Raw genomic sequence first — 72,089 nt, forward strand, 5'->3', positions numbered from 1 at the left:
GGGTTATCCTGGGATAAGCTGCTGCTGCCCATTACTCCCCTGCTTGCAAATCTACAGGGGACCCTTAGAGTTTAGGTGATGCATGCCTAAGAGAGAAGAAAGGTGTGAATGAGCTCCTGGGTGGGATAGCATGTCCTGGGTCTTTGGTCTTTAAGGTTGGGAGTTTAGGGGTTTTATGCTGATGTGACAAAATGAGATTTATTCCCTTAACTTCATTTGTCATTGGGTGTGGTTGGCACAAATGGCACTAACTAGATTTCTGCTCTCTCCCTGAGTAAGGTGATTTAAGCTACTTAGCCTCTGGTTGAGGAGGAGAAGTGTAAACCACTTGCTCTTAAGTGTCCTTGGTTTAGGGAAGACAGGATCTTGTGATTTATTAGATGGCTGTAAACTGCTTGGCCCTTTAACTATCTGCCTCAGTTTCCCTACCCCACTTGTCCTGGCTTACTAGCATGTCTCAAGCCATACCCAACTTTCCCAGGATAATTTTCTCCTCTTTTCCCATGATTGTTTTATGTCTCTAGCTGAACACTTGCAATGTGAAATATTAATAGTAATATGGGTGGCTTTGTCTTGTCCAGATCAATGTCCTTAAGGGCAACAACCTCATTTTGTTCATTGCTATATTGTTAGAGCCTGAAATAGTAGCTAGGACATTGAAGATATTCATTTTGGGAGTGAACACAGAGGTCTGCACACGTATGTACTTTCAATGAGATGGGACCCTCCATGGCAGAAGCCCAGAGATCCTGTGAGCCTTAATGCCCACTGAGGGCAAAGTGTGGTCATGGAGAGAATCAGTATAAGGTAAGCCACAGATGGGACTTCCGGTTATCAGGCATGCCCCTTACTCCCTTTAAAGATTTCTCACTGGCCCCATTGGCTGCATAATCTATCACCTTATAAAATCCTCACCCATATTCAGGGTCCAGGTGAAATGTAAAATGCCCAAAGAAAATTCCATTCACTTATGACCTGGACACCTTACTTCACCAGTCACTGAAGGTGGTTTTGGTATAAAAAGAGCCTCTGGGGCACTGGGAATCCGATGTACAGGATAAAGAAAGGAACGTAACCCAAATTGTTCATTTAAAGTGGGTGGATGGGTCTTAGAGGAATCCAGAACCTAGAATTATATTCAAAGCATTGCCCTTGATTCCTGAGTGTATCTCTCCAGTGAGCTGTTCCATGGCTTTCATTAGATTCTTAGTATGGGTCCCAGGCTCTAAAGCAGTGGTCTCAACCTTTCTAATGCCACAACCGTTTAATACAGTTCCTCATGTTGTGGTGACCCCAACCGTAAAATTATTTTTGTTGTTACTTCATAACTGTAATTTTGCTACTGTTAATGAATCATAATGTAAATATCTGTGTTTTCCAATGGTCTTAGACTCTACAGCAGCAGTTCCTATGGTCTTAAGCTCTACAGTTGCGACCCACAGGTTAAGAACCACTAGCAGGGTCACCTAAGACCATCGGAAAACACAGATATTTACATTACAGTTTATAACAGTAGCAAAATTACAGTTATGAAGTAGCAACGAAAATAATTTTATCGTTGGGGGACACCACAACATGAGGAACTGTATTAAAGTGTCACGGCATTAGAAAGGTTGAGAACCACTGCTCTAGAGAGAATGAGAAGAGCTTGAGAAAATGGCCAAAGCTGGCCATTTGCACCCCATGTTCCTTGCTATACCAGAATAGCTCTGGAACCTGGGCCCACAGGCACCCCTGGCTGGCCTAAGGCACTGAGTGTAGGAAGAGACAATGGATGAAGATGAAGCAGAGCAAAGGTACTGGGGAGTTTCTGGAGGGAAAGATAAGATAAAGGGTAAGAATGTTGGATATCAGACACAGAGCAAGAGGAGGTCAGATGGCCCAATCCCCTTGTTTTATAGATAAAGGAGGTCCAGAGAGGTTAAGTAAGCCTAGCACTTGGGGTCAGTCATCAGCTGCCTTGCCAGAGATTGGCCTTGCTCTAGGCCATCTGTGTGCCTCACAGCTTGTTCATTAAACAACAGATAAGCTCCCGAGAAAAGGGCAGAAATGCTGCTCTTATCTAACTGTTTGGGTGGTGGCTAGGGGCTGCTGCATTGCTGAAAGCTGGCATTTGGAATCACAGAATAAGGAAACATTCCTCTGGAATTATGCGAATGCGTCATTCTTTAATGACCCCAGTCCTTAAAAAAAAAACAAAAAAAAAAAAACACACAAAAACTTAACCTGCTAACCCTGTTCACTTGCCAACGTTTACTGAGAATTTACCGGTTCCAGGAACTAATGGTAGCCTCCACAGCGATCAATGAGATGTCTTTGCCTTTGAGGAGTTTATGGTGTGGTTCTAATGAAGACATACCATTGCAAAGCAGCTGAGTGTATTCCCTAGAGGGCTGGTTTGTTATGGCCTTTACAAGATGAAAGTGAGCAAAAAACAAGGCCTCTTGGGACCTCAGCATGATAAATCTTGGACAATAAGGCTAAGGAATAGCTCTGGATCTTACCACAGCCTCTCTGGCTGGTGGCATCAGGGATGCCCTAATCAGCCCCACTTGGGGACCTGTCATTGTTGTTTCCAGTGTCACAGAGTCATGCCATTCCATGTGCCATGGAGACTGTAAGCCTGAGGAACGACAGCAAGCAGCACTGGTGCATAACTGAAACTTTAATCCATACCTCAGTGTCCTGAGGTAGAATTCACTTGTCAGCCAGGGCTCAAGGAAGCTTGGGAAGTGAATGAGGTCACATGGATGGTAAGCCATGAGCTGAGTCTTGAACTCAGGCCCTGGCCCCAAATCCTGCTCCTGTGACACTGTTACTTCTGCCTTTTCCCTCAGGTTAAAAGCCAAAATTGGACTGAAAAATCCTTTTGTCTTATCTGTTTTGCAGTGAGACAACATGTTAGGTCTTGCAAAATTTAATTGAAAGTTAAGGGGTGGGAGCTCTTCCCAAAAGTGACCAGAAGTGACCTCTGAAAACGGCTCGCTATTCACTTGATCCAGAAAACTCCACAAAATCATGCAAATCAAGAGGGTCAAATCTTCATATTCACTTTAAGAACACCTGTGAAACTTCCCAGGACATCAAGGATATGCATATTCAAAAAGCCACCAAGTATCAGAAGGATGTCACTTTATAGAAGCAATGTGTGCCATTCTGTCATTACAATTGTGGTGTTGGTAGGTGTGCCCAGGTCAAACAGTGGGGCTAGACACAAGGTTATCATCCCAATAAGAGTGCTTATTTTTTCCTGCACATGCTTAAAAATTCAGAGAGCAATGCTGACTTAAGGGTTTAGATGTTGACTCTCGTCACTGAGCGCATCCAGCTGAACAAAGCTCCCAAGATTCAGCACAGAACTTAGAGAGCTCCAGGTGGGTTAATCCCCCCATGAGCTCTCCCTGCCACACTGAGAAGACTGTTACTGAAAAAGAGCAGATTGTCCCTAAGCCATAAGAGGAGTTTGCACAGAAGAAAAAGATGTCCCAGAAGATACTGAAGAAACAAAAAGTTAAAGCCCAGGAGTAAATTCAACATGAAATACCAAAGTAAAAAAAAAAGGAGGGGGGGGGGTGAGAAATCTCTTAAGAGAAATGACTGTTGCTACAGAAATGATACGCAGCCTTGCCCTTTCTGCCTCCTCCACAAGACAGGCTCAGTGTGGGTGTCATGCAGTCCCTACACAACAGCAATGAGGGCCCCCTCATTGGTAGAACTCTGGTCCCACAATCTTTTGCACCCCCACCCCTTGATTCATGTCCTGAAAGGCCTTAAGTGATCAAGGTCTAGAAGGCTTTTCATTGATGATTTGCTTTATACTTTAAAGCAAACTCTCATTGGAGAGGATATCAAATTCCATTGAAAGACAATGGATTAGGTATCTGAGGGACAAGAAAGCACCCTTAAAGGGGCAAAAATGAAAGCTATTGCAACGAAAGAAGTTCCATAAAATGCACTGAAGTAGTGAGACCTGAAAGATGAGTACAAAAGCCCCAGCCCAAGAGCTCTGGGTCTGCATGCTCATGTGAAATGTGGGTTTCGGAAGCTTGTACATTTACCTGAGAGGTTAACTTGCTTTTTATGCACTGTCAATAGACTTCCCTATGTGGCTGAGGTCACCTAGCGGTGCCTCAAAGAAAAGTTCACACCAACCACACAATGTTTATCCCTCCAGACTTCCTTTTTTGAGTCCTATATGTCACCTGCTTAAGAATAAGAAAATTCCAGTGACTCAGTTGGACACTTTCCAGGAAGAATGACTAGAACCTCCAGTGTCAGGACTCTAGTGCCAGAGCATGGAAATCAGATCTCAGAATGTGCACAAGGATAAACTTTTCCCACTTTTAAGTGACCACTGAAAGGGATCTTACTTGTCTGGGCCTCATGTAGTTGGTTCATTTTTCAAGGAATAGAACTATACTATTAGAAGATCTTGAAATGTCTTTCAACCTCTGGTAACCCATGATTCCTTGGTGTAGCAGTTCATGGGCAGCTCTGCCTATCATTCCAAGAGTCCTGGTACATAACACCTTCCTTGAGACTTATGCTTCTCGCTCCTGAATGTATCACCTTTCTTAGTCAGGATCCTTAGTAAATGTTTAATGAAATTCTTCAGGACACTGAGTTATAGAGTGACTTAACAGTTGGAAAAAGAAAAAAAGAATATCCCACATCAAATGAAAGGAGGGGTATTTATATCAGGTAAAAGAAGGTTCAGGGAAGGAAGATAAAGACCTTTCCCAGGAAGAACCAGCTGAGCTGGGGGGATATGAGATGAACTCCAAGGTAGGATGTCTGTGGGTCAGTGAGAAGTAAGAGCCAAGAAATAAAGTTCAGTGAGGATGAATTTGGAAGTCTTTAATCTACTGGAAGCACAGAGGGTTTTTAGCAGAGGAAAAACTATCTGGCAGTGATGTTCAGAATGAACTGAAAGGGAAGGCCTGAGAAGAAAGGGGTCAGGGAGGTTATAATAGAAAATGAAATCTGGACAAAGGCAGAAACAATGCAAACTCAGGCAACAAGTTTGTAGCAACCATATACCAAGGTCTGGATGCTATTCTAGGAATGGGATACAGGTGTGAAGGAGACATGTATCCCGTGCTTTGAGGAATTCACCTTTTAGAAGAGGAAACAGACATTACTTTTAAGAATCAATGCCCCACTTATATTAAGGGATTTGAGGAAACATACAAAAATACATTCAATTACGAAGAACAAATATAAATGATTTTATTATCCTGAAAACATCTCTTTAGATAAAACAGTATGGATGGCTGATCTTACAAAGCCTGGCTAGGCAAGGCATTTCAAAAAGCACACAACTAGGTCTAAGTGTAATTGCTTGGGTCATGGCAATTCATTCAGATACTAAGTAAAGGCTGCGAATGGGCTGGGTCCAGATTGGGCCCACAGAGAGATGTTTTGTTTGGCATCATGCCAGATACTTTGAGAAAGGGGTTCTGTTCTATCATGTCCTACAAGTCTGTTCACCTCATTTGTGTCACCTGTGTAGCCCTTGAGTGCATCAGATCTTGGGATTTCTCAGAGTGGAAGGTCCACTAAGAATCTCCAATAGATTTCTTTTTAAATATATTTTTATTGATTTCAAAGAGGAAGAGAGAGGGAGAGATATATATAGAAACATTAATAATGAGAATCATTTATTGGCGCCTCCTGCACACCCCAACTAGGGATCAAGCCCATTACCCTGATTCCTGGCTGGGAATCAAACCCGAGACCTCCTGGTTCATAGGTTAATGCTCAACCACTGAGCCATGCCAGTTGGGCCCCAATAAATTTTTCACAAAGGCTTTTGAAAATAATTGGATTAGAAAGTTGAAGTTAACTTTTGGCAAGAATCTAGAAAGCAGATGTGAATTTGACTTTAATTGACCCCTAAAAATAAACCAAGCAGATGGTAGGGTTAAAGACGATTATAAAAATTAAAAATATGGACCAGAAGTAAAGGAAGTTCAGAAAAGTTCATTGAGGCAAGGATAATACATTTTTAGGGAATATCCTTAGAACTTTGGGACTGGACATGTTTAGATTGGGATGAAGGATATGGGTAGGAAAGTTAAGGGGTAAGTGAAAACAAGATTTTGAAGTTGAATGACTATGAAACCAATGTATAAAAAGTTGAAGTGTGATACAAGGAGTTTAGGAGGGAGTTGATGGATTTGGTATTAGACGTAAGTATGGAACATCTAAATGCTGATGTTCACTAGGCATTTGAGGCTTCTGATATAGAGCTAAAGAGAGAGGATAGGGCAAAGAAGGAACAGCAGTAAGAATTGGAGTCAGAAAAAGTAATGAGTTCTCAGAAGTGTGAAGCAAAGCACTTAATCGGGGACAGAAAGGTACAGAGGAATAAGAAGGAACAATGGGAGAAAAGGAAAAGCCTATCACAGTAAGTATAAACAAAAGGATTCAAGAAGGAGGAATGGCCAAATGGGTCCAATGACACAGGATGAGATAAAGAACAAAGATGAAGGTAAAAAGGCATGGACTGGGCAGTAGGAAGATCATATGTAACTTCTGAGAGACTGGTATGAGTGTAGTTGAAGCAAAAGCCTGGAGTTTTAAAAAGAGGAAATAGAAAGGAAATGGAAACAGTAGGCATGGGTTATTTGTTGACCCCCTGTTTAAAGAGGTTCAAATCATGGCTCCTCATTTCTCTTAGGACAAATTCTATTATCTTTAATGTGCCTACAAGGCTTTGCACAGGTGTTCCCTATCACTATCTCCATTCCCAGTAAACTCCACTCCCCTACTCTCTGAGCCCTGGGTCACCAGCCTTCTCTCTGTTCTTTGCTGATCATTCTTTCTGCCTTGCATCATGCTCATTCTCCCCCGACTCTTATCCCTTCAGGCTCTCAGCCCCACTCAGCAGCCCCTCCCTGAGACAGGACACTCTCTGGCCTGGGAAACTGTTCAATAAGAGTCTATACCTTCCCCTCCAAGACCTGGTCAGCCCTGGGTGGCTGAGATCACATCTGTCTCTCTCCTAACAGCAGCCCAGCCAAATCAGAAGATGAAACAGATGGTTGGGTCTCATTTCTCTGGGAGTGGGGGTATAAAGAAGAACAAACCAGGTGTGCTGGAGAGAATGAGAAGAAGGGCAGGCTTGACATCCAAGGTGGTCAGGTCATCTCCCTGCTGGACAGGTGGCCTCTATTCTGCAAGGTAGGATTTAGAAGTGTCTGGCCAGGCTAGGCAGCACTTCTGCAAGGTTGGAACCTGCAGAAAGTCTGGGCTATCTCAGGGCATCTGGGTGCCTATCTTGGCACTGTGGGTCCATGGTGTGTCCTGTTCCCAAAGCCACCAGGACATAAGGCTCTGCTATATCTCTAAGGGCCTTTGGCCCACTCAGACTAGGGGCTCTGGGTCTAGCACTAGTAATTCCTTGCCCTGAGGTGGTGAGGCATTGAGTGAAGGTGTTAGGATACCCGCAGCTCCATGCAGCAAAGGAGTACAGGTCTGGTTCATTAGGTGGCCAGAGCTCATTGTGGGATACCTCAGCAAGTGGGCAGTAGAGACCACCCTGCAAATAAATGCCTGTGTGTATAAATTATATGTATACATATGCATGGGGGTGAGGGGAGAGGATTCCTGGCACCCAACACATGTAAGTAGCCTCTATGAAGTTCTGGTACCACCATTCAAAGGCCTATCAGAATGTCCTACCAAACAGGAAACCAATACACAAGGAGAAGATAATCTTTTTTCTGAGGTCTATAAAGCTTATTCTTTAAAGGGAGTCATTCTGAATAGCCTAGGAATGAACAGAAATTATTAAAAAGTCCCTGAATAAGGCTGCTGCTCTCCCCACTCCTTTGATGCTAAGAGTGGGAACAGGGTAACTGGCTGAGGTCCAGGATGGGGGTGAGCCCCCGCTCCACAACTCTCCTAGAGGCTCTCACCTGGAGTTCCTGCAGCTCCTCCTCACCCTGGACCAAAGCTGCTCTGCTACTAAGGGGCATCTGTGGCCCAGTCCAGAGTCGCACCTTCCTACTCTGCTGTTTGGCTTCCCTACGGTTCTGAGTCCTCCCGGCTGAGGCCACGTGGCTGCCATGTGGCCAGGACAACCTTCCTGTAGTTTGCCTCATGTCCTTTTCTTTGGGGGCCCACTACCAACTTTTTGTTTTCTGTCCCAGAAACATTTCTGTCTCTCAGCACCAACTCAGAGTCTTTTAGACAGACTGTGGGGTCTTGAAGGTGCACGGAGAAGCCACCCTTAGATGGAAGCCACTCCATCTCCCTGCTCCCTTCATCTGACCTCTTGCCTTCTCTGACCTTCCCCATTCTTCCCTCTGTCTTACTTTCCCACCTCCTGACCAAGTTGGGAACTTGAAAGGGCCACACTGTGCCCTGGTTGGGCTATGCCACCATGGCGACCCCTGTGGCTCCGTGGGTGCTGGTCTGAGGCAGAGCTGGTCAATGATTGACCTTTCTTTGCCCCTAAGGGCCCCCCCCCCTCATTCTTGGTACTGTGACCAATGTAGCCAGCCCTTTCCCGTCCACTTGGAAGGTAGAGTTCACGAAGCAGTGAGGGTTCAGATGTCACTCACAAGGGCTTGTCTTATCTGCCTTCTTCCAATTCAGGATTCAAAAGATAAGTGAGGGCTTGGGAAGCTCCCAGTGCCTGGAGGAGGTCCAGGAGGGTGGCCCTGCTCCTTTCACCTCGGGGGCTTGCTCTGGGACCTTCTCTCCTTTTCCATCTCCCAGTGGCATGTGAAGGCCCCTTTCCTGGCAGGGCTGTGTTGAAAGTGCCCTCAGAGCAGGCATTGTGAGCTTGGCCAGGGTCCAGCTGGGATGAGCAGCTGGGGTGCTAGGTGTCTGCAGGTCTAGGACCCGGAGGTATGGGCTTCCCTCATCAGCCTCACCACCCCACCCCCATCCTCTCTGCTTCTCCCTCTGTACCCCTTGGTCCCGATCAAAGCCATTTAAAGTGGGTAGCACAATGCCTGGTACAGTGTAGACCCTCAATAAACATTTGCTAACAGACAAAAGAATGAAGCCATAAATAAATAAATAGTCCCTGAATGTAAGGACCGAATGAATCCCATTATAAGCAACAAAATGGCATGATTAAAAGCATGGACTCTGGTCCTGCCAGTGTGACTCAGTGGTTGAGCATCTATCTATGAATCAGGAGGTTAATTCTGATCAGGACATATGCCATGGGTGCTGGCTCAGTCCTCAGTAGGGGCATGCAGGAAGCAGCTGACCAATGATTCTCATCGCTGATATTTCTCTCTCCCTTCATGAAATAAAAAATATATTTTTTTAAAAAAAAGGCATGGGCTCTAGAGACAGACTATATCAACTCCAATCCAAGTTCTTCCACAAGTTGGGTGCCCTAGGATTATGCCTCAGTTTCATCACCTGACTTCAGTGAGGATGAATGGCTTAATATTTGTAAAGTGCCTGACATATAGCAAAATGCTTTGTTAGCATAAAAAAAAATCTCATCCTGCCCTGGCTGACTAGCTAAATTGGTTAGAGCATAGTCCTGATACACCAAGGTTACAGGTTCCATCTCTGATCAGGGCCCATACAAGAGGCAACCAATGAATAACTGAAACAACAAATTGGTCTCTCTCTCTCTCTCCCCCCCTCCCCTTCTCTACCTAAAAGATCAATTTTAAAAATCTTAGCCTTTCAGGTCTTTAAATGGTACTTTGAGTCATCTTGAACTTTTTAGGAAGATGAGAAACCGAGCTTCTTAGCCCCACTAAACGTTTAGACATCAAAGAATCCTCACCTCCCACAATAATGTGGGATTGTAAAAGTGACACCACATAAGCTGAAACTGAGCCAAATCAAAACCAAGAGAGAAAAATCACTGCTGTGACCTTCCACATTTTTGTTGAAACAGTGAAAACTCTTACTGTAGGATTTTAATATATAGGAAAATGGGGGAAAATAGTAAAACTAATATTTAATACACTATAATTTAAAACATTAGAAATACTGCAATTCTTAGGGTTTTCTTTGTTTAAAAAGCACACATATAAAGAGAATTTGAACAGGTCATGCCTTCTTTGTATAACTTAGGATACCAAGGGAGCATACCTTGGTGAGCACATTGGTGAATTGTCATACTCCTTTATAAATTTCCATCAGCTCCCAATATTTTATCCCTTGTGTTTTCAACGTTGTGAAATATCTCAGAGTTCCTTTAATGTGAAGTTTTCTGCCAGCATCATTTCCTTTGTGACATCATCCTCCTTTTTGTCACAATCACTTTCACTTTTAACACTGGTTTCAAGTTTCATCAATATGAATAGAAACCTGGAGGGTCCTGCTATTAGAAAGTCACAGGAGCTTACTCAGAATATCAAATTCCATTCTGGAAATTAAAAACCAAGAAACTCAACCTGTGCAAAGGAACCAGATAATTACAAAAACACTGCTGAATTCCAGTCTCTACTTTACACACACACACACACTAACACACTAACTTTTCAATACATGTACAGGTATTTTTAGTGTCTTACACTTAACTGTTAATGATTACTTAAAAAGTGGGAAAATAAACTGAATCAAGCAAATGAAAGTAGTTGTTAGAAATGGGTCCTGGGTTGGATGATTAAGATCTCATATGGGTCTTGGGAGAATTATTAGTACACAGTCTCTAAGAATGTGATGAGAGGTCTAGCTTCTTTCCCCCTAAAAAGGGGCAGATGAGCAGATACAGCATTTTATGCAGCATTTCAGGGAGTTCACAGAGTCCCTAAAATCCAATTAGAAGCCCTGGCTAAGAATCTAGCACTTTATTACTAGATAAAACCCAACCAAAATCTGTTTCAGAGCCATTACAAGTCCTGGAAACTTCAGGCACTTTCTAAGGGAAGATAAACCCTGAAGGAGTCATCAGCCCCTGGGAAACTGCATTGAATGGTGCTCTTTCCTCTCCCTACAAATCTATCCAATCTAGGTAACTTCAACAAATCAGCATCTCTGAAACTATCTCTTGAGAATATAGATATTAGGAAACCTTACTGTAAAGACAGGCTCAATGTTATGTTGTTGAAAAACAGAACCAGCAAATCATCAAACTGAAAATCATCTTACACAGGAGATTAGCTGCCGTGAGGAGCAAGGTTGCTGAGTGGCACCTGAGCCTATCTATCGCAGGTGGCATTCTACTTTGTCCTTTCTTTTCTTCCTCCTTCCAATTCCTGTTCTTTCTCCTCCTCTTTATTCTTTCTCACCCATTCTTCTTTCCTATTACCTCGGACATTGGCCCCCACAGGCATTGCTTAATTCAGCCTGTGATGCAAAATGTTTTAAGCCTCACTTGTCCTCAGTGAGTCAACTTGAATTCAATAGACAATCTAATGGGGGGCTCTGAGAATGCCTCACTGATGACCAAGAAACACATGCTTGCTAGAGAAGCTTATTCTTTGGGAAAAGCAATTTTGAGCAAGGAAGGGTGTGGGGGGGATTGCTTTAAAAAAAAAAAAAGTGATTTGGCTGCAAGGGGAAAAGATTGCCTTCAGAAAATCTGCTGATGAAGTCACAGAATGACTCCACCTCTTCATTTTTTGGTATTTTGGTAAGAAATGTGGCTCTCGATTGGGAATTCAGTCACTCTATCCACTCAAGGGCAAAATGATAAGGTTCTATCAGACCAAGCGTCTAAATGAACCTGAGACTCTATCAAGGTCAGAAATGCTGCATGTCAAGCCAAAAGATCTCTCTTGGGCTTGCTTGTTTTGACTTGTACCCACAAGTCAAATTTGTCTTGTCTAAGTGTCCAATCACAGTATAAAACCAAGTGCAGCTCTCTACAGTACAGCATCTTCTCCAGGGAAGGAGTCCTAGCTATATCTCTTGGGGAATTCTCTAATTTTTCGGCCCCTTCGATTTCCACAGGACTTTAACTTGCCTCCATTGAGCTAGAGGAACAGAGTATGATTTTGGAAATGCTGAACCCAGTGCATTATAACATTACCAACGTAGTGCCCGAAGCTGTTCCTGTTGCCACCATGCCCATCCTGCTGCTCACTGGCTTTCTTTTTTTGATCTGGAATTATGAGGACACATCTTCAATCCCAGGTAAGTCATCATTTATTTTGTGTCTAAGATTATTTACTTGGGTTTTGGGTCCATGAGGGTAAAGAAAATTTTGTAAAAAGACCTGGGGAGAGAGCTGAATCCCACAGCAACATTAGCAAATGAAGACTCAGGTGAAAATTGTGATATAAATTATCTGTACATTTTAAAAATTATTTTAAAATATATTAGATAACACCTTCTACTCTGTAATTATCTCTGGTAAGGCAGACTTGGCACAAACCCTTTAACATGTAAGTTTGAGACTGGAAGGAGTAAGGTAAAAATTCAGGGTTTTTTTTTTGTTGTTGTTGTTTATTTGTTGGATTCAAATTCATACCAATTTTGCTCTGAAAGTGGAAAAGTCTCTGGAATACCTTCTGTACTCCTTTCCTTCTCCTTCCCATTCTGCCTCATCCAAGCCTTCTCCCTGCTTTCTCTTCATTTTCTTATGTTCTTAAGGGGAGGGGGGTGATAACAGTGCCACCATAAGAACTGGATGAGACCTGGGCAGTTGGAAGAATGGGGACCACTACAATTTCCTTTGAACATCACACCAGGATAGATTCTTCAACAAGATCTGTGGGTCCATCAAAAGTAGAGTATAATATAAATAACCAGATAAATTCACTAGAAACCCCTAGCACTCCACCACCATCAGATTAATTCAGAATGAACCAGAAATATCAGACTAGTTTTTTAGTTTTCAGTGAAAATTCCTTGTGGCAGGCATCTGCCCCAATCCCATGAGCTGTACAGTAAGGCTATAGTCATTACACTATATCCTTTACAGGAGCATAGTCATTACACACTTCCAAGAGCGGTGTGCCTCAACACAGAGTAATTTAGAGCTGGAGTATGGAACCGTTGCAAAGTGCCCTGTGTCTGGATTCTTTAAGAATTTTCAGAGAACTGCCTGTCTCTCTGTCTAATTCAGCCTGGTACTTTAGGTTACTGTGATGCCCAATTTAACAAAACATTTAATTTTTTCTCTACTCCTGATGGGGTCTGAGGGAAGGTTCTTCCATGGTCTTTAACTTGAAATCCTTTCTCACTGAACTTCTTCTTCCCCAGTGGGCTCCCCGGTCAGATTCCAGGAATAGTGGAGGTGAAGTAGGTGCATTTTAAACTAATCCCTCCTCCCGCCACACACACACACACACACACACACACACACACACACACACACGTTTATGCTGCAGGTGGTGGCAGAATTCCCTCAGCCCCATGAGTGAGGAGGTCAATCTAGGGGGCAAGTATGAGAACTGGCATCCCTGGAGCTATGGGTCAGGAGCCTCGGTGGCCACGCTTTCTGCCCCTGCTGTGGGCAGGGGACATCATGCTGCCATACACTGCCAGGTCACATAGTGCTGTGGCTCTCAGCCACACTTGAAGAGGGGCCCCCAGACTGATATTTGAAAAAAATCTCCCCAAGTGATTTTTCCTAAGCAGCCAGGGTTGAGAGCCACAGATATAAGCCCAACACCTTCATATGACAGAAGGAGATACTGAGTCCCAGAGAGGCGATCTGCTGCGCCCAGCAAATGATTTTGACAAAAATGAGAAACCATGAAGTCCAATCTCCCCATCTTACAGCTATTGTCAGATGCCCAGCTGCATGGAAAGTGAAAGTGCATGTATGATGGGGCAACCAGAAGCCCTACTTCCCACGTGGCTGCTCATTTTGCTAGCCAGGGATCTTCTAGGTCCGGGCTTTCCCTTTGAAAATGTGAGGTCTGCTCAGAATCCTCTGTGGCACAGACTCTAAGATCCCATGTTCCTTGTTAGGGTAGGAAAAGTGAGGAAATTGGCTTTCCTGGGCTAATTTCAACCAATACTTCTAAACTCCTTTGGCCAGTTCCCTCTCGTCACTGTTCTCTCTGGGTTCTCAATTTTAGGTTTGGGGAAGCTCAGAGTCAGCAAAAGCCAAAGGAGCTTAAGAAGGTGCAATGATTCAAAGCCCTTAAGTTTAAGTTAGTTTACAACACAGCAACTTCATACACATTTTCTCTTGTGATCCTCATAGCACTCTGGTGGGGTGGGTGTGTTTCTGCCTATTTTGCAGATAAAGAACCTGAAACTAAAAGAGGGTAAATATTGCATGTCTACTAAGTGATGAAACTCGGACTCAAGTCTAAGCTTCTTTAACCCACATATAGTGACTGTCCCTGCTACATCAGGCTCTGGGAGGTGAGGGAGACATGGGGGTATAGAGATGATACACAGACAAGTGACTCCATGCCAGGGAGAGCTATGAGAGTCTGGGTGAGGAATTAGGAGCTCTAAAAACTTCAGTTCTGGGGAAATGCTAAGAGTTCACCGATCTTTGTGCAAGATTCACAGTTCCTGGCACCTGGCAGCTCTTTCCCCAAAACACACAGCCATTCCCCAACCTTGCACATGGGTCTTCTCCCCCAGAGCCTCTCTCTGCTCTGGGCACCAGGTCCCCACAGGGGACCCAGGGGAAAGGACACAGCAATACATTCTCTTTTCTCCTCTAAGAAAATATTTTATGGAATAGAGCACAAATAAACATGCCATCATGCTCCGGGACAAAAAATAGAATGTCAGCAGAGTTCCCAAAAACATCTCTTGTGTCTTTTCAATCATACCCTCTCTCCCCGCAACGGTAAACGTGCTTCTGTTAGGTGACAATTACTCCCTGCATTTTTTACAGTTTTACCACCTAATTTCACATCCCAAACAATATGTAGTTTAGTGCTGCCTGATTTTAAATGTTTTAGCAATGGGATCCTATATTACTTGCTCTTCTATCTTGCTTCTTTTGCTCAATTTTATACTTGTAAGATTCATCCTCACGGTGGCCTGTAGCTGTAGTTCATATGGGTTGTGGTTACACAAACATCTTATATTTAATTATTGTTTCTACTGTTGAAAGGCATTTGGGGTGTCTTCAGTTTGGGGCATATTGTGAATAGTGTTGCTATGAACATCCGTGTGTGCAGGCTTCTCTTAGCGGGTATAACCAGTGTGAAATACCTTTCATACAACAGCTTTTTCATTAGATAGCAGGAAAGAGGCCCAGTTGTTGGCTTCACAAAGGCTGTCTCTATACTAAATTGCAGTCAAGCATTTACTACTGCTTCTCTTAGGGTGAAAACGGCTCCTGCATATGTTGCATGTCTAGATACGCACCTCCAAAACCTAGAGGCAGAGAGCAGCTTAGTATGTGGCTGCAACCAGAGTATTTCCCTAATTTCCTACTGAAGTTTCTCCCCTCCTAGAGCATTCTTCTCTCTGGCTGGAAGGGGTAAGATATGTGTGTAAATGAAAGGATTATACTGTGTTATAATTGCTTGATTTTGCACTTTTTCTTTACATACTCTCCCCTCCTGCCGGGATTCTGCTGGGGACCTACTTACACTCTAATTCCTAATTTGGAGCTAGTGTCTATACCTAGTTGGGTTTCAGTAAGTGTTTGTTGGATGAATTAAGTTGACATATGAATGATCACTAAAGGACCCAACACTCTGATTCTCTTCTGCTTAGAACACTCATGTTTCCAACCTAAGTAAAGTTCATTGCAGTCTCCCTTTTGAGTAGACAAAACTCTGCACTGTCATCTTTTATATTTGAATGGTGATTCCCAAACTTTTTAGATAAAAAATGAAAAGTGCAGCCTTTGTTTCTCATGAGTCTAGGACATTGAGGAAGCAAATGTTGAATAAATCTACTTCCAAATAGCCAGATGTTTGACCTCATTTGGAATGAATGTATTTGATACAATGATATTTTTCTATTTTTATAAAAATGTAAGTGCAACCTAAAATACTCTAAAAAGAATGGCATGTAAAAGTTTATTTTCAATATTATATATACACCTAATTAATTTAAGAAATTCATTCAGAAAACATTTATGAGTCATCTACAATGTTTCAAGTATTTTGTTATGCATATTTCAATTGATAGCAGGTTAGTATATCTCATGACATTTTTAAGGAAATACATATTCAACTAAACTTGCTTATTTAAATCTTTTTAAGAACTTAATGAAATTATTTTATATAAAGTCAGTTATCTACTTATAATATAGTGTTATTAGTATAAAAGATTAAGAACCTTTTGAAAATGTTTTTCTTCTATAGATGTGAACAAAGTTCTTCATGTTAAAGAAAAACAGCTAACAGTCTTGCCCACATTTAATGCAACTCTTGGATAATTAAGAACTTGGTCTGCCAAATTTGGAACTAAACATCTAATTTAGTTTACTCAAAAAAAAAAGCTTAGATTATTATTACACAACTACTGCCCATAAAGTGAGAATACTCCCTCACACAGTTGTGCATGTTTTGCTTTATAACTATTTCACTAACAGAATGTAATTAAAGAATAAGATTTAGAAAACTAATACTTTATACATAAATTCCTAAAATCTTTTTTTAAAGCCTTTATCTAACTTTTCACCACCACTGGTAAATTCAAGCTACCAAGTTTGATATCTGATATAAGCAACAGAAAATTCCATAGTTGTTCACTGAATTCCTATCTTCAAAATTCTGCCCTGGAGGGGTAGCTCAGTTGGTTGGAGCACCTTCCCAGTCAGGGCATATATGAGAATCAACCAATTTATACATGAATGCATAAATATATGGAATAATAAATCAGTATTTCTCTCTCTCCTTGCATCTTTTTCTAGAATCAATAAACCAATTAATTTTTTAAAATTCTATCTTTGTCTGCATAAGCAAGGATGAAAGTCGCTGAGTAAAACCACATTGAAGGACTAAAACTCTAGTCTAAAAACTGATCAGACTCACTGCCTACTTCAAGTTTTAGCTTTATTTTGCCTAATGAGATTTAGCTTAATATTCTTTTCTTAAACTGAGTACTTTTTGAAGAATGAATATTATTTGTTTGGACATTACCTTTGCAGACCATGTTTTTCTTAGTTTAAAAGGTTACACTTTTATAAAAGTTTATATCAAAACTACAACCTAATTCTGATCCACCCATTAGGTCAACTGGGGGATTTAAACCAAAAGTTTTCAGACAAAACTAGGCAGTCAAACAAATCTATCAGTTTGTCATTTTCCCTGGTGACTATGCTTATAACTGACAGACTGATTAACTTGTATTTGAAACTCAGTGACATCATTTAACATGGCAAGAAAACAGTAGACACATGCTCTAGTTCATTCTAAATGAAATGATTGAGACCAAATGGAACTAGTATGGTGTGGACAATGAATTTCTTTTTACTCATGGAGGGGTAAAGAAATTCTAGTTAAGCTTATTGTTTTGTTTTGTTTTGTTTTGTTTTAATTTTTAGTGATTCACAGATATACATCAGGAGATGTGAAAAAAAACACTTAGGTATAAAAAGAACAAGAACAGCAGTAGAAAAGCAGCCTCTCTTTTTGATGTAACTGGAATGCTGACTGTGACTTGATGGTTTTCCTAGGTCCTGGCTATTGTATGGGAATTGGGCCCCTCATCTCCCACTTCAGGTTCCTGTGGATGGGGATTGGCAGTGCCTGCAACTACTACAACAAGATGTACGGAGAGTTCATTAGAGTCTGGGTATGTGGAGAGGAAACACTCATTATCAGCAAGTAAGTCTATTAATAATCAGAGACCCATTTTTAAAGTCAAAGCTGGGCTTTTTCCTATTCAAAAAACAAACTTACTTATTTTGGTATCTTGCCATCTTTGTTCCTGAGGCTGTGTTTTCATTAGTTCAGTGAAAGTGAGACATTCCTAGGTAAAAAAATCTAGCATTGCAAACAAGTGGAACAAACAATGAATGGGCTTTGCCTGAAGCCAGCGCTACATAGATAAAGAACTCCGGAAAGCTGGGAAAGTATTCACAATCTCTCTAATCAGTGAATGTGGAGAATATAGATGGTCTGGTTTCAACTTAACATTCTTTAGAAAGAGGCATTATCTTTTCTGCTTTCCTAAGCATTCCTGAGACAAAAATCTGACAGTACCAGTTTGCTAGTGTGTTTCTAATACCAAGCTACTGGGCACCACTAGAAGGGTAGACAGTAGATAAAGAAGCCATCCATCTGACTTCTAGTCATCTATGCTATTTATGACTGCATGCCGGTGTCCCAGCTGAATGACCTTATTAAATAAAGTAGGAACACTATTGCTTAATAGAATGATCCCGCCCCCATTGTTATATTTTCTAGATAACTTTAGCAGATTGAATTCACTCCAGGATTAATCAAATATGCATTGATTGTACAGAATTAACTTTGTGAAATACCTGTTTTCTTATTTAGTAACTAGAGGCCCACTGCACAAATTCATGCATAGGTGGAATCCCTTGGGGTGGGCTGTGAGGCTGGGAGCATGAGTTGGGGCCCAGCTCGTGCTCCTAGCCTCGCAGCCCTGCCTGGAACCTCGCCTTGGCCTGGTACCACCCATTCACCGGCTCCACCATCCCACAGTGGTCCCACTCTTGTTGGGACCCATTAGGGCTGGCAGCACCTCCACTGAAGCACCGCATCACCAACGTCCACCATGTTCCATGCTACCCCCTGGTGGTCAGCTTATGTCATTGCAAGCATTCAAAGTCCCAGTTGAACTCCTGGTCAATCGAACAATTTGCAGATTAGGCTTTTATTATATGGGATCATAGAAAATGGAGAATGTCAGAAAGAACATATTTGACCAGACTTCCAGCTATCTTTACTAGATTTTTAGCAGCTTTGCCAACAGTCTCATTAATGAATTTTTTAATTTAAAATCCTTAATGGGGCTTTATCCACAAACTAAGGCTTGCCAGGGTCTTTTTTTTTTTAATATATATTTTATTGATTTTGTACAGAGAGGAAGGGAGAGAGATAGAGAGTTAGAAACATCGATGAGAGAGAGTCATCGATCAGCTGCCTCTTGCACACCCCCCACTGGGGATATGCCCGCAACCAAGGTACATGCCCTTGACCGGAATCGAACCCGGATCCCTTCAGTCCCCAAGCCAACGCTCTATCCATTGAGCCAAACCGGTCTCGGCATTGCCAGGGTCTTTTACTGATTTATTAGAATGATTTTTTTTAGATACAAAGATTATCAGCCAGAAGTAAAGTGAAGCATTTCTGGAAACTACATTGATTTTTTTCAGGCCAATATTACATATATCATTTCATAAAATACCATATTATCCTCAAAGAATTATCCAATTCTCTGAACCAAATACCTGAAAGAAGGAAGTGAGGGAGAAAAATGTCTTATCTTTCCAATTATTTTTAACTATTTTAATGTTATTTTTGACCAATCTAACACCTCACTTTTTGCCTCAGTTTTTTCTGTTCCTTCGGTTTGATGACTTTGTACTTTTAAGGCATACCATGCTTACACAACTGATGTAAACAGCTTCAGATGGAGATGTCACTTCATTCGGTTCACTGTGAAACCACTCTAATGCAGTGGTTCTCACGGAGTGGTCCCTCAGCCAGCAGCATCAACATACCTGGGAACTTATTAGAAATGCACATTCTTGGCCCCAACCTGACCCACTAAATAGGAATGCCTGGGGTGGGCCCATGATGTATTTTCACAAGCTCTCCAGGTGGCTGGAGGCACACTCAAGCTTCAGAAGCACCCTCTTAGGGCTAGACCATGCTTACTCTTGGATTTTATTCTCTTGAGCTATTGAACTGGTCAGCTAAATGTGAAAAAATTTGATATATTCTCATTTAAAAAATCAATATTTTACTCACTTTTGCAACTGACTGCAGTCTCCAAATGTCCTGGGACTGATGACATTTAGACATGGGGATTGGACATCCCCAGCACAGCAAGCTGTCTTCCTCCCCTCAAGTCAGCATCTGCCTTCCATGTCATCTGTTCTCTCTCTCCACACCCTCTCCCCCCACCCCGCCCCAGACAGGTACAGTGACCCACAGGATATTCATCCAAAAGGTTATCTGTCCACAGCTCAGGATCTGGAGCAGTGGTTCTCACGTTAAAGTCACTCAGAGAGTTTTAGAAATCCCAATGCTCAGGCACCAGCAGTGTTTATAGCTCTCCGGGTTATTCCAATGTGCCGAGGAGCTTGAGAGGGGACAGGAGGTAACAAGTTTCCAGAGCAGGAGGCCTTTCCCTAGAGCTGAGGGAAAACTAAGTGGAGTTGGAATGGGTTTTGTCTTATTGTGTTATCCTTAGGTCTAGCTCAGGTGGTGGTTGTATTAGACTAGAATTTGAGTGAAGAATGATGCATGGAGAAAGGAGCAGGGAACCAGAATAGAAATTACTCTTAGATCCCGGATGCTTACATCACCAGATAAATTCCCTGGAAGCCAAAGCCACTTCCTGAAGTGGGACCCTCATTACAGTGAGGGGTGGGTGGCATCCAGCCACTCTACTGTCTTAATTAGAAAAGTTACCGTAGCCACCTAACCAAGTCGGGCACTGATTCACGCTGGAGATGTGGACACAACTCATCCTGCCCTTTCCCCCAGCTCTTCCAGTTCTTTCTTTGTCCTGTCCTCACAAGCTTTTCACTGGTTGGAGTCTTTGTGTTCTTTTTAATTGCCTCTGAGCCACTCAATTTTGTTAAGGGCCTACCCCGCCCCCGACAGGAATAGGACATGTTTGTCCCTATCTCCTTTCCCTGCCTGTTCTTCAGGTCTCTTCCAGGACTACCTGTACCTCTTGAAAAGACCCCATTGGACCTCAGAAAGCTTTTTATTTTTATATGAATAGTTTGCCAGATCTTTTTTTCTTTTGAAAAGTTTGAGATCTATAGTCATTATAACTGTGTAGAGATTATGGCTCAACTTTTCTAACCAGTTTAGTTCTGAAGTGGTGAGGGTGCAGAACTTCAGGGCAGGAACAGGGTGGGGGCGAGGCTGGGGGCTGGGCAGGCATGAGTGTTGCTGGGATGTGGCCTGAGCAACTCCAGGCTTTGGGGAAAGGTCCATCTAATCATCTGTACATAAAGTATGCATAATTCCCTAATCAGGTATGTGCTAAATCAATGAGGGTCTATAGAAGTTGTGCATGACACTATATGTCATACATAAATTATTTTTTGTCATGAGTACAAAAAAAATTGTAGATAGCATCCATAAAGCAGAATTAGCAATGGAAATGCTAATTAGGGTCATATTTCCATATATATTAGCAATTAACATAGCAACTAGGGTTATAGTACATGTTTTAGGAAATTTATTCATTTACTATTTTTTTAAAATCCTCACCTGAGGATATGTTTTCTTTTTATTTACTTTAGAGAGAGAGGAAGGGAAAGGGAGGGAGGAAGAGAGAAACATCAATCTGTTGCCTCTTGTACTCCCCCCAAACAACTGGGGATTGAACCTGCAACCTGGGTATGTGCCCTGACCAGGAATCAAACCTGTGACCTTTTGCTGTACAGGGCAACGCTCCAACCAACTAGCCATACCAGCCAGGGCATATTCATTTGTTCTTTAAACATATAATTATTGATAATTTATCATTCTCAATACTAAACACTGGATGATCCTAAGTTATCATAGTCATTATTGGTTCTCCATTTATTTGTTAAATAAATATTTACTGAGAAGTTACTATGTTCCCTGGATATCATAAACAAATCAGCCAAAATCCCTACTGTCTATCCCAATAGAAATACATTGTTCTATTGTTAATATACTAACAATAAAGAAGTAAAATGTATAGTATATCAGTAGGGTAACCAACCATCTCAGTTTTCCTGGAACTATGGGGTTTTCTAGGATGTGGGATCTTTAATGCTGAAACTGGGACAATCTCAGGCAAACTAGGATGGTTGCTCACAAAGCTAACAGGTAGATATATGCTACACAGAAAATTAAAATAAAGTAGGGGAATGGGGAGGGTCTATTGTAGGGTTGGGAGAACAATTGTAAATAAGTGGTCAAGGCAGACCTCATTGAGAAACAGCATTAAAATAAAGACCTAAAGAAAGTGAGGGAGAAAGCCATACGGAAACCTAGAGGCAAAACATTCCAGACAGAAGGAACAGCAAATGCAAAGGCACTGAGGTATTATTTAATAAGAAGGATAACAATATGGCTAGTGGAAGAGTAGTGGAGATGGGGTAACAGAGGGAATAGGATAGCAAAATCTTGGTTGGCCTTGCAGGCCATTATAACAACTCTGGCTGGTACCCTGAGTGAAATTTAGAACTATTAAGGAGTTTAAGCAGAAGAATGACATATCTGACTTACTTCCTCATGTTTCAGCAGAATCGTTAGGAAAAGATGGTGAGGGGACAAGGGATGGGTACAAAGAGAGAAATTAGTGGGGAAATGGTGGTGGCTGGTCCAGGTGAGAGTAGTAAGGTAATAAGATGAAGAGATAAAATTCTGGATATATTTTGAAGGCAAAGCCATAGGTGCTAACAGACCGAATATTGGGTGTGAGTCAAGGTGATGCCACAGTTTGTGCCTGAACACCTGCAAGAATGAAGATACTGACTTATGTGAGATAGGTGGGACAAGTTTGGGATGGGGAGAAATCCACTTTGATTCCATTTCAGACATTTTGACTTGACAGGTCTTGTAGACATCTAAGTGGGATGTTGAGAAGCAAGGTCTAAGCCTTCTGACTGTCAACAAAACCTCACTGTTACCAATCCAATGCCAACAGGAGTCCTAGTCTGTGGTGTGGTGAAAGGAGTCATTTTATTCAGATAAACAGTTTGCAAACCACAGAAAGGCAGCCTCCAGTGGAAACTGAAAGTGTGCACCTCCAAAGCAAATGGGAGACTCACATATATAAAGTGCCCACCTTGGACCCTGATTGATCCATTTTATGCAAATGAGAAATCCAAATTTACATCATTTGATTGTTCTAAATAGCACTGCCCTGAATGGTTGGATTAGCACATCTTGATTGGTCTTAGGGAGCTGCTTTCATGGGTTGGGAAAGATACAAACGAGGACATAAAGAGTTAAAGAAAGTGAGGAAGAAAGCCATGCAGCTCTGATCAGACAGGGTAGGTGTCAGTCCATTGGTCAAAATACGATTCTAGTAGCTCCTTTATAAGGTTTGGCTCAGTGAGCAGCACAGTGCAGGGGGGTTGACAGCTCAATCTGTAGCTTTTCCCTGATATGTAGTGTGCTTGTAAACAATGGCTGCTAGATTCTGATTATGAATTTGGGCACAGTTAACCACAAGGAGTCCTTCTTGACAGATATATTCCTTCCTGTGGGCTACAAGACCCACCACCATAGTCAGAATCTAGCAAAGGAAGCTAGATAGAGAAAGGAAAACCAGGAGAGAATGGTGGTCTGAACACCAGGTGAAGAAGGGATTGCTAACCATAACATGTGAATACAGAGATCTGAGTGCTGCATTTAGCAATAGGAAGTTCACAGATAACCTCGGCAAGAGCAAGGTGGGGACAAGAGAGTGGTGAAGGCAAAAATCTGACTAGAGTAAAGAATGGGGGAAGAAAAATTGGAGGCAGCAGGTGAAATAAATTTCCCAAGCAATTTGCCATAAAGTAGGAATTTCATCCACAGGAACAGGAGGAAAGGCTGAATCTATGGGCACAGATCCTGATGGTTGGAGCTTGCAGAGATTCCAGTTGCTTCTGTTTTCTCAGTAAAATTGGAAATAAAGTATTTAACTGAGAATGAAGGGAGTTGAAATGGAACATTTGAAGAGAGAGGAGGCAGGATACAACAGTCATCTGGAAGAGTGAGTGAGGGAGTGAATGGACTAGGGAAATGCAGATTTGCTAGCTGCACTAAGGGCCCACTTAAATGTAACTGAGACCTGTCAGCAGTGGTAGGGGTGGGGTTGGGGGTGGGGGTGGGGGTCGGAGGCAGTTTCCAGCGCCATTCAACTGCCAGGTGCAAAGCATAGAGTAAGCCAAGAACTGGGTTTAGCCAGGATTGTGGTTTTACCAAACAACTATGGCAAAGGGTCAAGGGAATTGAGGATGCATGGAAGAGAGTGATTTTAATGATTGATAATAAAATATTTTTCAAATTTTCTATTGAGAACATGTTCAAATGAACAGGAAAGTTAAAAGAGTAGTCCTCCCTTGCTCTCCCCATGACATTGATCTTTGGAAAAAACCAGGTCAGTTGTCTTGTAGGCTGTCCCACATTCTGAATTTCTCACATTGTTTCATTATGATGTCATTTCACATATTTTTCTATCCCCTGCATTTCTTATAAATTGAAAATTAAGTCTAAATTCTTAATTAGATTCAGGGTAAACATTTTTGTAATAATAGTTCCTTGGTAATATAGGCATTTCATACTGCTTCATACCAAGAGACAAGGAAAGGTTGTCCCACTATTAATGATACTAATGTAATCACTTGGTTAGGGTGGTTACAGTCTGATCTCTTGCAATGACCTCAGTACTTAAGCTGGGGTAAGTGAAGATATCAGAAGGGCAAAGGACAATGAAAAGGTGATAGACGGAGGGAGCATAAACTTCAGGCACAGAATTGGTCTAGACAAGGCAAGTATTTCCAAGTATGACCAATTATTCCATTAATTGTCTCCTCCATATTTCTAGTGCTCATTACTCTTGAACCTGGCCATAGACGTGTGGGTCTTTTAAACTCACAACACTTACCACTTAAGAACTTACTTTCTGGCTCCTTTCCATTTTAAATAAACAGTAGGTTTATTTTTTTTTTTACTTTATGTTATCTTTTTACTATATGTTTAAAGAACAGTTACTCCAGTTACCAGACAATTAACACTAATCTCTATCCCTCTGAGCTTGGGGACTCCCTCAGTCTCTCCTCAAGATGAGAAATTCTCACTTTCCCAACGTGTCAGTATAACATCTCCCTCAACTGGTGTTACAGGGTACAAGCTCAGGCGGGGCGAGTTTGCTGATGTGCTACTGAGTGCCAGAGAACTCTGGGCCTGGTTCTTTGTTCCTCACCAACCTTCTCTTAATCATTTTCCCAATTTATTCTGGTTATATAAAGCCAGCCTACTTTTGATAAAAAAAAAAAAAAAAAAAAAAAAAAAAAAAAAAAAAAAAAAAAAAAACCTAGTTGTCTGCCTGCCAGTCACACTTGGCCTGCTGTGTGTATCACTTCTGTCTTGATAGCTTCGTCCTTTGCCAAGGCTGAGCCTGGGACTCAAGATAACTGAGATGTTGGTGCCCCCTAGTGGACACATTGATTTTAAAAGATCTTTATTAACTAACATTTCATTGGGTTTGTTTGGGGCTTCTTAATTTCTTTAAAAAAAAAAAAAACAACAAACATTATGATAATCATGAGTTTTATTTATTTATTTATTTTTAAATATATTTTTATTGATTTCAGAGGAAGAGAGAAGGATAGAGAAAGAGAAACATCAATGATGAGAGAGAATCACTGACAGGCTGCCTCCTGCACGCCCCTCACGGAGCCCGCAACTTGGACATGTGCCCTTGACTGGAATCAAACTTGGGACCCTTGAGTCTGCAGGATGATGCTCTATCCACTGAGCAAAACCAGCTAGGGCTCTTATTTTCTTTTTTAAATTGATTAGTAATTCCTCAAAATAAGTGGACAAACATCCATCAATAGAGAACCACATAAATTATTTTATGTAATAAAAACATAAGTGGACAGGCCAGTGCAGTTAATGTAGTATGCAAAAGCTCCAGGGGTGAGAGCAAGAAAAATAGTGTTTGGCTTGTCTTCTAAACACTAAAAAATTTTAGATATAAATTTGTAAATACAGAATAGACAAAGTACTTCCTTTCTGTTTTAATTATAGAATGAAGTCAAGGAAGGTAAGAAAAGCTATAGTTCTGAAATCTGTCAAGAATTTCAGTCTTCTCTGTAGCATGATTTTTCCAAACAGGACAAGATTTTAGCTGTTTGTCAGCCAAATTAACTTCCTAAAATATAAACAGAGGCATCTGGATTTTTTGTTTTTGTTCTTGTTTCTAGGAAGAGGGAAACTTGTCTAAAACTTGGGATCATTTGATGATTATCTGGAATCAAGTCAAGAGAACATTTTCCTTAATACAGTGTTTTGATTTGAACATATGATTTTTTCACTTAATGGTACTGCCATTATTTCCGGGGCTTTCTTTTAAAGTTTAAATGGGACTATGGAATCCATCACAAGTGGGAGGGTTTGGCTAATTAGCTCACAGCCTAATCCGCTCAGCCACACAGAGTTGTTTTGGCCCAGTGTCTTCTATGAGAATGTGTTTTTCACAGGCATTAACAAAACAACCTCATTAAGGCATAGTCATTCTTTTAGGAGCCAAGTGTCAACTTTGACAGGGAGAAGCAAGTGTTAAGACGGGTCACTCCAGCCAGTGTAAGAAGTAGGCTCACAAGAACAAGTTGCATGTATTATACTATAGCAGCCATACTCCATGTTTGAGAGTTATGTGTTCAGGAAACCCTCATAGTAAGAGATTTTGCAGTTGAGAAACAAAATTTCAGTGGAGAAATGAGGAGGGAGAACCAAAGTTGCTTTGCAGTAAACACATGAAAACTTGAATAAATACCGTTTCCCCGAAAATAAGACATCCTCCGAAAATAAGACCTACTTACAGGTTTCCTTCTGAGTGAAATATAAGGCATCCCCCTGAAAATAAGGCCCACCTAGGCTAAACATGAGAGATTTGATCCACTGATTCTGAAAGAAATGGAGTCAAGAAATTCACCAGGAAATTCAGAAATTGGATTGTTATGATGATGTTCCAGAAGATGATGACATGATTGTCATTGAATAAATGAGTAAATTCTTGATACTGTAGGATTCACAGTTTGTCTGGTTTGTGTTGACAACTACCATACTACTATACTGTATACAGGTAATAAATTCCCTTTATTTTCATTTAACAATAAATGTGTACCGTATTCTTCTTCATGGAAAAATAAGACATCCCCTGAAAATAAGACCTAGCGCATCTTTGGGAGCAAAAATTAATATAAGACACTGTCTTATTTTCGGGGAAACAGGGTATTAAGATCACCCAAAAAATAACAACATTGTCTAAAATGAAGATAACACCAATGATGTTTTATGCCTCTTGAATTTGCACAATTGGGTATTGCACAATTACTTTACATCTTCTATCCCTTGCACACCAAAAATAATCCAGGTTTTCCTCTTTTGTAATAAATACCAAAGAGATGTTTATAAATATATGTTGCTTTCTCACAATAATGTGCATATTTTCTTCCTATTTCTCTACTCTAATGTGCAGTCCCTTTCCAATGTTAATATCTGTATTCCTTTCTGGTCTCAGTAACATAAGATAATTTCTAAATCCTCAAGTGGAAAAAGCTCTGGGGATCTATTTCAACTTACCTAGCAGACCTGTGTGGATTCGTTCTCAAGCCCCAAGTCAAGAACTATCTCACTGCAGCTCTGCCTGTGGCAGATCCCCACCACTGCACACATGGACATCCCTCATACATGGCTTGCCTTCCACGCTGTTCACACAACTGTAACACAGACTGATGGCAGTATGCCCTGCCTCAGCCATCCTCAAATCTCCTATAGTTGCACTGCAGAAAACCTCTGCTCTTCCTCTACTAACCACTCTGCCCCCTTTTTTATTTTTACCTGTTTATTTTGTGTTTTTAATCCCCACCCAAGGACACCCTTCATTGATTTTAGAGATGGGGGAAAGGAGAGGAAGAGAGGAACATTGGTTGCCTCTTGCTCATACCCCAACCAGAGATAGGACTCACAACCTAGGCATGTCCCCTGACCGGGAATCAAACCCGAGACCCTACTGCGCATGGGAAGATGCTCCAACCAATTGAGCCACACTGGCCAGGGCTCTGCCCTTTTTTAAAATCTCAAACCCTGGACCCTTTTTCTCATACCTGCAAGAAATTGCTATCAATCTGAATATACTTGTGTGGAAATTTTTGAAGTTGCAGAAAAATATTTGGAGAGAAGTAAAGCTGCCTATGCTTACATTTTGTTGGAAATTTGTATTTGGCCATGTTGTCCACATATAAATATTGTGACATAGGCCTGGTAATTTGAAGTGCCTTCTGTCATGCCTCTTGGAGGAGTCTGAATAAGAGTTGGAGCATGCTTTGTTAGCAATGGAGCCAGGGGGTGATAAATGAGACCTGGTTTATGCCCGAGCACTGACTCTGCGGTCTTCTTTGAACTCTGTGCCCCAACTGTCTACCCAGCAGCACAGGGGTGGCTGTGGCCCCTACCTCAGAGATGGCATGTTCTGGATTTATGTATAACAAGGCTGGCCTTGGAGGGAGATGGCTGAGCTGTGGCCTCTCTTGCCTCACTCACTCAGCCATAGCCATGCAGCCCTGTGAGGATTTGGGGGTCTGACTGCCTGCACCTCTCTGGGCCTTATTTTGTCTACCTATAATAGTATCCTCACTGCACTGACTTCTTTCCAGATACTTTAGATAACCACATCTGATTTCTCCATGTGGTGTTTGTCTATGCCTACAACCCAATATTGGCATTTATGAAAACAATGGACAAGCAAACATCAAGTGCCCTGCTTACTATCTTTGCAGTTCTGTGATAAACATCCCATCTGTTTTCACATACCCTTCATCTTACTCACCAGACAGGTAGCTTATTAACTCATGACAACTTTGACTTCCAGTCTCCTGACCCACGCTGTTCATGGCCACAGTCATCACTTAGCCCTCATCCAGGTGGTTTGCTTCTCTTGGGCCCTATGCTCTCCTATTTTCCAATCTTGGCCCCTTTTCACAGAAAACGCAGTCACTCACAACACTTCTTAATTGTTCTCTTGGTAGAAGAAAAAATAATTTATTCCCTCTACCCCACAATTCTCAACTTCATAAATTCCCAGGAGCCGAAGCCGGTTTGGCTCAGTGGTAGAGCGTCGGTCTGCGGACTGAAAGGTCCTGGGTTCGATTCCGGTCAAAGGCATGTACCTTGGTTGCAGGCACATCCCCAGTAGGGGGTGTGCAAGAGGCAGCTGGTCGATCTTTCTCTCTCATCGACGTTTCTAGCTCTCTATCTCTCTCCTTTCCTCTCTGTAAAAAATCAATAAAAATATATTTTAAAAAAATAATAATAAAATAAAATAAAAAATAAAAAATAAATTCCCAGCAGACTTTTCCTCCCAAGAGTCATCTCCTGCCCAAGTCCTCACACACACAGCATTCATCCTGGCTCTTCCTTCTCCCTCTCCTGTGATGCTTGCACCCCATCTAATAAACCCACCCTAACCTTTATCCTAAAGAGAATAATTTTCTTGTTGTCCTTTATCCTTCTGATTGTTAAATTATTTAAATTATTCACTTATCTTCCCAGTACCAGATGTTAATATGTAAGCAGTTTTTCAAAAACTTGATTTTAGAGAGAAGTCAAAGACATGGACAACAGTGTGGTGATTATGGGGGAAGATGGAAGAGGGCTTGGAGGGAATAAATGGTGATGGAAAAATAAAATAAAATAAATGATTTTTAAAATAGCCTTTGCTGGGTTTACTCAGTGATTAGAGCATACACTTGGGTCAGGACGTGTGCCAGAGGCAACTATCAATGTGTCCCTCAGATTGATGTTTCTCTCTTTCTCCTTCCCTTCCTCCCTCCCTTCCACTCTCTAAAAATCAATGGGGGGAAAAATATCCTCAGGTGAGAATAAAATAAATAAATAAATAAATAAATAAATAAATAAATAAATAAATAAATAATATTTGCAATGTAAAAAAAAAGGAAGACATTTTTCAACTGAAGAGGGATGTTCTCGTGCTAAGAGAAGTGCTTATTCAATATGAATACTAGAAATCATGCATGGCTTGTAGCTCAACATGCATTTGCTAAGAGAGCCACCTATAGTCAAAAATTACCAGAGTTTCTCCTGACCCTTTAAAAATTAACTCCAAGGCTTGTTTTCTCTGCAGGTCCTCAAGCATGTTCCACGTAATGAAGCACAGTCACTACATCTCCCGATTCGGCAGCAAACTTGGGCTGCAATGCATTGGCATGCATGAGAATGGCATCATATTTAACAATAATCCAGACCTCTGGAAAGTTGTTCGGCCTTTCTTTACAAAAGGTAATCAGGTGCCTGGCTACCTTCTGCTCTTGTCTGTGAATATTCCTTTTTATGGAACTCATTCTTAAATTTTGCTGCTTCAATTTTGAAATAAAGATATGAGCTAATGTGCATTATACATTTACTACATAGTAGGCACTGTTCTAAATACTTGATATTTTAATCCCATAGTAACCCTTGGTGGTAAAATACTCTAATCACCTACCCTTTACAAACGAGAAAACTGAGGAATAGGAGGTTAAACAACTTGTCCATGATCCAAACATTCATAGGAGACAACCCCAGAGCCTACATTTTAACTACCACAATTTCCATCCCTCTGGTTAACGCACAAAACGATCTTAAGGGCATGAAGAAGAGACAGAGCTCTAAATTTAGGGTCATTTAATTAAAAATTGAGTGTGTCTGCCATATGTTTGATTTAAACATAGCCAACAATGTGTTTGCTAAATCACTGGCTTATATCCAGATATTTTAACAGAAAGCAACTTGTGAATAAAATTAGAGAAGTTTAGAACTGGGAAGGACTCTATATGTCACTTTATCAGCCTCTGAGTTTTATAATTGAATTCACAGTCCTATAGAGGTTGTGATTTTTGTACAACATAGCAAGTCATGGGTGAGCAGAGAGCAGAACCAAAGTCTCCTTATCTAGTGAGTCCTGCTGGAAATAAAGCTGTTGGGGGATATACATAACCCCCAACAGACTTTGACATTAACATCAAGGAACACAGTCATGCCTTAGAAATGTTGTCAGTGATGGCAACTGGCCAGATGGATTTTAGGTATGACCATGCACCTTCAATATTCTTTCCTCCAGGCAGCCTGGCAGGAAACCCAGATATCTCCTGCATGGCTGCTGAGACAGGGAAAAGCTATGCCTGTTCCCGCTGGGTGCTGATTCCCCTCTGCTAAGCTGACCATCACAAAGACTCCACACAACTTTGTTGTGGACTCTGTTGTATTAGTTTCCTCTTGCTGCAATAACAGATTGCCACAAACTTAGTGGATGAGTGAATTAATGAAAACAGGTATCTGATAACACAACATATTATTTTACAATTCTATATGTCAAATCTGACATGAGTCTCATTGAGCTCAAACCAAGGCATCAACTGAGATGTGTTTCTTTCTGGAAGCTCCCTTGGAGATCTGTTTCTTTGCATTTTCCAGCCTCAGAAGCCACCCACATTCCTTGGCATGTGGCCCCTTCCTCTGTGGATTGAATCCTTTTTATATCACATCTCTATGACCATCCGTCTATCATCACATCTCTTTCTGACCTCATCTTAAAAAGGTTTTCTGCTTTTAAGGACTTACATGATTAGGAGGGTCCACCCAGATACTACACAATATTCTCCCCATCTCAGAGTCCTTAATTTTAATGATATGTGCCAAGTCCCTTTTTCCATGTAAGATAACATATATTAACAAATTCCAGGGATTAGGGTCTGGATGACTATTCATATTGGGGCAGATAAGTCCTCTTATGCCTGACAAAATTACAGAATAGGTTAATGAAAAGAGTATAGAGTACAGGATTATAGATTGTGGATTCTATTCTAAGCTCTGCCACTTTACTAGTTATATGATCTTGGACCAGTCACTCAGCCTCTCTGAACTTAATTTCCTTAATCTTAACAAGTATAATAGACACTATAGAACTTGAATTCTAGAGTTATTGTAAAAAAAAATTTAAATCATGCTGTAAGATTCTATAGAAAAAAAGTTTTATTTTATCATTTGGTCGTTATAGTATTAGGAATATGTGAACTGGTATTTAGGAGCAATTACCATTATTCTCTATTCTGACATGCAGGAATTGATAGAAACTCTAAACTCATGCATTTGTTTAACAAACTACTGTCTTCTCATCATTGAGTAAGGTGCCCAGAACATAATAAGAAACAAGATATGATTCTGGCCCTCAAGGAATTTATAATGGGAGAGGGAGCAGAGTACCTTGCCAAACACTCTCCTCAATGATGTGTGTGGTTGAGGCGTGTGCAGAGTGTACAGAGAACAGACCAATAGGCCATCTAAAGCACACTGAGAGGCCCTGGCCAGTGTGGCTCAAGGACCCTAACTTTAATAGCAAGTATGAATAATAAAAAACATAAAAAGGAAGATTGCTCTTAGAATAAAGAGAGATAGGGGGGCTTTAAGAGTTAAAATCTCAAGATAGATCATCTACCATCAGAAGCCATTAGCTACTCAGATGGTCAGGAGCAGAGCAGAGGGTGAGATCAGAGCCAGTGCACTCTACCTGTTTTCGTTCATTCACTTATCCACTTATGCACTCGTCTATTCAACAAATATGTTTTGAGGACCACTAAGTACTATGGACTTAAAATGTAGTGCTAATGGCAGGTTGTTACTGCCCTTAAAGAATTCCCAGACCAGGGGGGAAGACGGCTAAGCAAAGAATCACTTAGCTATTATGACATTGTTTAAGTAAAATAAATCTGAAAGTAGTTTGAAGAGAAATCAAAATTAAGAGAAAAGCACTCTTAATAACTTAATATTAATAAGACTAGCATTTTAAACATATAAATTAAATTTAAAAGGAGCCACATTAGATGAAATAGTTAAGGTAGAGTTTGACTGGTTCTGTAGCAACATCATGCCACCTGTTGAAATATAAAATAATATCACCCTGGACAAATCTAAACCTTCTTTAGAGAAAAATATATACAGTATATATGAAGAAAACACTAATTTTTTTATTTATGACCACAGTACTAAATGTTTCACTTCCAATCTCACAAATGATTTACCATAGCATGAAAAGTTTATCTTTGAATAGTTTGTTTAAAATAAGATTCATTCATCCATTCCTATAGAAAATTGGGAGATTAAAAAATGTGAAAATGTTGTACTTATATGTGTAGTTATTGTATTTAAAAGTATGGATGATTAAGCTCTAAACATAAAAAGCCAAAATCGCCTGCTTGTGTGTGTCCTGGAGTTCACCATGGCTCACTCTCTGATGCACTCTCTGCAGCTCTGTCTGGCCCAGGCCTTGTGCGCATGGTGACAATTTGTGCTGAATCGATAATAAGGCACCTGGACAGGCTGGAGGAGGTCAGAAGCGAGTCAGGCACTGTCGATGTGCTGACCCTCATGCGGTGCATCATGCTGGACACCTCTAACATGCTCTTCCTGGGGATCCCCTTGGACGGTACGGAAATCTTCATTCTCATGCCTTGACATTACTTAACAAGGGGATAAGAGGCTTGGCAGCCTCAAGTAAACCATTCTGTTTTCTACATGTTCTTCTTTCAACATCTCTAAGGTTTCCTAAGGTATTTTTCCCATTGTGTCTGCCTTGTTCAGATACAAATTTCTGTAAAGCAGGGCCATCTATTTCTTTTGTATCTCTCGTCATTGCTCTAGGAAACAGAATTCTACCCAAGTCAAAACTCACAAATGTGATCAATTCACTTGGTCGTTAATGTATCCTCCCACCAAACAAACTGATATATTTAATCATTTTCAACCATTCTTTTGGGGCATGATACACACACACACACACACACACACACACACACACACACACCTAAATATACATACACACCCCTCCCTCAAAGCTACTAATTATGAAAATTTTGACTCTGTATGATGATGATGGCGTTGTTTGCTGCTGCAGGAAATAAGTACAATAGCTATGATTAATTATTGTACTTTAGTGTCTACCATGTACCAAGCAGTGTAAAAAGTTGCTTTACATACAGTTTGTCATTTAGCATTTTAGCAACCCTAGCAAGATATCTCACTCAAGAAGCCACTCTCCTTACTACTATAGAAAACAAACATTAAAACACATACAAGCAACTCTACCACCACCTAAAAGCAAACATTAATTACCGAGCTTAATTCCATCCTGCTATTATCCAGCTTCATGTGATTCTTCCTGAATTAATTTTTGCTGTGTTTATTGATTCATACATTTATACAACAGATATTTATTGATTGCCTATTTCATGTCAGGCTCTAGGTTCTGGGTATAGAGCAGTGAACAAGACAAAATCCTTGGCTTCAGGGAGTTTACATTTCAGTGGATATATGGACAGTAAACAAGTAATAATCTATATATACTTATGGTAATATATAACAATATAGCAAGCAATATTACTTTGCCTATAATATATTAAGCAATAATAAGTGCTCTGAAGAAAAAAACAAAGCAGAGTAAAGGGATAGTACGTGAAGGGACAGGTCAGTGGAAATGGATGTCAGTTCTCAAGGAAAGAGTGGTCAGGAAAGGCCACTGCAGAAAGACATCTGAACATAAACCTAAGTGAAGTAAAGCCACAAGCCACATACAGACCTGAGGGGAAACATTACAGGTATAAGAACAAGGCATAATTTAACACTTTCCCATGCCTGCTCTAACACCCGCTGCCTGATTTACCACCTAGGGACTACAGACAAGCCCTAAGCCCGCCCTCCCTCTTCTCTAGCTCTCCTTACCTCATCTCCCTGCTCTTCAGTTACTCCTCCCAAGAGCCACAGGAGCCCCCATTCACTCTATGGAATTTTAGTCACACCTGCTTGCTTGATCCCCTCTCAGACATGGATTCCAATCCCAGCTTGCCTGTTTTATACAAATCTTTCCTCAGGTTTGCCAGGAACATATTTTATAGATCCCTGCCCCTCTGTTCCCTGCTAGCCTAGATTCTTAGGAAGGATCATGTAAGGGAACTATAAATGTCTGTTAACTTATGGATACAGACTGTGATGCTAAGAACCTGTATAACTCTTGCAGAATTATTTTATTTCCCTTCTCCTCCCCTGGTCCTTGCTAACCTGTTTGTCTCAGGGACCCAAAGATGAAAGAACATCGCCCTGGGATCTGACAGAACTGGGCTCTAGCCCAAGTGTGGGCTGCCACACTGGCTGTGTGGTATTGGGCAGGCTTCTCATTCTCTTTGAACTGCAGTTTGTTCATATGCCAAAGGATGACACTATTGCTCCCCTAGAAAGATTGTAAGGATCAAGTGAAGTCTTTTGCAAAGCATCTTGCACAGTGGCTCACATTTAGCAGCTGAAAATCAATGTTTGTATAATTTGGAAAAAGCTGGGTTTTCTCTTCCCTAATTTTCAATTTACTTTAAAAAAAAAACACATTTATTAAGAGCTGACTATGCACAAGGCTCAAGGCAAGCACTAAAGACACTAAGATATATTCTACATTCTAAACCGAACATAAATATGAAAGCTATGTGAGGAATGCTATGAAAAAATCTTTAAAAAAAAAAAAAAAAGCACAATAAGGTGAGAATACAATGAAAAGCTATTAATTAGGTACATAATCCAAGTAGATGATTCACCTAATGGCTCTGCTTAATGAACACCAAATGAAGTTTAAATGTGGCTGTTGGCAGCCTAGCAGGAGAGTGGTGTGGCTTTTTGCCCTCCCATATGCCAGAACTGAGGCCACAGCAGCCATAATTACCAGTGATCCTTTTATTCCTCACTGTCCAGAAAAACAGGAGAGATATACATCATGTCAAAGATGGGCATGTAAGATTTGAGACTATTTAATACTAAGCTTAAAACTGGCAAATCTCTGGTCAACTTGGTCAACTAAAATGCCAGGCAGAATAAATTAGTGTGTTGCTTGTCTAGTGTCAGTAACATGGCTAGAACACTCCTGAAGGTGGAACCTTGCCCAGCTTAGACTCTCAGACTGGTAGGAGAATCTACAGGGGTCTTTTCTATTCAGAGTACTCTTCTTGGGCTCGTTTTTGCTCAATTGCTTTATTCTTTTTTGTTTGTTTTTCCAGAAAACGCCATCGTCATTAAAATCCAGGGTTATTTTGAGGCATGGCAAGCTCTCCTTCTCAAACCAGACATCTTCTTTAAGATTTCTTGGCTATACAAAAAATATGAAAAGTCTGTGTAAGTAACACAAGTTTGGAAAATTTATCTGTGATATTGAATTGTTTTTTTATTGTGCCTTTGTTATTGTTTCCCTCTTCAGCAAGTTTTCTGGCCACAAGGGCCTACAAGAGAGATGTTGATGAAGCTGCTGATGTAACACTTTCTACATCAATTTGGCTGATGTGGCTAGACCAAAGAGTAAAAGAAACCTTGGGCCAGGGTGGCTTCTCAGCAAGGGGGCCAAGTGGGAGGTCTGAGAGCTCCATATCTGGAACTAAAACATTGCAGTGTACTTTGAGTTGAACAGAAGGGCTGGATAAACCTGTCATTATCATCTGTCAAAATTGTCTTTGCATATTTAGGGAAAAAATGGAAACATGAAATCCTCTCCTAGTTGTGTTAACTTAATTCAACTTGTAGGAATTGACAGCAGTCTCAAAAGATTTTTTTTCATGATGAACTTCAATAAATTGTATGGGAGTTTTATTTTTTTAATTATATATCTTGTGTATTTAGGGATCCTAGAACCATCATTAAATGGCTTTGCTTTGATCTTACACTAGTCTAGCAAAAAACCTAGACAAATGCCAGTGGCCTTAGTTAATCAATGGTTGTGATTTTTAGTGGAAGTAGCCAGCCACTAAACACTGCCACTTCTAAATCACCAGTGGAAAGCCTGTGGGATTTAAAGGCAGACAGATGTGATTTGTAACCTGTACCTATCACTTAGTAACTAAACGACTTTGGGAAGTTATTTAAAGTATAATAAAACAGAGCCTGCCTTCCAGAGTGGAGATATTATAAGTTAATGAAATCCCATACACAGGTCAATTAACACAGAGCTTGGGCCATAGTAGACAATAAATAAGTTTCTCCTTTCCTATGTTCATTTTAAATTCCCCATCTCTAAAAGTTCTCAAACTTGATTGAAGACCCAACTTTATCCCATTCGTACATTTTTAAGTTCAATAGTATTAGTCTCCAGGAAGGAAACCAACTTGATGTTGCTGTACATATTCTCATATGGTAAATGAGTATCAGATAGAAATTTAATTTCTGCCACTGCCCATTGTGACTTGATAAAGATAAAGGATTCATTCATCACTTCACTGGTGTCAAGTTTGGTGGTAGTTCTTGGTCATTAGTTTGATTTTGGTTTTGGCCAGGAGGCCCACAGAAACTCATTAATGAAACTGTATAACAGTTTCTCTTAGGTTTCTAAAGAAATAACTTAGCTATATATAACATTTGTCAGTGGTTGGTGCACTAGTTTATATCTCCTTTGACGTAGAGCAGTAAAGACCTAGAGAAATCCTATAATTTCCTACCCTCCAGGTCCTTGCAATAAAGCCAATATCTTTATTGGGGTATAATTGATATATTAATTTCATGTGTATAACATAGGGATTTGAGATTATATATATATTTATTGTGGTGGTCACTTTGCAATATATATACATACATATATATATATATATATATATATATATATATATATATATGTATGTATATATATTGCAAAGTGACCACCACAATAAATCTAGTTGACATCCATCACCATATACCAATATAGTTAAAAAAAATTTTCCTTGTGATGAGAATTTTTAGGATCTATTCTCTTGACAACTTTCTTATATGCAATACAGTGTTCTTTATTATTTATAGTCACCATCCTCTACATTACACCCATAGGACTTATGTATTTTATAACTAGAAGTTTGTACCTTTTGACCACCTTCACCTGTCTGGCCTGCCTTCCTAAACCCATCCCCCTGTCTCTGGCAACCACCAGTCTGTTCTCTGTATCTATGAGCTCAAGATTGAGGGGTTGTTTTTAAGATTCCACATATAAGTGATATCATACAGTATTTGTCTTTCTCTATCATGCTAATTCCTTAAAATATATATCTATGGAAAGGATTCTGGACTATATACTCCCATCCTTATTTATTCAATTTTATATGTTTGCTTCTTTTAATTCCCAATATTACAGCAAAATTGTTTTATACTTTTTATTTTGGCAAGTTTAAGGCTTTTCAGTCCCAGAAACATTAATAAGGTGTTTGTATTATATTTACTGTAATACGGAATATTGTTCCCTAAGATTGGACCATACATCCATGAACATATACACTTAAAGACAAAGCCAAGAAAAACAGAATTTAGATCTCAAGGTGGTCTCATTGTTCATCTAGTCTAATCCCTTTACTTTAAAAGAGAGGTAAGGTTCAAAGACTTACAGTAGGTTTTGTAGAAAGAAAACAACCTGGACTAGAACCTGATCCTTTGTCCACGGAGCTCTCCCTCTCCCACACTGTCAAAATGCCTATAATATTTATGCAGCCATTCGTTCAGTCATTATTTATAAGTACTTGTTATGTGGCAGATACTGCCAGGTATGAGGATAAGTATTAAAATTAATGAACAGTCACTTGAATTTACTGTGTAGAACATAAATCTCAAACTCAGTAGTCTTGCAGGCCAGGCAAATAGAAGCAGGCAGGGTGGATATAGGACATCAGCAAATGGAGGTGCCCGTGGCAAACTAGAACGTGCATGTCCGCACTAGAGACAGTCACTGGTTTGGGTTTGGAGTTTTTCATTTATACACTGTGCTGGCCAAATAAGAAATCAGAAAACATGACAGGATTTAGCTTTTGGTACCAGTTTCTAACCCTGAAGTAGAGGTTACAGCCTTTATTTTGCTATCTGTGCCTAAAAACTCTGGTTCCTTAACATGAAATATAATGTATCTGTAATTTAAGGATATTTGTGAAGTAGGTATAAATTCAGTTATTCATAAGCACTGATGGTTTAAATTACAGCAGGTAATTTTATTTAAGTAAATGGCAAATTAATCAATTTTTCTACATGTCTTAACTGAGTACAGAGAGATTATATTTTTACTCTTTTTTTTCCAGCAAGGATATGAAAGATGCCATAGAAATTCTGATAGAAGAAAAAAGACACAGGATTTCCACAGCAGACAAACTGGAAGACTGTATAGATTTTGCCACTGAGTTGATTTTTGCTGAGGTACTGACCTGAACTAACCATAATTTCCACACAACACATGTGTAGGACTATTTTTGTTTCAGTGTGTAAAGGTTTCCTCTTATAATTATGTTACACAGTTCAGCTTCTAAGTATTTGCTTCAACTCTTTTATAATGACCATCTCAAATGGCCCACACATTAGACATTCTAGTGAAACTGACCTTTCAGACTAAAGCTACTGTGTCTGCAAAATACAAAATATGAAAATGGAAGAGTCCAGCCGAAACCGATTTGGCTCAATTGATAGAGCGTCGGCTTGGGGACTGAAGGGACCCGGGTTCGATTCTGGTCAAGGGCATGTACCTTGGTTGCGGGCATATCCCCAGTGGGGTGGGGGGGGTGCAAGAAGCAGCTGATCGATGACTCTCTCTCATTGATGTTTCTAGCTCTCTATCTCTCTCCTTTCCTCTCTGTACAAAAACAATAAAATATATTTTTTTTAAAATAAAAGAATAAAAGAAAAAAAAAGAAAATGGAAGAGTCCAAAGACACTAAATACATAGAAAATTTATTAATAGTTCAGCTGATCAGGAAAAATGTTCATAGTCAATTACTGATATGTAATTTGTATGATTGCACTTTGATGAGGTTGCTGATTTTTGAATGTCACCTCGTTTCCTTTTGTGAAAGTTTTGTTCACTTTTCCAATTTTCCTCCCTTCTTTCAATTATTCAGAAGCGTGGTGACCTGACAAGAGAGAATGTGAACCAGTGTATATTGGAAATGCTGATTGCAGCCCCAGACACCATGTCTGTCTCTGTGTTCTTCATGCTATTCCTCATTACAAAGCACCCTCACATTGAAGAGGCGATAATGAAGGAAATCCAGAGTGTTGTTGGTAAGAATTCATCAAATAAATAATAAGGCTTAGAAAACAATTTCTTCTGAATATCAGCTTATGTCCTGAAAATCTGATGTCAGATAAAATCTTTGTAATAATCTACCCAGAGAACAATAAAGCAAGTCATTTTTGTCTCGCTTTCATTGTGCCAGATAGATTTAAAATATCATTCTTTCTGTGTTTTATTTTATTATAAAAATAATACATGCTCATTGAAAAAAAAATCAAATGATAGAGAGATGTATAAAGTAGAAAGTGACATCCCCTACTTCCTTCCACTCTCCTCTCTAGCCTCATTCCCATTACCTGGGAAAACCACTGTGCATTCTTTTTCTTATGTGCACATAAACATATCTCTATGGTCATAATTGTTTGTATTTTTAAAATTTTATCAAGCACAATTTTTTGCCTACCTTATCAGTGACAAAGGCTTTTGTGGGTTCAATTGGGGAATGGCTATCATTTATAGCAGTGTTTCTGGATTTCAAGCAGTCCATTTGCAAACAAATTTCCAGTTGGTGACAGAAGAGGAGAGACAGGGGAGTGATGGGCTTTCCACTCCCCCAGTCCAGTGGTGCTGGCCTCTCCTCCCTTCACCCATTCCTCTTCTTATGTAAGGGCCCCTGAGGCCCCTGCTCAAGCAACTTCCAACATTACCTCTTCCCTTTTCTGCCCCAGCCTCAGCATCATTCTGCCCACTGCTCCTGACATCATCATCCTTCCACAGAAACGCTATCAGACACTGAGAGAAAACAGAATTCCTTATTTGGAATGTCCTTCACATGGGTAATCATTTTAGGAACATACTCTGACATACGTAGCAAGATATCAATAATGATGTAGACTTTTCTCTCTTGACTTTGCCCAATCCCTGTGAAACAAATTATTTGGTTGTGGAAAGATACTATTTTTTTTTTAATCTCAATGCTGCTTGAAATAGTTGACAAAATTTAAATATGTGAGGGAAGGGGTCTTCAAATGCATGGCTAAAGGTAGAATAGCACCCAGGCTCCAAATCCCAGAATGTCCCCATCAGGTTACAGGCACCATGTCAGATGCAGAGCACAGCGGTGAACAAGCCAGTGTCATCCCTGTACCCCAGGGACTCACAGACTGGTGGGAGACGACTTCAACAAGCAAGCTCAGTGGAGTTAAGAGAGAGGATCATAGGAGGTGTTCAGGGAACAAGTGGAATGGGATGGGAGAATTACTCTTGAGAACATGGCCTTTTATACAATTTCCTTGAGAAGTGAAAAAGAGTTCCTCTGACACTTCAACAGACCTCTGTAAAGCACATGTGTCCGTGTTGCCTCTAGATATACATTCACAGTAATTCCTTCCTAGGGTACGCCTTTGCTTACCTTCTCCGTCATGTTCCCTTTTACCTCTTCATCCTACATGAACACACTCCATAGACCCATTAGAGTACACAAGGAGCAGCATGTGAGGGGCCTGGCTGTTAGAGTTCTCTGACCAAATGAGACCTTTCCTGCGTGGCATAGTTGTACAGGAGACAGGGCTGCCTCAGGACCCTGGTCTATTTTTGATTCGGAAAAAAAAAAAAAAAAGTGGTAGCCCATTTGAGGATACTCTGAAGCTTTATCAATTCTTGGAGTAATTGGAGCTTCTCTGACTAATGTCAGGCCAGTCTGAGACAGTGGGAGCGTCCTTCAATCCCCAGCACACCCAGGGCTGATGTACCCATTTTTTTTGTGTGGTGGGAGGGGGCTTCTTGCCCCATATCACAACAGGTTGTTCTTAATAAGATGAGGAAGAGAGGCCATCAGTGATGTGTTCTGGCAGGTGACTGCACAGTTAACCAGAGGAGAAAATGTCATTGACACTGACTGAAGTCACTGTCTTGCTTTGACCAGAGAGAAGTAAATTTCCTCAAGAATTTTGAGTAGGGAGCAAAACACAAAGCCTACAGACGCCAGGCAGACAAATTTTGGAGCAAATCGGGTAGGTCTACATGAGGCTGCAGAGGGATTGCCACTCTACTTTAGCCCATTGTTGCCATGTAGGAAGGTGAGCCCAGTGTTATCTGGATTTTTAGAAAATCCCACAGCTTTTAAGATAATTGGCTTCAAATATGAATTTTTATAAAACACTCTGGCTGGTTTGCACTAGTATTATAAATATAAAATATTTTCCAACCAATAGCAAACTATTCAGTGGAAGCTATAGAAGTTTTAATGACCATCACATGTTGAAACTAACACTACCTCTTTGTCCTTTTTATCTGCTCCCATAGGTGATAGAGACATAAGAATTGATGATATTCAGAAATTGAAAGTGGTGGAAAACTTCATATATGAGAGCATGCGATATCAGCCTGTTGTGGACTTGGTCATGCGCAAAGCCTTACAGGATGACATCATTGATGGTTACCCTGTAAAAAAGGGGACTAACATTATCCTGAATATTGGAAGAATGCATAGACTTGAGTTTTTCCCCAAGCCTAATGAATTTACTCTTGAAAACTTTGCAAAAAATGTAAGTGCCCTTCCTTAAAACCAAATACACCACTTTTTAAAATGTCAGCTGTTAAATTCTCTCTGGTTCTGTGTTTGCACCATGTACATTTCATTCTGTTTACTTGTTACCCTCTGTATCCTCCCCAGAAACACACATTTTCCCTAGCTTGAATCATGGCTACCACATTTGTCTGCAAGACAAAAATGCTTGGTCTCTAGCTCTGGGAAGTATCTACATGGTGGCCACATAATAGGTCAAAATGTGAAAAAGTCAAGACCTGAATTTGACTAAAACTAGGCAAATTTTGTTTAACCCAACCAACTACTTTTCTATTTAAAGTTACCAGTTTGTTATCATGTAAATTAAGCTACAGCAGTACCTAAACAAAAAAAACAAAACAAAAAGTCCACTTCTGCTTCAGGTGGAAATCAAATGAGACCAAAAGATTTGGTCTTTGCAGTCTGCCTTTGGGTCACCAAATGGCCCCACAAGCACTACTTCCCATTTTAAACAGGACTCGGTAACTAGAAGATTTTCAGCTTTTTCTTTTTCTGTCATTGAAGTACACTGGAGATCTGCTTTCTTCCTGTCAAATTTCAAGCAATGATTTTTTTACCCATATTACCCAGATAGTTCTCTTAGTGCCTTCTTTTTCCATGTGCATATGGTTTTAAAAAAATGATAATCCAGTTCTCTAATTTTTTTCCTATTTCTGTATGAGTGACCCATGTTGACACTTGATCAACAAAACTTATTGGGCACTGGCTGGTGTGGCTCAGTTAGTTAGCATGTCATTCCATGCACCAAAGGGTCACAGCTTCAATTCCCAGTCAAGGCACATACCCAGGGTACAGGTTCCATCCCCAGTTGGGGCATGTGCAGAGGCAGCCGATCAATGTTTCTCACATTGCTGCTTCTTTCTCCTTTTTCCTTCCTCTCTCTCTAAAATGAATAAAAAACATATCCTTGGGTAAGGATTAAGAAAAAGACTTATTGGGAATCTACTATATGACAGGTACTATGTACCTAAGTCCAAATGTGAACAAGACAGATGTGATATCCATTAATTTTTTTTGCATAACTAAAAATATTTAGATACTTGGCACTACTGGGTCAGAAATCTGCATCTTTCCCTTAATGTCATCAAGTTATATGACATTTCACAAAAGTATTCTTTGCTTTGGTGATTTGCAAAACAGTAGTAAAGTTGTGGCCATCTCAGAGAGCTAGTTGAGTAACTAGTATAATAAAATGATTTGCATTGTTTTACCCAGCACATTTACATGAAAATCAAAACTGGGTACTGACCAAGGTTGTGTGTGCAGCACAGGGGGTGAATCATACTAGATGGACAAAGGACCTTACATGGGTTACACTCATTCATCTCAGTGAAGGATCAGTATGGCTCAGACCCCAAACCAGAGCATTCTGATTAACCAATATTTTCAGGGTAAATCAAACAGCGACTATATGATTCTAGCCTTTAAAACTCTTGGCTAATTGTCTGATCATTTTCATAGGTTCCTTACAGGTATTTTCAGCCATTTGGTTTTGGGCCCCGTAGCTGTGCAGGGAAATACATCGCCATGGTGATGATGAAAGTCATCCTGGTTACACTTCTGAGACGATTCCACGTGCAGACACCACCAGGTCAAGTATTTGTTGATAAGATGCAGGTAAAAAATGACTTGGCAGTGCACCCAGATGAGACTCGCAACTTCCTGGATATGATTTTTATCCCAAGAAATTCAGACAAGTGCCTCAAATGCTGAAGAAGATTGGTCAGAACCTACTCTGGAACACTTCTCATCAGTAGTTCACAAGAAAACCATTCATCTTTGCCAGATAGCATCATCCTCATAGTGAACATTTGGTGGTCTATTGCATTATACAGGCATACCTCCTATGGATTGTCAGCAAACTAAGAAACATTGGTCGCCTGATCTTGTCCAAACCAGAGAAACAGAACAAGAGAAAACACAGAGGTCAAGAGTTTGCAGGGGAAATGGTCAGCAAAGAAACTGCAGTCTTCAAGGCCCAATTCCATAACACGTGTTGGGGGGGAAAAAGACCATCAGCAAAACTTACATCTGGCTGCCCATGAGATCTCTACCGCCCTGCCCCAAGAGCAGCTGAATGTCTGGGGCAGAAGCACTCAAATTGATTAGAAAGACCAGGCCAATGTCTGGGTGCCTAGAGCCAAACACACCTACTAGTGTGAATAAGTGTTTGATTTGATTTCATTGGGACTGTAGCACTCATAGTCTTTGGAAAAATATAAATTCAGATTTTACTTTTCTTATGAATTATATTGAATTAACTTATTTATCCACATGTGACTTGTCTGTAGCAAAAGTTAAATAGGAGACTATCCTTTCTCAGTCTCTCAATTCATTCTCCAGCCACTTACCTCTTCTATAATAGATGAAGATTTGGGTAATACAAGGTAACTTACTCAAGTGAAATATATCTGCTACAGGAACAGAAAGTCACTCAATGCATTTCAAATTCAAATGTTTTTTTCATGTGTGTATTGTTTCTTAGCTCCATTAGTATGGCTAACCAAGAGGTAACTTTAAATAATGGCATTCAGTAACTCTACCAGCAGCTCCAATGATTTGGGAGAAGAGAAGTTCTCTAAATCTATTTCTAATTCTATAGCCCAGTGGGTACAAACTTCTATGGAGTGCTACTCCCATTGCATTATCTTTCCCCTTCAATATTTCCCCCCTCTCTTTCTATGACCCCAAAGCCAAGGGCAACAGATTAGTAGAGAATGTGATCAGTGTAGAACCCCTGCAACCATTATTTATCCTACCTCAGATTCAATAGTTGCTGTAGAGATTGAACAATTGTCTAGTTTATTAAATCGCTATATGTAGCCATGGATAAAATGTACACCATGGAAGTAGCTTACTAGAGAGAATCAAATAGATTAGTTAATCTTTAAGTTCCATTTGTGTTATAACATGACCGTTTCAACTGAATGTCATTTAAAAGCTGAAAAATTAAACTCATTTACAAAATGTAAATGTTTGCCATTGAGTCAACCGCCACCGCAACATTTGAATATTCTTTTCATCTACTGTTTGGCAATAGGGCAACACTAAGTATAAAATGAGAATGTAAGCTCCTTTCTTTCTTTTGTAATCCATCCCATATTTACTGTCAAGATCAGTACTGAATATGCACTTGCTCACACGCTCAACTGACCCTAGAAACCAAGTGGAGAAGAGGCAGGTATTCTAAGAATTCAAGAATGGGCATTAGTAAAGAAGGAAATATTTGAACTTAAAATTATTTGAATCATCTATATGGCCCAACATACACATAAATATGCCTATGTGCCTAGTTTTTATTGATTTTTAGAGAGAGAGAAGGGAGAGGGATAGAGAGATAGAAACATCAATGATGATAGAGAATAACTGATTGGCTGTCTCCTGCATGCCCCACACTGGGGATTGAGTCCACAACCCAGTCATGGGCCCTGACCGGGAATCAAACTGTGACCTCCTGGCTCATAGGTTGATGCTCAACCACTGAGCCACACCAGCTGGGCCACCTATTGTAATATATATATATATATATATATATATATATATATATATATATATATATTGTAGCTAAGGCCTATTTCTATCATATACTGTCAAAGTAAAATGGGAGGTTGATATAATTGTGTATAGATAATACTTATACAAAAAAAATATGTTGTCCTCTCACCAATCTGGACCTTAGTAGACTCATCCATAAATATGGATGACAACAGTGGGGCTCTACAGTCATTTCCAATGCTTTGGTTCTGCTATTATTTTATTCATAAGCATAACATTATTTTCCCCTTTGTATCTCACTTTAAGGTCAAACATACAATTTGGCCACTGAACAGTTCAGTGTGCGTCAACTGGTAGACTGTAAGCCCTCAAACACTAATGTGTCTGCATATAGCCCTAACTTAGTGCTGTTGGGGCATGATGAGTACTTTATGCCCTGTTTGAACTTGTGAGCAAGTCAATGGGTTTGCTGAAACAAATAATCCTTTTTTTTTTTTTTTTTTCTGAGAAGTCTTGGTTTCATATTCAAAACAACTGGATCACTAAGAGCTCAATAGTACCTCCATTCCCTGCTGAAATTAACACTTTCCCTGGCCACCAACACTTTCTCTCTGGCATGCTCATCACTTTCCCAAAATGCAGCTTGCTGCTTTTACTATTCAAAAAACAACCAAAAAAGGGGAATGAACTCTCACTTATCAGAAACCCCTGAATTGCTCTGAGCAGAGGACACTGGTTCAGAGGTTTCATGTGCTCTTTTAATCAGAGCTAGTGAAGCTGAAGTGCTCACCCCCTTTTTTACCATCACAGGCTCTTACCTAGATGAGGTGTGGCACTTTCTCCCTGAATCACTTTCCTCAAACTGCCATAATAAGCTGGGAGACTTCAAGTATGAGAAATATATTATTCCACGGTTCTAAAGACCAGAGTCTGAAATCAAGGAACCAGCAGGGCTGCTCTCTCTTGGTACCTCTGGAGGAGACTCTTTCCTATCCAGCTTCTTCTAGGTCTCCTTGGCTTGTAGCCACATCACTCCAACCTCTGCCTCTGTGATCATGATGCCTTCTCCTGTGTGTCTCAAATTTGTCTCTGCCTTTCTTTCATAATAACATTTATCATTTGATTGGGGCCCATTCAGGTAATCTAGGATTCCATTAATTACATCTGCAAAAATCCTTTTTGCAAATAAAGTCTTATTCATAGGTTCCAGGGATTTAGATGTGGGCATATCTTTGGGAAACTATCATTCAGCTAAATACACTCCCCAACCCCAGGACATGATTGGCAGTTCTAATTTTCCAGAGCAGTGTTTACAAAACTTGGATGTACATCTGAGTCATCTGGGCTTTTGTGATACTTGGGAACCTGATTCAATAGGTCTGTGTGATATTCTCCATTTCTCCCAGGTCACACTGATACTGCAATAGGTGGTCCAGGGTGAGCAGAGTTTGCAGCATTGTGGTTCAGAGACTAGCAGCAGCAGCTGGAGCCCCATTAGGATAGAGACTCTTGGGCCTCACCCACACCCACTGAGTCCAAACCTGTACTACAATAAGATTCCCAAGTGCTTTGTTTGCATGTTAAAGTTCAAGTAGCTCTGATGAAACAATGAAATTAGGTGTGTGTGTGTTTTTCCTACTATATGTACCTGCAACCAAGGTATATACCCTTTCCACCAAACTCTGCACCTGCCCTGTGGAGTCTTTAGCCCTGTTAGGGCAGGTCTTCAGTTCTCTGCATAGTGGGAATTTCCCTGGGCCCCTGAGGGGAAGCCCCTAGAAATTAACTCCATTCTTCCTTACATTCAGTTCTATTGTACAAACAGCCACACCCTAAGTGTCAAACCAGGCAGCCACTTCCCCCAAGACTGGGAATACCAACAGAGTAGTTGTGATACACACAGAAGCTACCACTACAAAACAACCACTGCAAAACTTTCCAGGAACCTGGTCATCCTTTCTGCTATAGGGATCAATTAAATGTGCTTTTTCCACTCTTCCGGTGCTCACATCAAACTTTTTACTGTCAAGGAGTCAAACTATTAAATGTGTCCCTTCATGCATCCCAAAGAATGTGTAAAAAAAAAAAAAAAAGTTTCCTACAAAAAAAATCTATTAAGCATCTATCATCATTACTTATATGGCTTCTTTGCTCAGAAAGAGACCCTCCCATGATACTGCTGCCTCTACAGGAGGTACACAATGAAGGTTGAACTTAGTCAACATAGAATTAAATCCTGCCTCCATTAGCAACTGTGTGTCCCGGGACAAGATGCTTAACATCCCAGGGCCTAGTTTTACCCATGTGTGAAAGCAGGTAGGATGTATGATTAGATGGACCTTGAGTATTAGATAGAATTGTGCATGTAAGGGTCAGCACAGGGGCTGCAGTGATGTGGTCAGAGGAAAACATGAAACAACATTGATGAGGTAGGCCAATGCTATGAACTAGATTGTATGCCCCCCAAGTCCATACATTGAAGTCCTAACTCCCAAATTACTATAATTAGAGATAAGATCTTTGCACAAGTAATTAAAGTTAAATGAGATTATAAAATTGTGACTCTAGCCCTGACCAGTTTGACTTAGTAGATTGAGCATCCACCTGTGGACTGAAGGGTCCTAGGTTCTATTCCAGTCAAGGGCATATACCTTGGTTGCAGGCACATCCCTAGTAGGGGGTGTGCAGGAGGCAGCTAATCGATGTTTCTCTCTCATCGATGTTTCTCTCTTATTGATGTTTCTAACTCTCTATACCTCTCCCTTCCTCTCTATAAAAAAACAAAACAAATCAATAAAATATATATTTTTAAAAAAGATTGTGACTTAATAGCATTACTGTTCTTATAAGAAGAAACACTGGAGTTAATTTCTAGGGGCTTCCACCACATGTGTTTCCACCACATGAGGACACAGTGAGAAGGCAGCCTTCTGCAAACCAAGAAGACAGTCCTTACCTAGAACCAAACTGGCCAGACCTTGATCTGGGGCTTCCAGACTCCAGAACTGTAACAAAATTAATTTTGATTGTTTAAGTCACTCAGTCTATAGTATTTTGTTATGGCAGACTGAGCTGACTAAGCAGATCATGCTGGACCATGAGGGCCACAGTAAGAAACTAGATTTGAAGCAGAGTTATGCTGGGCCTGGCTTATTTCAGCTCATAAAAGTCAACTGTTGAGTTTTCAAAAATTTTGTGAGCTGTAAACATCAAGTTGGTGCCTTGCAATTGCCTTTGTGGGAATACTTACTCCATGGAAATTTGACAGATGCTATATATCAAGGCTCTTCTCCCTCCTCCCAGATGCTCCCTCTCTTCCAATAAAGCCTGTTGTTAAACATTTACCAGCACACTAATGATGTATGTGCAGTGTAAGTGCAACATGAAGTCACCAGAGGGTTTAAGCAGGAGACATAACCTAATTTATATTTTGAAGTAATCATTCTGGTTGCTGTGTGGAGAATGGCTCCCAGAGGAATGGGAATATAGGCTGGGGGATCTAATAAGAAACTTGAACCCAGATCTCTTAACATCAAGTGCTCATTTTACGGTCACAACTGAGGCCTGCATTCTGCATTCTCTTCCCAAGGTAGAAACTCTGCCCTTTTAATCTACTCCCAGGGCTTGATTTCCTAAACTTTCCATCAGCAACCAGCTCTCCTCCTCACTCAAAATTACCATCAGTATCAGGCTTCACTGTTGAGACCCCCAAATGAATCAGAGCCAGCTTCAAAGACCCTCAGAGTTGAAGGACCTATATAATTCTATGGCTCAGGCCCTGCCTTACCTTCCTCTGCTCAGTGTGGAAACTGAGGCCTGGAGAAGTTTAATGGCTTGCCCATGGCTGAGCAAATAAAAAGGTAGGGGAAGTACACAGATGGAGCCAGTGTCCATTGTTTCTACCACATGGAGAGGCTGGGCAATAGTGAACAACAGAAGATCTATCTTGCTGTTCTTACTTCAGTTGAGATACTTTGTTCGGAGGGGAAACCAAGATGGTGGCATAGGGTAGACACCTGAATGCAGCCTACCTCAACAAATTTGAATTTAGAACTGAAAAACAGGGGAAGCATTGCCCTGAAGCTCCAGACGGCTGGCTGAGAGGAGGCTCTACCATCTAGGAAGGAGAGAGAAGGCACGCTGAATGTCAGGAACTGTGAAGGTACGGAGAACTGTGAAGGTACAGAGAACTGTGTGCATGAAAAGGCGGCCGCCCAAGTTTGCTGTTGGCTGGCTTGCTTGCCGAGTGTGGAGAGGGCGTGCCGAGTTCGCTACTGGCTTACTCCCTGCGCATGAAGAGGGTGGACAGCTAATGCGCAGCAGCTAGCTTTCTTGTTCGGGAGGAAAACAGAACCACCGTGTTGCTCTGATAGACAGCCCCAGACAGGGAGAGGCCAGACTGTCAGGCAGTGGGCAGAGATCTCACGGAGGTGTGTGAAGCCAGCGGCCATTACTGTGGGACTCAGAAACCAGACCCTCATAGGGAGGGGCTAAATAAAGCTTGTCTGCACCACCTGAGACTCTGCCCCATCCAAGCAGAGCACAGAAGCCTTCCAATGGCTAGCTTTTACATTCGCCTCGAATAGGACTCTCCTAGGGAGGGACAGATAGGAATCCAAAGCTTGTCTGCACATATACCAAAGAGGTACGCACGCCTGCAACCAATAGTGCGGGATTCACCATAGCTTGGCTGTGCCACCCTGAGACCCCATCCCCTCCAAGAGGAATACAGAAACCCTCCTAGCTGAGACACTTCTGATCCTCATAGCCAATTGGCTTGGAGATCAACGCTTCCCAGTGATACCAACAACAAGCAAGACTTAACAAGACTGTACACACAGCCCACAAAGGACTACACCAAGACTGTCCACCTCAGGTAACAGATCTCTCGGAGGTGTCCACATAGGACACCTTAGCACACAAAGCCACCCTACCAACTCAGGGAAGCTGTGAAAATGCCGAGACAAGGAAACAGATTACAAACAAAAGAAATGGAGGACAAGAAGCGACTGGATATAGAGTTCAAAACCACGCTTATAAGGTTTTTCAAGAATTTCCTAGAAAAGGCCGATAAAATAAACGAGACCTATGAGGATATGAAAAGGGATCAACTAGAAATAAAGAATACATTGTCTGAAATAAAAAATATTATACAGAGTCCTAAAAACAGAATGGAAGATCGCAAGAATCAAGTCAAAGATTTGGAACACAAAGAGCCAGAGGACACTCTTCTGCAGAAGCAAGAAGATAAGAGAATCCAAAAAGTTGAAGATAGTGTAAGAAACCTCTGGGACAATTTCAAACGAACCAACATCAGAATTATGGGGGTCCCAGAAGAAGAGAGAGAACAAGATACCAAAGGAATACTGGAAGAAATAGTGACAGAAAAATTCCCCCAACTGGTGAAAGAAATAGACTTACAAGTCCAGGAAGCGCACAGAACTCCAAACAAAAGGAATCCAAAGAGGACCACACCAAGACACATCAAATTAAAATTCCAAGAGCAGACCTTCCCAGCCCGGGGAAACTTAAGCGGATGGAGGAGCGTGAGCTGGCCTGGTGCTGGCCAGGAGCAGAAGGAATTAGCCTCCCCCGCCAGGGACCCAGGAGAAGCCGAACAGTTAGTGCCACATGGGTTTCCGCCTCCACATTCAGCACGAAGTCTCTATTGCTCTCTGAAAAACCAGTTCTCGGAGGAGTGGTTACATTTCTGCTCCGAGGGCAAGGATCTGGCGGCTTAGCACGTCCCTTTGTTCAGTGTAAAAGGGGGGACTGTAAGCCAGCAGATAAATAAGATGAACGGCCAAAGTGAAATATGGAATCGTCTCATTTTTGGCCAAGTCCCTCATTTTATCATACTAAGGCATGAAGGCTTGAAGTTTAAGCTTAATGTGGTCCATGTAAGAAATGGACAAGCCTGGAGGAAATTAACCTAAAGGAACAACAATGGCCAGGAAGCCAAATCTTAACAGCTGCAGAGAGGAACAGTTTTACAGTTTTCTTTTGTGCATTTTAAATTGAGGTGACTTAAGGAACATTATACGAAAGTGGAAGAAAGCAAGAATATATTTACTTTTACTTTGGGTTGGCATCTTCGCACCAGAGATCCATTAGTGTCAACAGTTTCTACTCACCTGGGAATAACTGGAGAGTGAGAGGAGACAGTAAATAAACAAGCAAGTATTATAAGAATGGCTTAATCTAGGGGGAGAATCCAAGATGGCTGCACAGGTAAACACCTAGCTGCAGCTGCACACAACAATTTCAATAAAATACAACTATTGTAAAATATAAAATGGACATTACCCAGAACTACAGGAAAGTCGACTGACTGGAAATTCTACAATGAGAAGCAAGGAGAAAAGCAGAAGGAAGAGCGGAGGAGCTGGAAAAGCCTAAGGTACAGAGACACGAGGAACGCGGAGAGGACAGAGCCTGGCTGGCGTTCCCTAGAGGGAAGGAGATAAAAGCTCCAACTGTGCTGGGCCCCAGTTCCGACTGCTCTGAATCCCAGTTCTAGGCCAGACCCCGGGGACCCAGGCTCAAACAGAGGGAGCTGGGCTATAAGGCGAAACCCCGGGGGAGCGGTGAAAGGAGGTCCCGGAGGCGCGCACATTGCGCGTAGAGAAGGGACAGTTGGCTGTGCCACGGGATTGCCTTGGTGGGAAGGAGACAGGGGCTCCAGACTGCTCTGAACGTCACCTCCAACTCCACTTCCAACTGAACTGAACCCCAATACCGGGCTCATTGGGGGAGAGCCTAGACTGTTTGGTAGCAGGCGAAAATCCAGGGCACCTTTCTCTCAGAGGCGCTTGCAACAAGTACTGAAGGATCCTGAGACTCAGGAGCCGCATAGGGTGGGGCTGAAGGAAGCCAAAGCTGTAGGATCCACCCTGAAACCCCGCCCCATCAGGGAAGCTGCAAAAATGCCGAAACGAAATAGATCACAAATGAAAGAAATGGAGGACAAAAAGCGACTGGATATAGAGTTCAAATCTACGCTTATAAGGTTTTTCAAGAATTTCCTAGAAAAGGTGGATAAGACCTATGAGGATATGAAAAGGGATCAACTAGAATTAATAAGGAATCAACAAGAAATGATAAGGGATCAACAAGAAATAAAGAATACATTGTCTGAAATAAAAAATATTATACAGAGTCCTAAAAACAATGGAAGATCGCAAGAATCAAGTCAAAGATTTGGAACACAAAGAGCCAGAGGACACTCCTCTGCAGAAGCTAGAAGGCAAGAGAATCCAGAAAATTGAAGATAATGTAAGAAACCTCTGGGACAACTTCAAGCGAACCAACATCAGAATTATGGGGCTCCCAGAAGATGAGAGAGAGCAAGATATCGAAAACATACTGAAAGAAATAGTGACAGAAAACTTTCCCCACCTGGTGAAAGAATTAGACTTACAAGTCCAGGAAGCACTCAGAACTCCAAATAAAAGGAATTCAAAGAGGACCACACCAAGACAAATCATAATTAAAATTCCAAGAGCAAAAGACAAAGAGAGAATATTAAAAGCAGCAAGAGCAAAGCAGGTAGTTACCTATAAAGCACATGTGTCAAACACAAGGCCCGCGGGCCAAATCCGTCCCGCCAGGCCTGGCAATGTGGCCCGCACCGCGCTGTCATCACTGCACTCCGCTGCGTTTCCATCACAATGACAGTTTATGACTGTTCAGTAAACCATTCGGCCTGCGATTTAGGCTGGATTTTAGATTTTGGCCCCTTCTCTGATTGAGTTCGACACCCCTACTATAAAGGAACACCTATACGATTGTCAGCTGATTTCTCAACAGAAACCATGCAGGCCAGACGGGAATGGCAAGAAATATTCAAGGTGATGAAAAGCAAGAACCTATAGCCAAAGATAATCCATCCAGCAAAGCTATCACTCAGAATCGAAGGTCAGATAAAGAGCTTCACTAATAAAAAGAGCTAAAGGAGTTCATCACCACCAAACCAGAATTATATGAATTGCTAAAGGGGGTTCTTTCAGAAAAGAAAGTAAATAAAGATAAAAATTATGAACAACAAATACGTAACTATCAACAAGTGAATCTAAAAACCAAGGGAATTTTTAAAAAATCGGATGAACAATATTAATTAGTGAATATAATAGAATCAGAGGTATGGAAGGGGAGTGGACTGACGATTCTCGGGGAAAAGGGGAGTGGAGAGTGCGGGAAGAGCCTAAACAAAAACTGCACCTATTGATAAGGACGATGGGGGGTGGGGAAAGGGCAGAGGGTGGGGTGGGAACCTGGTGGAGGGGAGCAATGGAAGGGAAAAAAATGAGGAACATTTGTAATATTATGAACAATAAAGATTTATATCAAAAAAAGATACTTTGTTCTAAGTATAATTAAATTGTGATTATAATTAAATTATAATTATAATGCTCAACCTTTATGCGCATGATTCCCAATGAAACCTCTTGGGTTAGAAGCATCTAACAATAGGATATCAAGAAACAGTTCTTATGGAACAACCTGGTCTTTACTCAGACTCAGAAAGTTGTACTCTTAATGCTAATACATTCCAGAGCTTCTAGTTACTTATGATCCGATTACAGATCATTTAAAAGTGGCTATAAAGGAAATTAAAGAAGCTTCCTTCTCTGAAAAAAGTACAAAAGAAAGAAAAGTTAATCAACTGCCATTTTCAAAAGATCTTTCAATTATAGATTACGGAAATAAAAGTGGCATAAGTTTATGAGGATGAAGCAATTGCATATTATCTCAGGTTTTCAGAAGAAATTCTTTATAGGATTTTTATTGTTTCCATTAATATATGGGATGTTATTGTTGGAAAGAACACAATCCCCCATCAACAAACTGTTAAGTCTTAGAGGTTAGGAACTCTGTCTAAAGCCACACAGCTCATGGGCAGCAAGACAAGAGAGAGGCTAGTTTCCTGCTTCTTAGGCATGCTTATTGAGCTCTCAAGAAGGCTTGGGCTACACTCTGCCCAGCATGGAGGGCTGCTCACTGCTCTGTAGTGGTACTACACCAGGAATGGGGTCTAAATTTCAGTTCAGCTCTTGAGGCTGCCTCCCAGGGCAGGGGCCTCCCTGCCCTCTGCTCCTAGCCTAACCTTGGCCCTTCCTTCCTGAAGCATAAATAAAGCAAGACTGAAATGGAAGAGGACGTTTTGCCCATTGATGAATGCAGCTAACTACTTCAACACATCATTCCACCAAGGTCTAGATGTGGGCCAGCCTCATCTACTTGGTCCATATTCAAGTTGCCTTTCTTTTTCCCATGAACTGTGGTTCTATTACAGGGGAAATTGGAGGAAATAAATTGGCACATGAATTTTTCAAGTCATCCTTGCATTTCTAAGGGACTGGCATCAAGCTTGTGGTAATAGTAGTCATGAGATGCATAGATCAGGAGGCATAAGTGGAAAAACCACATTTTTTCCTCTTTTTCCCTTTTAAAAAATGTGTATTGCTGGGAAATACACATGACATGATATTTACCATCTTCATCATCTTCAAGTGTACAGTTCAGTAGATTAAGTACATTGACATTGTTGTGCAGTCATCACCAACATCCATCTTCAGAATTCCTTTCATCTTGCAAAATGAAATTCTATATCTATTTAACAATAACTTTCCATTTTATCCACCCCATAATCCTTGACAATCATCATTCTACCTCTGTCTCTATAATTTTGACTACTATAGATACCTCACATAAGTGAAATAAAATCAAACAGTAGATATCCTTTTGTGACCAGCTTATTTCACTTAGTATAATGTCTTCAATGTTCATTTACATTATAGCAAGTTCATTCCTTTTTAAAGCTGAATAATATTTCATTGTATGTATATATCACATTTTGTTTATCCATCTGTTGATGGGCACTTAGATTGCTTCCATCTTTTGACTATTATGAATAATACTGCTATGGACATGGGTGCATACATATATTTTCAAGTTCCTATTTTCAATTTTTTTATATATACCCAGAAGAGGAATAGCTAGATCATATGGTAGTTCTATTTTTAATTTTTTGAGAAACAATCATACTATTTTCTTTTTTAAATATATTTTTATTTATTTCAAAGAGAAAGGGAGAGGGAGATCGAGAGATAGAAACATCAATGATGAAAGAAAATCATTGATCGGCTGCCTCCTGCATGCCCCCTACTGGGAATGTGCCCTTGTACAGAATCGAACCTGGGACCCTTCAGTCTTCAGGCCAATGCTCTAGCCACTAAGCCAAACCAGCTAGGGCAACCATACTATTTTCCATAGTAGCTGCACCATTCTACATTTCCACCAACAGTGTACAAGGGTTCCAATTTCTCCACATCCTCTATAACACTTATTTTCTAGTTTTATTTTCATGGTATTCATCCTAATGAGTGTGAAGTGGTTGAAAACCCACTTTTAATCCATAGACTTCTATTGGATTCTGACTCTGCTTAGAAACTGGCCTTCTATGGAAAGGAGTCAATCAGGGAATTCTCTCAATGCTGGTATCTGGACTGTGCAGTTCAAGTAAAATAAACACAAAGGTCAGATTCTTCAATAGCAAAGCATTTGTCTATATAGTTTGAACATTTGCCTCAGGGCAGTAGGTGAGGAATTATCAGTCATGTCATAGATGCACAGAGTCAGCACTTAGAAATTCTAAGGCAACGTAACATGACCACATGTTTCAACCACATTATCAGAGGACTTGTCTCACTAAGCAAATGGAGACTGATTTGGGCATTTTTATTTCATTTTCTAGCATTTTAATTTTATTAAATTTTCTTAACTATTGGTTCATGATGGGTTGAAAATTAAGAAAAATAATTTGTCCTTCGCCACAGAAGCCTCTATCTGGGGCTGAATAAATGTGTATATTGTGTGTGCTACAAAGTAAATAACAAAAATTCTTTGATAACTCTTAGTTCCCCAGATAACACCAAGGTTGTCCATGAAGTCATGTTAACAGCAATAGCTATGTCTGCCTGGGTCTAGCTCTCACCCCTGCTGGCGCAGGAATCCCAGCCCCACAACATTTCTCTTGGGGATTTCTGGGCTCCTCGGGTCTCCACCGCTGGACCTCAACAACTTTATGTGCTTCTCCAGATCTCCTGGGCACCAATTTCCCCAGGACCTCGGCATTTGCTCAAATGGAAAACACCAGCAGTTACCATGCCCTTATTTCTTTGTTTCTTTATATATATATATATATATATATATATATATATATATATATATATATATATATTTTATTGATTTTTTTACAGAGAGGAAGAGAGAGGGATAGAGAGTTAGAAACATCGATGAGAGAGAATCATCAATCAGCTGCCTCTTGCACACCCCCTACTGGGATGTGCCTGCAACGAAGGTACACGCCCTTGGCCGGAATCGAACCTGAGACCCTTGAGTCCACAGGCCGACACTCTATCCACTGAGCCAAACCAGTTTCAGCCATGCCCTTATTTCTTGACACCTCTGGCCATTTCTGCTTCTCCTGATTAAGACCTGGCGTTAGCTCATTCTGCCACAACTGGAGCCTCAGCAGCTCTGCGCCCAGGTCCCACCCATGGGCCTCTGGCCCAGCTCATTGCTCCTGATCCCTTGTATTTAGGGTATAGGGTCTGGTTTCCCCAGCAGCTGCTGGAGAGGATGAGCGACCCAACCCAGAAGTGCAGGGGGGTGGGGAGGGGCAGCAGACCAGAGAAACTGGCAGGTACGTTCCTCTACCCTCCAACTCCCACCAAGTTCTAACACTTGATGGTTATGCACGTTGTAAAAAGCTTTTCCCTCAAATCTTGTTTTAATTCTTCACTCTACCATTGTGATGAGTATTACCAACCCCAACTAATAGATGAGGAAACAAGGGTTGGGGAAGATGACTGTCATCTAAAGCCACACACAGGTCCAGGTAGTCAGTGCAGGATGACACAAGCCAGGTTTAGACCAGGATCTGCACCAGGAGGCCTGAGCAAGAGACATCTAGGCATCTATATATACTGTATATAAAAGCCTAAGTGATGGAATGATGGAACAACCAGTTGCTACGATGCTCAACTGCCCCCTGGTGGTCAATGTGCTGCCACAGTTAACCTTCCACAGCTGGCCAACCTCCCGTGGTCCTTCCTCCAAGCCGGCCAGCCCCACTCCCCCATCAACCCCAGTCACTGGCCAGGCTGAGGGACCCCACCCATGCATGAATTCATGCACCAGGCCTCTACTATGTAATAAATGCAGAAGGAGAGGAGATACTCTCATCAGGTGCTCTCAACAGGAAAAAGGAGTGAGTGGGCCTGTCTTCACTGCGATTGCTTCCCTCTCAGGCTAATTACCAGTATCTGGGACTCTCGGGCCTGGCATATTTCTGATGGGGCAAACTGTGGGTCTGGTGTAGATGACCTGGTCCTGGGTCCCAGCTCAGCCATGTGACTGTGGACTTTGTAGCTCTTCTTGGCCTCAATTCCCACGAACAAGTGTGGATGGTAGAAATGCCTTCTTTACAGGGTTATCCCAAAGACTAACAGAATGCCTGCTAAATGATCACATTGGGCAAAGGTTTGATATTACATTAAACTCACTCTTCAGTACCCACCCCGCCTCCCAAATCCCATATAAACTGTTTTTTTCTACTCCTTCTCTCTTTCTACATCCTAAGTTTGGTTTTGCCAATGGGTAAGAAGCAATCTGTCCCAAATACCAAGAAATGCAGCCTAATTTGCCTTCTGAACTTATAAGATTCCTGTCCTTGGTTAGTTTTAGCCTAAAGATGCCTTACAAAGGCTAGGTTTGGGGTCAGGAGAAATGGGCAACACCTGGAACAGAGCAAGTCATCTGGCCACAGTGGGACACAGGTCAGCAAGCCAGAAATGGGTGTTGGGGAGGAAGTTTAGAGTGAGAAGGTAACTTGGAGACCTGACTTGGGAGAATCTTCAAAGGACTTAGAGCTGGAGATTTAGGACTGAATGGCCATTAGAGAGTTCTACAGTCCAATGCTTTGTTTTGAAAAATGAGATAACTGTCACTCTGGTAGGTGGCCCTGTTGAGACCATACCCCAGGTCTCCTGATTCTTGTTCCAGTGCTTTTAAAACTGTACTTTAGCTCCTCCATGCTGCCTACATCCTATGTCATGTTACCACACAAACTAGATCTGCCAAAACAGCAGCCAGTTTTAAATAGTCTATCCTAAGGCATTCCTATTTATCAGGGCACATGTCCCAATCTGGGGTTTGGGTAATATAACACCCCCTAAACCCGCAGAAGGGCCAAGCAATGGAACCCCACCTCACCCTCATCAAAAATGCTCTTGCAACCCAGGAGAAAGCCCTGCTATCCTTACATCAGCCAGCAGGGGGAAGACCTGGGAAAGGGTTGTCAGGTTTGCAGTGGGGCAGCTTCTAACAGAGGGGAGGGCAGCCTGCCTCGCAGCAAATCGGGCTGTCAGCCAGAGAATAGCAGTAAAAAGCCAGTGATTGGTTTTACTGTCTAGTAAAATGAAAATTCTCATAAATGCTCATTATGCTCTATCATTTCAGATTCCTGAGTGTCTGACTGGCTCCAGACAAGGAGCTTGAGTTTAAATCATCACCAGGCCATAGAGGAGCTGTGACTTGGGGTAAGTTATTCCCTACACTGGGTTTCTACATTTGAAAATGAAGGGAAACAATAGTGACCACCTGTTAGGGTTGTTGAGTGGCACAGATTAGAATTTGCTTGCCACATGGTAAGCGCTCGTGTATATTAGCCAGCAGCTAATAGTGATTTTACTTCATTAACATATCCCTTAAATAAATATTTTTTGAGCACCTACTCTGCATAAGGCCTTATGTCAGGTGTTTAAGAGATAAAATGATGAAAAAGACACTCCTCCAAAAATATCACAATGAACATATTTCATGGTTTATCTATTTTATCTTTTAGCTAATATGTTAATAAGAATAACTCTAAATCTCTTTGATCTCTTTTATTGTCCTTGTTATGAGGAAGCTCAGCACCGAATCTGAAGGCCAGTCTTGGCTGCTGTTTTGTCGCTCGTGGCTAGCAGATTTGCATTCTTATTTTTTGTTGGTTCTTACATTAGATTTATATTCATAGTTTACAAAGTTACTGTATCAATCTTTGCCCCAGCCTGCTCTGTCCAGAGGTATGGTCTTGCTTGGTCAGAGACTGGAGCACTTGGGGGAAAGGAGGGTGCCAGCCTCCAGGCTAATGGGGCCTGAGAGGAAGAAGGATGAAGCAGAAACAGCAACAGTCAAAACACCTCTGAGGAAGACAGCATTGGGAAGGAAGTGAAAAGCAAGTAAAAATAAAGATACTGCCCAGAGGCAACTTCAGTGTGGAAGAGAAGGAAAAGGAGGGAAGGCAGTGCAGAAAAGTGTGCTAAAAAGCGGAGGTTAGGAAAGAAGTTGCTTGGTATCCATTTCAGGGGTGAGGGGGAGGGAAGACAACCAGCAATAGGTTTCCTAAGAAGATCAGGAAGCTGAAGTCACTGCCCTACCCCCACCCAGCGCCCAGAAGGGAGTTCCCAGGGTCATGTGGTCACACAGCTGAGTCTCCAAGTTCCCCTGTGATTGTCAACAGGCCTTGGGTCACTGATGTTCACAGCACCTCCCACCCTCCCATCTCTCCATCCCCACCTCCCATGAACCAAGAGGTGTATATAGACCTAGTTACCACATAGGTTAAAAATGCAAGGCTGCCATTAGTCTTACTCAGAACACATCGAGAAGGCTTACAGATTGGCTGGCACGCTTGGCCTGAAGGCACAAAAGAAAAATTGCTTGATTGTGGCTAAGGAGAAGCAGGCCCACCCATCTGTTAAAAAAAAATAAAATAAAAATAAAAATAAAAAATGTCTTGGCCAAACAACAAATCACAACATTTCTTTTAGAAACTAAGCAGACCCCACAAAATATGAACCTCTTGGGCCAAAAGGTATGAGCTGGAACCATACATTGGAAACTGCCAAAATGCCTATCAATTACAGAATGGATAAATTGTGTTTTCATACGGCAATGAGAACGAACAAACTCCAACAACATAAGAGATATATGGATGAATCTCACAAGCAGATGTTGAATAAAAGAAGCCAGACACCAAAGAACACAGACTACATCAATGCCTTTACATAAAAATCAAAGATAGGAGACCATAGTGGTGGAAGTCAGGGCAGTGGTCACCCCTGGGGGCAGTGACCGGCAGAACACAGCTTGGTGTCTGTCATGTTTTTTCTCCATCTGTTGCATACACGCATATACGTAATCATGTTTTCTTTCTTTTTTTTTTTTTGTCTTTTTTTTAATTTCTTTATTAAGGTATTACATATGTGACTTATTCCTTCATTACCCCCCTCCATTCATGTCCTTACCCCTCTGATGTCTATGTCCATGGGTTAGGGATATATTTATGCATACAAGTCCTTTGGTTGATCTCTCCTCCTTACCCCCACCCTCCCCTACTTTCCCTGAGGTTTGACGTTCTCGATCGATGTTTCTCTAGCTCTGGATCTATTTTTGTTCATCAGTTTATGTGGTTCCGTAATCATGTTTTCAATAAAAAGTGAAACCAAACAACACAAGCACATCCTGGGGCCTTGAAATGGCGGGATCCAAGGAGAGCAGAGGCCACGCGGCACGGCACATGGCACCACAGGGCGGCCAGCGACCAGCGGCTCCAGGTGGCGGCGGAGGACTCAGCCCGGGCCCGGCCCCGAACTTGGCCCTCAGACCGGGCTCGGAACCGAACTCAGACCCAGACTCGGGCCAGGCCTCGGACCCGACCAAGACTCAGACCCAGACCCAGACTCCTACCCTCGGACTGGGGTCGCCCCCTCCCAGGAGCAAACTCCAATACACCCGTCAAGTCAGAGCAGTTAGTCCTGCGAGGCAACGGAGGGCTGAGAACCGCTTCTGACAACAAACCCGAGGAAGAGAAACCCGGGGAATCCGGGGCTGGGAGCCAGGGGGCCACTGGGCCCACGAGCCAGGCAGCGCCATTGCTTTGTCCCCTCCACTTCCACAGTCATTTCCCCGGGGTCTGGCCTACCTGCACGGTCACCATGCGGGTTCCCAGCGACGCTGCCTGGAGTCTCCCCTCCCCTCGGAGCACAGGGAGGAAGGGGAGCCGGCGGAGCACCGGCCTCCCCGCCGCCCGGCCTCCCGCCTCCACCGCGGCCAACGCCCCGGGCCGCTGCGCATGCCCAGACCACGCGGCTCCCCGACCGCCGGGCACGCGGAGCCTCTGCAGAGGGGCCCGGCAGGACCTTCTGGGGAACAAACCAGGGGGCTGTGCGGAAGGCTGGGCGCCCCGGGGAGAGGACAGGTTCAGACTGTGACCGTGAGGTTTCCTAAGGAAGGTCCACTCTCGGCTCTACTGAAATCGGCCCTAGGAGGCCAGGTGGGTGGCCCGTGAGGCCGGGGCCCCAGGTTTGGCCCTGTTCCGCTGCCGGGTCAGCAAAAGGTTGGTTAGAATTTTGAAGGTGTGGCCTACCTGAAAGCAATCAATCATGAGCAGTGAGGGATTCTGGCAGAGCCAGGATGGTCAACGTCCTCTCAGGCTGTTGTTTAGTGGCTTGGGGGCTTGCAAAACAGACAAAATTTGCTCTAACCAGGAGGCATAACCCCTGGATTCTGAAGGATTGGGGTGTAACTCCTTTCTCTGTGCATTTCCTAGTTTAAATTTCCCAAGTTTCATTTCTTCCTCTTTAAAGTGTTGAAATACCACAGTATCTACCATTCTGGTGGGGAGAGGGATGTGAAGATTAAGTAAGGTGATATACACTGAGTGGCCAGATCGTTATGACCACCCCAGCAGTACTTTGTTGGGCCACCTTTTGCCTTCAATCCTGCGGTGATTCTTCTTGGCATTGACTCCACGAGATGTTGAAAGGTGATGCAAGAAATCTGACACCATGCCTGATGAATAGCACTGTCCAGTTCTGTGAGATTTGATGGTTGTGGAATCAACTGCCTGATGGCTCTCTTAACTTCATCCCACAAATGCTCAATTGGATTGAGATTTGGTGCTTGTGGGGGCCATCTAAGCAAGGGAAAGTCTCCCTCATGTTCTTGAAACCACTCCTGCACAATACAAGCACCGTGGCATGGCGCATGGTCTTGTTGGAAGAAGCCGTCTCCATTGGGATATGCCATCAACATGACAGGATGAACTTGATTAGCAACGATACTTAGGTATGTTGCATTATTCAGACATTGTTCCACACAATTTAAAGGACCCAAATCATGCTAGGAAAACCATAACACTACCCCCACCAGCTTGAAGGGTTGTACTCATGCATGTGGGGTGCATGCTTTCAAGCTGCTTCTGTGAAATTCTCACTATGTCATCTGCATGATGCAACTGAAAATGTGATTCATCAGACCATTTGACTTTTTTCCAATGCTTGACTGTCCAATCCTTGTGTTCCTGTGTGAACTGGAGACATTTTATCTTGGTAACTGCAGACAGCAAAGTGTTCAAACAGGCCTTTGACTTCCTTATCCCATACAATGCAGTGTACGGCTAATTTGCCTACAAACCTCAGGTGGTCAAAATAATCTGGCCTCTCAGTGTATGTTCAACTCTTAGCCCCATCTCTGCCCTTTGCATGTAATAAAATACAGCTGTTTTCAATGTTACTGTCAGTGGGAGACTACAGCTCCTGTGGTGGATGCAGTGAGTAAATGCTGTGGCTCTTGGGTGTTTCCATCATGGAGCACTATTTCTTACTATTATTTTCCCTTGACATAAAAGAGACATTGTAAGACTCTAGGTGAATATGGTCCAATCTAAAAACAAGTCAAGATTGTTCATTTATCAAAGCAAGAAGTAAATACTTAACAATTCCTAATCATATGAACAAAAGGATTTTTCCTTTGGGGGGGGGGGGGGGAATTAATTCTTTCAAAGAGAAAAGGTAGCTAGGAAGTATAATGGCTGGCATTTATTGAACATTTGCTCTATGCCAGGCATAGTTCCTAGGGCTTAACATTGTCACTAATCATGACAACCACATTAGGTGGGAAATGTCTCTTCTTTCTGAGTGGGAAGCGAAGTGGAGCTGGTATTTAAACCTGGGCTAAGACATAATCAATCCCACTGTCTGCAGAGTACCCTGAGAGGCCTGATCCTCGATCCTAGGTGTGAGGATGTGTATCTAAAATGGAGGATCTGTGGTGCTGGCAGGACCTCCAGACAGCATTGTCAAGGACTGATGCATAAAGAGGTCAGATACTTTATCCACTCAACAAGTATTAATTGAGGACCTATAATGTGTCTGGCACTGTTATGGGCTAAAAAAAAAAAAAAAAAAAAAAAAAAAAAGACAAAAGTCCCCACTCTCACTGAGCTGAAATTCCAGTGGTGGGCAGGTAGATACTAACATAATAAATAAGATATATAGTATGTTCGATAGGGATAAATTGTGTACAGGATAAGGAAAAGGATTTGGAGAGCCGAGGGTGGGTACAAATTTATTTAGGGTGCTCAGGGAAGGCCTTAGTCAGGGGGCATTTGTGTAAAACCTGGAGTCAGGTAAGATAACAGGCCATGCAGTTACATGGGGGAGAACATTCCAGATGGAGGGAAGAGCGCTGCAAAAGGCCCTGCAGTGAGAGTGCAATTGACATAACGAGGCCACTGTGGCTACACCAGAGAGGACAAGAACAAGCACATAAGAGATGAAGCTGGAGAGTGGCAGGAAGTGCAGATCAAGTAGGCCTCTTAGGAGGGAGATGGGGAAGGTTCTTAGCAAACCAATTACATGACTTGATTTATGTTTAAAAAGAACTCTGGCTGCTCCACAGGCAATGAAATGTTGGGTGGTGAAAAGCAGGGAGATCATTTAAGGTGCCAATTGCAGTAATTTAGATAAGACATGATGGTAGGTTGGAACAGAGTGGTAATTGGATATGATGAGAAGTGGTTTGATTCTGGACATATTTTGAGGTTAATGCCAATGGGATCTGGGAGTCACCAGAAATCTTTGAGAACATCTTTTAAGGACTATTCCAAGTATGGGCCCTGAGCCTAATAACTTTTCTTGGAAAGCCCTCTCTTGATATCTCCAAAATAATAAAACCCATCACCTGTGGAACGAAGCCATCTGAGGGGGCACTGTGCCAGTATTCCCTCTGTCCTGTGGATTCTGGGCTCCTCTCTACGATGTGGGGAGCATCTGGGAATGAGCACTGCAAGCTTCTCAATTCTCCCTCAATATTTCCCTCGGAATGCCACCAGGAACAATGCTACAGTTCCTACTGCTTCATTGAGAATCATCCCAAAACTTAGTGACATAAAACAGTGCTATGTTGTTGGATTCTGCAGGCCAATAACTCAGACAGAGCAACATGAGGATGGCTTTTTCTCTGCACCATTGTGTCTGGGCATCAGCTGGGGAAATTCAGTGGCTGGGGGAGTTGAAATCCTCTGGAGGTATCCTCACTCACATTCTGGCGTTTAGGACTGGGTGTTGGCCAGGACCTCACCTGGCAGTTTGCTAGAACATCTGCATGGAGCCTCTGCCTGGGGTGTGTCTGTGGGCCACACTGTGGCTTACAATGGTGTATATGTTCATGCACAAGACTTAGAACTGCAGCAGCCACCTTGTAAGGAAGGGAGATTCTGAAAACAAGGTCAGTCAGAACACAAGATGGCAAAGTTGAGAAATGAATGGAATCACGGAATTGACCTGGAGTACTCTACCTCCAACTTCCTGTTCAGTGAAATAAAATACATTGTCTGTATGGTTTAAAGCAGGTTGAACTGAGGTTTTCTGTTAATGCTGTTAAAGGTGGTATGTAACTGACACAAGTCTCCTAATCGGCCACTTCTCTGGTGGGCTGCACACTCCCGGGAAGGGAATAAGGCTGGAGTCACTACCAGGAACAACTAAAATCCTGCTGCCAGCAAACAGCTGCTGCCTCAGGAGCCACAGCTAGGGTCCAGGGTCCAGGGCATGAGCCTCTGAGCCAAAATACTTGGCACCTTCATCTGTGAAGGCAAAGGATCCATTCTTTGTAATCATTAAGAATGTATGCCCAGGTAACTTGGTGGCAAAAAAATAAAAAAAAATAAAAAAAAAAACCCTATGGAGGGGGATAGATGAAAAGGTGAAGGGATTTAGAAGTACAGATTATTTATAGTATGGTCATGGGGGTGTAAAATACAGCATAGGGAATATAGTCAATAATATTCTATAACTAAGTATGGCATCAGATGAAGATGAGATTTTTCAGGGTGATCACTTAGTATGTTTTATAACATCTAATCCTTGAGACTAATATAATATTGTATGTCAACTGTAATTGAAAAATTAAAAATTGTTTCTAAAAATAAAAAAGAGAAGAGAGGGAAGGGGAGAAAAGAGAAGGGGAGAGGAGGGGAGGAAGAGAAGAGATCCTAAAGGGGAGAAAACCTTCAGAGGTGGCTCTATCACTGACTCTGACCCCAACCCCGAAGAAACTGCCTTCCTTTAGCCTGTGTGTGATGAGAGCAGAAGCCATCAGCCCCGACACATCCCTAGGAGCTGCCAGTGCACTTCCGCCAACCTCAGACTGCCAGTTTGTTGGCCTGAATCTGGGGCTTTTCCCCCAGAACTGTGCAAAGTCTCTCAGCTCACATGCAAGAAAGTTCCAGAAGTACCAGGAATTAACACCCCCAGAAGCAGCGCTCAACAGGAGCTCCTGGCATTTGTGTCAATGCCCAGCTCTCCCATCCTCAGGGGAAACAGTATGAGGTGGATGTCTAACTCTTTGCCAGAGTTCCGCACAGGACCAAGCTGTTTGCCAACGCATCCTTGTTGACTGCTTTCCTTCCTCTGGCACTTTCCTACTGGTGGCCTTAGCCCCTCCCAAATCAATTTGCTGTGCTCAAATCTCTGCTTTTGGGGGAGTCCAAACTAGGGCAGTGATCCTAGGAGGGTGGTTGGGGGATGTGGGAAAGGAGGTGAACAGGGAAATCCCCAAAGGATGCAGTAACAATCTAGCCACTATTGGGAAGTGCTGAAGGTATGAAACAGAAGCTTCTGACAAAGGCCAACTGGGAGCCTCTTAAGTTTTCAAGGCCCACTGGTTGCTCATGAGTGCCCAGCTGGTGAGGACACCATTAATGTGGCTCTGATTGGATTCCAATCCCAGCAGCACCCTTGGGTAGCATTTCCTATGGTCATCCGCTCATCTGCTCAGCCCCCTCTCCCTGCAGCTGAGGGAACCTCTCAGCAGTGATCAGCATCAAGAATGGATCCTCTTTTGTTCTTATCCATTCAATGTGTTTATTTTCAAGACTGCGTTTGTGGAAAGCATTTAAACAGCGCCATTTAGAAGAAAACAAAAGTCACCAGATGGAAAAATAGAATAAAAAAAACATGCACACACAAAAAGTTCCCCAAGCAATCTAGGCAGGGCAGCAGGAGTTATTGTCATCCTGCTGTTGTGGAATAATGCAGCTGTGTTGGAAAAGTGATCAGCTTTTGACAGCCTAGAATTTTCAAGAGAGAACTGAACACAGGTCAACAGAATTCTGTGCTGCAATTCACTTCTTAAGGAACTTTGAGAAACCTTCCTTCTTCCCTCTAGTAAGGACAGAAGAACAGTTATTAGAATTATCATATATATTGAATTAGAAAGGACACACAGCTTCTTGGAATAATGCCTTCCAGTCTGCCCATATCTTATTGGGACAAGCCTTATTCTCAAGAGCCTGAGAAGCAACCTTAGCCACAGGCTGGCTTCAAAGCCAGACGAATATGAAAGCAAGAGGGATGGAAGCTGCTTCCGAGGCTGAGCCTCCTGCCCCTTCAGAAATCAAGAGAGCCAAACTGCCTCCCCCTCTCCTCTACCCCAACACCAAACAAACACACTGCACTAATGGCTTAAAAACTTCAGCAATACTTCTAGGGTGGCAGAAAGGCCAACTTTCACTCACAGGTAAGCCCTGTCATTGCTTCTTCCTTGTTTTTCATTCTCCCAATGGCCAACCAGGGAGAAGAAAGGTGGCAGTGTGAAAGGGGCTGGCGTCAGGACTGGTGTTCTGAGTCTTGATAGGAAAAGTCTTAAAATAAATTTTCTCTGGACTGATCTTAACTGGACTGCAGCCCTCACGGACAGCCCCGCTGGATGAGACGTGCCTGGGGCATTTCCCCATCTTCTCGGAAGAGGAAATCTGGTCACAGATGGCAGCAGCAGGATATTATGCAGCATGGCAGCCTTGGCAGCAGGAGGGGAATATTGGCTGTGTAGACAGGAAGTCTCTACCCTGCCACTTATCAACTGTGTGACACTCAGTAATTAACTTAAACTCTCTGGCCCTCCCTTTTTCCATCTGTAAGTAGCAGCTCTGACCTCAGATACTCAACTTGAGGATTTGAAGAATATAAAACACTAGTTCCTAATGCATCATAAGCTCTCTATAAATGGCAGTGTCTATTACTGCTGTGGGAGTTTGGCTGTAGTTTCTAACACTGTGAGCAAGTATGAGCTAATAACAGCTGTTTCCACATTTGCCATTTTTAGGGACTGTTAACATGATTGTAACCGTGGGTGTTTGTGCAATGATGACTATTAGAGAACCCACCTGGAATTTCACATTAAGAAACCAGACACATTAAGGGAGGAATGGCATGTTAGGCACTGGGTAGATGGATCGGACATAGGGGGTGCAGTGTGGAAAGTTACTAGGAGGTCCAGATGCCATTGAGAGGGCTTCCTAGGGAAGCAGCTCATTCAGCCTGTCAAGAATCAGGAGCCAGAGGCAAAAAAAAAAAAAAAAAAAGGCTCCAACAGACGAATTCCAAGTCTTAGAGCAAAACCAGCACACAGTTTCACAGTTTCATTAACAACAAAGTCACAGGGAAGATTTTACTGAGGCCAAGGTTCTCTGAGGAGAGAGAAGGTTGAAGTGATTAGAGGTTCAGTCTAGCCAGAACCTCTTGGAGAGGAGTGAGGAGTAAGGATCAAGCTCAATCGCCAATAATTTCATCAAGCATGCCTGTGTAGCCAACAGGGTATTGAGGAAATGAGGGTGTGTGACATTTGAAGCTAGGACATAGAAGATATGATGGATTCTGCCTTGCTTTCTCTTGGATCACTCATTCTGGGGGAAGGGATGCTATGTCATGAGAATATTTAAAAAGCCCTATGAAAAGTCCATGTGGCAAAGAACTGAGCCCCCAGACACCTCCCACCAACTGAATCAACTCTTAGAAGCAGATTATCTAGCTCATAAAGTCTTCAGATGATTGAAGCCCAAGTCAACATCTTGATTGTAATCTCAATGGAGACCTCAAGAAAGAACCATAGGGTGAGCTACTCCTGAATTTTTGACCCACATAAACTGTGAGATAATAAATGTGTGTTTTTTTAAGAACCTAAATTTGTTCTACAACAATAGATAACTAACACTTAGACATATTCAATTTTTAACTGATACAGAACCTAAGGGGTCAACTTGGCATGACCACAGTGACATCTGGATGATCATACTCTTCAGCTTATCAGACTCCCATCTTCAGAGGCACAGCTTCCCTCCTCCTCTTGCTGCCTCTTGCTGGATTTATGTGAAACACTCAGCACCCTTCCTATGGATTAGACACTGATGCTTGGTATAATCAAAGAAACAAGTCTACTTCGCTCTACTTGAGGAGTGATTGCCAGGGGTCTTAATCTAGCATCTTGAAGGATTCAGAAATCTAGAGAAGGGGCTGCTGTAAACGATTAAAGAGACCAAAGATGAAACATAATTTTGGAAGGCATTTGGGGGGTGCAGAGGAGTTTGGCTATAGGAACAAAGTTCTCTCTATCTCAAGACCCCTTGCTCTTTATTAACACAAATTGTCCTAAGACAGAGTAAATAAATATATCAAAGGCCAAAGTTTAATACACAGAATCCATTGTCAGATTGGGGGAACTTCCTTTGGTTGTTCAGGTGTTTGGTCAGCAGTAGGCAATAACATGTAGGTTGAAATGCCCTCAGCTGTCTGGCAGTAAGCACTCGTTTATGCAAATCTTTAGGTTTGGGGAAATACTTTCAGCCATCCCAGATGATTCAGCTCTGCTGACATGCTGGAATTAGCTTCCAACAAGTGATCTCTGCCAACTCTGTCTTCTCCATATTCCTAGTCCCACCAACTAGTATATAGAGGCCTATCAGTATTCTGGGCCATGCATGGAAAGTGGGCTGCACATGTGAATTAGCTGGGAACTGAGACAAGGAATCCCTTAACCAAATGCCTCTGGTGGGCTATCCTCACTGGCTTCATTTAGTGGACAACTACACTTGTTCATTAAAACTGACACCCTTAGTACTCCTGCAACTGAGAAATTGAGCTGTAAAAGATAAAACTCCTCAAGTCTTCTCCTAGTGTTTCTATTGCAGCTGTCTTCCCCAAAGCTGTGGAAGTGTGTCCAGTCTGAGGGGTTGGATAGAAGTAGGGGGAGAAGGGAAGATGAGCACAGGATGGGGTGAAGAAGATCAATTAGAATTTTGAACACAAATGGTATGAAAAGGTTCTCCAGAGAAACAGAACCACTAGAATGAAACTTATTATAAGGAATTGGTTCATAAAATTATGGGCCGAGAAATCCCTTGATCTGCCATCTGCAAGGTGGATGGAAATTCCACTCTAAGTCCAAAGGCCTTGGAACCAGAAGCACAAATGGTGTAAGTCCCAGTCCAAAGGCTGGAGACGATTTCTATCTTGGCTCAAGCTGTCAGAAGAGAAATTCCATCCTTTCTCCACCTTTGTCCTATTTGGTCCCTCAACAGGTTGGATGATGCCCACCTACATTGGTGAGGGCAATCTGCTTTACCTAGTCCACCAATTCAAATGCTAATCTCTTCTGAAAACACCCTCACAGACACACCAGAGGTCACGATTAACCAGATATCTTGCCATCCTGTGACACAGTCAGGTGGACACAAACTATTAACCATCACATAAATAAAAGCTTGTTTATGGGGCACATGCCACTCCCTGCCTCACACCCAATGCCCTGGAGACAAGGACCTCTATACACACACTGCGCTGTTTCCTTCCTTTTTCAATGCTCCTCTGCCAAATGACCTTTCATCATCTTTATCTGGCTAACTCCTGTTAGTATTTTAAGACCCAGTCTAAGCAACTCTCAAAGAGCGACACTGGACACTTCCATAATACTCCATGCTCTTGTGCACTATATATTCCTCCCAGGATATTCAGTCTTACATCACTAAATCTATATGTATCCATCTCCAGAGGCTCTGGTACTCTGAGTGCTTCTTAGGACAAGAGTTTTGTGTACATCACTTCTGTATTCCCAATTCTAGTTAACTTCTAGAACAGTGCCTAGAAAATAGTAGGTGCTCAATAAATGTGTGCTGAGTAAAAAAATGCTTGAATAAATGAATGAATATGTAATATGCACTGCACAGTGGAAGACAATCATACCCATTTTTAGACCAACCTCCATTTTATTACCTTAAGTTGTGAACTGTATCTTCAGGTGAGACTGGAAACTGCTCCCTAACCCTGTGATTTCCTTCTCTTAAAGATGATCTCTAAACCACTATACTCAGGAGCAGGAATTCCACATCACTGAATTTTTCTAACTCAAATAGATCTAGTTGGGTGGTGGGGAATTCAATCTCAGTCATATTTGGAGGTGTCAAAGAATAATCTTCAAAATGCTAAAAATGTAATTTTCAAAATACATAAGGAGTATATGTCAAAAAATTTACATAACTCATTAATGAGCAAAGACAGGATGAAAAGGCTGGTTAAAGAATGACACAAAAAATATATATGTAGAGGCAGTGATAAAAGGAAACAGCAATAAAATTAGATACAAAAATTGGTTAATGCCCCACTTAGCAGTATAACTGTCACTCTTGGAGTTACCTTCTCTACCAAACACAAATATTTCCATTTCAACCAGGCAAAAATAGTTCATCTCCTTTCAGTTTTCTACAAGCTAACATCTAACATTATAGAGGCTGGGTCTTAACGACCTTAAGGAGTGTGCTCACTGAAGTTACCTTCCCCTGGAGAAAGCAAGTGAATTGTATTCTAAAAATAATTCTACTTAAAAAAAGAAGTTAAAATGAGAGAGCATTACGGTGAAGCTGAGGGATTTATACTTTTAAAACAAATGTGAAGATGGGACTAAGCTGGGTTTAGGCACAGTGAATATATACCACAGGGGAACAGTCCAGGGCAGTGTGACCTGGTGAGCAAAGGACGACAAAGAGATTGTAACAGAGATACCACTGCTAATGTGCATGCAAAGAAGAGAAGAAACA

At 41.7% G+C, this 72,089-nt stretch overlaps 1 protein-coding gene and 1 pseudogene across 1 annotated transcript; both read left to right on the forward strand.

Moving 5' to 3' along the window:
* Positions 1-2,950: 2,950 nt before the first annotated feature.
* Positions 2,951-3,552, forward strand: LOC118725828 (annotated as a pseudogene).
* Positions 3,553-11,883: 8,331 nt separating this feature from the next.
* On the forward strand, positions 11,884-44,546 carry LOC118721269 (aromatase). Its single transcript, XM_036442076.2, has 9 exons — positions 11,884-12,066; positions 17,486-17,636; positions 29,860-30,014; positions 33,019-33,195; positions 35,804-35,918; positions 38,822-38,936; positions 39,632-39,794; positions 42,052-42,293; positions 43,796-44,546. The coding sequence occupies exons 1-9, from the start codon at positions 11,922-11,924 to the stop codon at positions 44,045-44,047; spliced, it is 1,515 nt and encodes a 504-aa protein (XP_036297969.1). The 5' UTR covers positions 11,884-11,921; the 3' UTR covers positions 44,048-44,546.
* The last annotated feature ends 27,543 nt before the right edge of the window (positions 44,547-72,089 follow it).

This window comes from Pipistrellus kuhlii, unplaced genomic scaffold (genome assembly GCF_014108245.1).
Source record: "Pipistrellus kuhlii isolate mPipKuh1 unplaced genomic scaffold, mPipKuh1.p scaffold_m20_p_1, whole genome shotgun sequence".
In the NCBI taxonomy this organism is placed as follows: Eukaryota; Metazoa; Chordata; class Mammalia; order Chiroptera; family Vespertilionidae; genus Pipistrellus; species Pipistrellus kuhlii.

Coding starts and splice junctions, on each gene's coding strand:
- LOC118721269 (XM_036442076.2), top strand. CDS start 11,922: ATGATTTTGGAAATGCTGAACCCAGTGCATTATAACATTACCAACGTA. Junction 30,015..33,018: donor TCGGCCTTTCTTTACAAAAG/GTAATCAGGTGC, acceptor CACTCTCTGCAG/CTCTGTCTGGCCCAGGCCTT. Junction 35,919..38,821: donor AAAAAATATGAAAAGTCTGT/GTAAGTAACACA, acceptor TTTTTTTTCCAG/CAAGGATATGAAAGATGCCA.